Genomic DNA, 63,545 nt, shown 5'->3' with positions numbered 1-63,545 from the left:
AACAGCTTTTGTTGAGTCACCAGCCAATAACATCGAATGTAAAAACAAAACCAAGCACACTTTTATCTTCTCTATATCAGTAAATTCAATTGTTTCTAGCCTATTCTCTAATACCTGTGCTGTAATAGACTTATCCCCCTGCAAAACCTTATTATAAAACTGTTTGGCTCCCTGACTATTCCTTACTGCCTCTACCTTCTTATCTGGCACTTCCCCACATCCTAAGCCCGTCACCAGGGCATATTCCATCATGCCAAAACGTAGTGGCTTTCCGCCCACCACAAACCACATTTCTTTCTTTTTATTGCATTTTACTGAGTGCAGCAATATGTAATGCACTCCCTGCCCCCAAAATGCCTTTTTCCAATGATTTCCGAGTCCTAAAAACCGACCAAAACAAGTGCGATTGAAATCTCTTTTACCATGCGTAATTCCATCTAAAATGTCCTTTATTCTGTTAAAAACTTTCCAACTTGACCTGACCGTCACCCTTGCAAGGAAGTAGGGCACCTTATCGCTTATAAGGTCCAACTCGTAGTCTGTATAGTTTATGGTCAGCACAATCTGCACAATCGATATAAACAAAATATCAGCAATAAAAATAAACCAAAACAACTAATAAACAAAATATCAGCAAAAAAAAATTACCACTGTGGTCGCTTAAGCGATTTCAGATCGCTTAAGAGATCTTGACTCTGCCTCGTGCAAGATCGCTTAAGCGATTTGAAATCGCTTAAGCGACCAAGAGTAAATTGAAAGAATCTCTTAAGCGACACAAACGATCATTTAAGCGATCTTATATCTATGATTCTGCCTCGAAAAGATCACTTAAGCGATCTGAAATCGCTTAAGCGACCAAGAGTCAACTTAATCAATCGCTTAAGCGATATAAAGGATAGCGATCATAGATCTGGGCAGATGGAGTAAAAGAGGTTAATGATCGCTTAAGCGACAGTTCAAAACGTACACTTTCTTCGGTGGCCTACTCGTTCTCGTCGGCCTCCTCCTCGTTGCCTGAATCCTCGGAAGACTCCTCCTGGCCTGAATTCTCCCCGGACTCCTCCTCCTGCCCTGAATTCTCGTTGGAATCCTCCTCCTGGCCTGAATTCTCGCCTGACTCCTCGTCTTCAGAACCGTTTGCCGATTCTTCCCTCTGTTCTTGTGCCGCCGGTGTCTACTCTGTCTGTCGACCACCTTCACTGATTGGATGATCCACCAGAGTAGTCATTGAACTGCTTGCGCCACCGGAATCTAGGATTCGAAGTGACGTTGGGTTTTCCTCGTCATTGTGAGTGTCAGCCATGGTTTTGGATTGAATTTGGTTTGAAAATTTGTAGTTTGGATCGGAAATGTGTGCTGTATTGCCAAAAATCGCGTAGATTCCATTTAGGGTTCAAGAAATCGATTTTAGGGTTCAAGAAAGCGATCGAAAATCGTGACTTATCGCCGGAAATTGCGACTATATTCCGTTTAGGGTTCAAGAAATTAAGTTTACGATTGAATATGGTGTGGAAATTTGCGGGTTCGATCGGAAATCACATTGTCTCCCTTTGGTTTAAGAAATCGCTTTTTGCCCTAATGAATTTCGATTAAGCGAGGTGAATAGTTAGTGGGGCTTGTTTTGAGAAATTTCAAATTTTAAAAACTTTTATTATTTCTGATTCGGCCCACATATGTTTTAATCTTTTCATTTTAACCTATTTTACGTGTTTATTAATCCTAACTATGCCACGTCAACTTCTCTAAATTAAAAAAAAAATGAAAAACAGTTTCAAGGCCATTTTCTTAAATCGAAGCTTGGGATGGCCGGGCAGCTAAATTTTCTCAATAATTTACAAGATGTTTGTGTTTTCATAAATTTTAAAACTACTTCTACTTTGAGGACAATGAAATTTGGAGGTGTAAAATGACAAAAATAGATTTTTTTTTTTTTTTTAGTAAGTTGTGTTAAATTTTAAAATATACTAGTAATATTTTTTTAAATAAAAAAATTTTAAATACAAAAAATTAAAATTAAAAACTGGCCGGCGTTGTCAAAAGAGACAGAAATATGAACAAGGTCCCAAAAATTTTAAATAATGAAAATTTTCAAATCTTAATTATATAAGATTTGAAATCTATAATAGATATGCTTTTATAGTAATTGTCATCTAATTAAAGAACGAGAACCAATAATTTAGTTATATTAAGTATCAGGATGGACAATTAAAATAAAAAAAGATATATAAATTTATGTAATTTTGTAATAGCCATATCAATTTACCAAAGAACCACTCATTGGCGTTGACTTGCGAAGGGTGGCTCTGCTCTAGTTCTGACCTTCTTACGTTGGGCGAAGTTGTGGGTGGCCACTTACGTGCGTTTGGTTTAAGAAATGTTTGATTACAAGAAAGTTAGATTACCTTAAAGATTACTCGAAATCTTTAAGAAAATGTGTTTAGTTAGTTGGAATAAATTGGTGAATATGTTATTTAAATTAATGAATTGTCCTCTAATTAAATATTATTATTATATTATTTTTTAATATTAATTATTATTTGGATTATTATAACCCCCCTGTATTAAAAAACTTAGCAAAAACAACCCCATAATAAAAGTTTGAAAAATCAACAAAGCACCCCCACCAACCTAGCCACTGCCAACCGCCGGCAGCCGGTAACTTAACAGCGCACGGAAGGCAGGAAATGACCTCTGTGTGCCGTATGGCCATTTTCGGCTAGAGATCTGGTCGATTTATCACGATTTGGACATTTTCGGCCTTCCTTGCGCCGTTTCGACGGCGGCAGTCGTAGTGGTTGGCCGCTACGGCAGTTGCCGACGGCAGGTGGGTGGGGGTGGTGGCTTGGGTGGGCTACAATTTGTTTTGAATTCAAAGGTAATTTTGTCCAAAAAGTTAATTAATTTGGGTGAAATAGTAAAAGCTATATTTATGTAAATAAATTTAAAAATAAGGGCATTATTACCCTAAAATTTTATTAATAAGGGATATAATTGTAAAAAAAAAAAAAAAAAAAAAAATACCCTAGTAATCTTATAATACCTAAGAAAATAGAAGTAATCAGATTACCTCAAATATTATCAACAATAATTACTATTGGTATTTAAAGATTACCGGAATGTTATATTACTTGACAACTAAATGTGATAATCAAGTAATATAAGATGACATAACTCTAGTAATCCCACATTACCCCCAATCAAACGCCCCTAAAGAGTTAAGCCCCACAATTTTTTTTGGAACTTTTAGATAAAAGTTCTATTTCATTCTTAAATTTTCAAGGTTTCTTATTTTTTTTTAGCCATTCATTTCAATGAACTATTACATTTTAGTCCTCTTAAAGACATTACTAGCCCTTCATTCATTGAACATTACAGTTTGACCCCATAAAAATGAACTGATCTCGCCAGTTCATAATTTTGTTTTCCTAAATTTTCTTGCATTAGATGATTAACCAATTACTAAACACAATTAGCTAAAGCACTTAATCAAGACCCCTATTAATTGCTTGACATTATTAAGTATGCAACAAGGATTTTTTTTTTTTTTTTTAAATAATACTACACATACAACATTCTTATACAATATTGTTCATATAACATTATGTGGCAAAAGATGATTGGGTGAAAGTTTAATTTTAATTTAAAATAAGTCAATCATATTTTTGCCACATGATGTTGTATAAAAATATTTTATGTGTAATATTACTTTTTTTTTTTTTTTTTAATGATCAGGAGTGTTCAAACCAGCTTACGCGCATCTCAATTAGTCCTTTAGAACCTTGAAACTACTGGTCGAGTAAGAGCTCCAGTGGCCAGTGGTAGATCTAGGATTTTTGCAGAGAGGAGCCTCCACGATTCTGCCATTGTTTGCCAAACAATTAGTGAAAATTTTTAAAAATCACCAAACATTAAGTAAAGAAAATAATACAATACTAAGAACTTGAGATAAAATAATGTAATAACACAATACTTTCCTACTTGAATAAATCTATGAGAAGCAAAATTTTGAGCAAAACTTTCTTTTAATTTTTTTATTTTTGGCTTTGAAAGATTGTAATATAAATTTTCATAACTTTAATCAGACCTAACCTAGGCTAAAGTCAACCAAAACTTAAATCAAATCAACGTTATGTTGACTTTTTAATATGAATTAATAAAAAAATGGGGAATTTTTTTGGTATAAACATAGATAGTAACTCAAATTTTTTTAATAATTTTGAGCAATTGAACGATGACGTTTGAAATGTGGGGAAGTGGTGGATGAAGAGTGAAGAATAACGTTACGTCCTTTACAATATTGTTAAGGTTTTAATTTGGGAAAACAGATTTATTCTTTGACACAAAACAGTAAAACACAAAATAAACTCACAAGATCCATGTTTTTTCCCCTCAAATTAGAATAAAAAAACTCCCAAAATACAAGCATGATTTAACTCTAAAATAAACTAAATTGAAATGCGCAATAGACATACCTAAAACTGATAAAACAGAAAACAGAGCTAATTGTAGTACCTTGAGTAGTGAAATATTCAAAATTTTAGTCTTTAAAAGTTTTAAGAGAGAATAACATGAGAAAAAGAATGAGAGAGTAAAAAATTTTGAGGATAAAATCATAAAAAGCAAGTAGAGCCATGGAGAAGAATAGTGGAGGGAGTTTTAAACTTTTAATATGATGTGAGTTTAGAATATATATATTAATAGAAAGTTTTTTATGGGTCTAGATATATGTATAATAGTTCTCATTTTTTAAAAATCTAGGGCTGGACAAATATATTAATAGCAATTTTTTGTGGGCTCATATATTAGTAATTTTTTTTTTTTAAATCTAAGGCCTACCCTCAAAGAGGCTAAATCTGTCTCTGCTAGTGGTTACCCCTATTAGCAATCCAAAAAGGACTCGAACTTAAGACTTTTTAAGCAATACACTCAAGAGTCTCTATCGAACCACTCGACCATCCAAAGTTAGTTAAGTATACGACAAGTTGTTTCCTCTAATAATACCACTTCTTCCACTGATTAATCGATTATGTAAAGTCGACAGACTCGCCTTATTTGAAAATGGCCGAATTTAAGGTAAATTGTCTTGGGCATATGTATTAATAGTAATTTTTTGTGGGCTCATATATTAGTAATTTTTTTTTTTAAATCTGAGACCTACCCTCAAAGAGGTTGGATCCATCATTACCAATGACTACCCCTATTAACAATTCAGGAGAAATTCGAACTTAAAATATTTTGAGTAATAAACTCAAAAAATTTGATCGAATTACTCGATCATACAATATAAAGGTAGTTACGCATACGACAAATTGATTCCTCTACTAATAACACTTCTTCAGCTGATTAAGGTTTGATTGAGGTTTGGGGACTGTGTATTAAAAAATGAGAGACTGAATTGAAAGTATATATAACAGAGTCGTCTATCAATGGAAGAATATATGTTTGTGCAACTTTTATGGTAAGTTTAAATGGAAGAATAAATTTATGTCTTGGCGTTAGAAATCCCCTTGAATTAAGGGCTAATTATAATATACCATTAATAAATCCTAACATTTAAGTTAATATTATTGAATTAATCCAAAATTTTTGATTACTTTCTGTAAATATTTAAAATTGTTTGCTGTCTTATTAAATATTCATAACATATTTTTGAATAATACAACTCATCCTAAAACATTTCCCAAAAATTACATTCCAAATGATGTGTTATCATATGTGTTTTGAGGTGTAAATAAATTAAGAATATTACTAACCTAAATACTTATCCATAATTTTATATCCCAAATGACGAATCACATATGGGCACCGTCGTATTGTTCAATATATCATTAATTTATTTACATGCCAATGCCACATATGATCACATATAATTTGGTATAAGAAATTTTGGGAATAGTAGTAGTATTATACAGTTTTAGGAGCCCTTATTCTTAATTCTTAAAATGGGCTCTACACAATTACTCACTTGCCAAGGGCTACAGCGGGCAGTACTGATGGAAATGTTACCACGTTCTTGACTGTTACTACACCTGGAAAGTGGAAACATGACACAATTTCGAGCTAAAATCCAAAAGTAATTTGTGCGGACCATATGGGCAATGCTAGAGACCGTACCTTAACCAGGACCAGAGCATTTAAGAAACTAGCCAAACTAGAATTCAGGAACCTCTCTGGTTTGAAACTCAAAAGGCTTTTCCCAAATGGTAGGGTCTCTTGCAATTGCCCATACGTGCACGAAAACCTGAGAGTCCACTCCTTAGGAATGGTGTATTTATATATTGATGGCTAGAGATTAAAAATAATGTTGAAAATTTTAATTAAATAAGATGAATTTGACTTTGAAATATCAATAATGATGCTGTTATAAAATTTATATGTATATAAATTTCCAATATATAGTTTTAGGAGGTTAGCAATCAAAATAGAAAAAATAAAACAAAATAAAGAAAATTTTCTTTTGAATGAGGTCAGCAACCCAATCAACCCCTAGTGGTCGAGTAGTTTAATAAGAACCTCTTATGTGTATTACTCAAGAAATCTTGAATTCGAGTTCCTCTTTGAATACTAATAGGAGTGATCATTGGAGGTTTGTTTGGCCGTTAATTTCAGGGTCACAAAAGATGCGTTGAATACGTACAAGCTAATCCAAATACTCTCGATCAACAAAAAAAAAAAAAAGGTCAACAACCCCCACTCATCTATAGTTAGGTTCATCTCAGATCATACGTATAGTTGTTTATATATGAAATATATATATTTTATTTAAGATAACCTCGCCGAAACAAGGATATTTATTGAACAAAAAGAAACTACATGACATAAAGTAAGGACGGACTAGCTCCATGGAAGACAAGTACGATCTCCATCTAGAGGAAGCATACAAGCACGATCAAATTGTGAAGTAATAATCCAGTTGCATTGTCTGCAGTCATCTCTTCTTGCGTCGAAAATTTCGACAGAATGGGGTTGGCCAGAAAATAGAAAATTGCAATACAATTCCGTTTTTCCAAGAAAGGCGTCTCGAAAATGAATAGAGAAAGTCTCACCTTTAACAATTGTAATGGCCGTATAAGACTTGGCTGGCTTGGTACCAAAAGACAACAACATGCAATTCGCAATAATATCCTCGCCAGTCGTTTCCAAACCATTAAGGATAGTTACATTTCTTCTAGGTCGATGGAAGAAAGAAGCATCGCAGATAATTATGTATGGCACCACCAGAACCAGAAACAAGATAGGATTCCTGAATGGATTCATGCTTGCTGGAAAATCTGCAAGAATTGAGAGGAAAGGTTTGGGGACTATATATTTGAAAATGAGAGACTGATTCAAAAGTACTGTATATATAATATAACAGAGTCGTCTATCCATCTATAGTATTTTACATATGGAAGTTTTTATGGTAAGTTTTATTAAGGCCTAAATATTAATAATATACCATTGATAAATCCTAATATTTAAATTAATACTAACGAAATAATCCAAAATTTTTATTACTTTCGGTAATAAAGGCTAAATATTTAAAATTGTTTGTTGTCTTGTTAAATATTTATAACATATTTTGGATACTACCAACTCATCCTAAAACTTTTCCCAAAAATCACATTCTAATTGATTTGTTACTGTATGCGTAAATAAATTAAAAGTAATACTACACATCCTAAATACTATTTCGGAATTTCATATCCCAAATGACGTGTTAGATATGAGCATTGTCATATTATTCAATACATCGTTATTTTATTTACATGTCAATACCACGTATAATATTAAGTTTAGAGATGGAATACTATGAAAGGAGTGGAAATCAAAATCTAACCTTCTAATAAGAAATATTAATATTAGTTTAAAAAATTTTAAAAGATTATTGAAGATTTTATTTGGAAGTAAACTATGCATATGAAATGTATATATTTTAACCACCATTTTGTGACATGAAGTTAAAAGAGTAAACGAGTCAACATAAGTCTTGAGTTCGAGTCTCTTCAAACACTAATAAGAGTGATCATTGAATGAATTTATCCAGTCATTCACTTCAGGTTTCGGAGAATTAATTAAGATGTGTGCAAATTGGCTCAAACACCCTTCAAAAAAAAAAAAAAAAATTATATTTTATTTAAGATAACCTCGCTGGAACGAGGATATATTAACCAAAAAGAAACTACATTACGTAAAGTAAGGAGGGGCTAACTAGCTCCAAGGAAGACAAGTACGATTTCCATCTAGAGGAAGCATGCAAGCAAGATTAAATAGTGAAGTAATAATCCAGTTGCATTGTCTGCAGTCATCTCTTTTCGAGTCGAAAATTTTGACATTATGGGATTGGCCAGAAAATAGAAAACTGCAATACAATTTACTTGTTCCAAGAAGGCCGTCTCGAAAATGAAGAGTGAAAGTCTGATCCTTAGCAATTGTAATATTCAGAAGCTTGACTGGCTTGTAAGCAAAAGAAACGAACTTGAAATCCGCAATAATGTTCTCGCCAGTCGTTTCTAAACCATTAAGGATACTTACACTTCTTCTAGGTCGATGGAACAAAGAAGCATTGCAGATAATTATGCATGGCATTGGCACCAGCAAAATCAGAAACAAGATAGCATTGCTGAATGGATTCATGCTAGTTGGAAAATCTGCAAGAATTGAGAGGAACTTTTTCTTTTTATTGATTGAGGTTTGGGGACTGTGTATTCAAAAATGAGAGACCGAATTGAAAGTATATATAACAGAGTCGTCTATCAATGGAAGAATTTATGTTTGTGTGACTTCTATGTAAGTTTAAATGGAAGAATAAATTTATGTCTTGGCGTTAGACATCCCCTTGAATTAAGGGCTAATTATAATATATCATTAATAAATCCTAACATTTAACTTAATATTTAAAATTGTTTACTGTCTTATTAAATATTCATAACATATTTTTGAATAATACAACTCATCCTAAAACATTTCCCAAAAATTACATTCCAAATGATGTGTTACCATATGTGCCTTGAGATGTAAATAAATTAAGAATGATACTAACACTACACATCCTAAATACTTATCCAGAATTTTATATCCCAAATGACTGAGTCACATATGGGCACCATCCTATTGTTCAATATATCATTATTTTATTTATATGCCAATGCCACATATGATCACATATAATTTGGTATAAGAAATGTTGGGAATAGTACTAGTATTATACAGTTTTAGGAGCCCTTTTTCTTAATTCTTAAATGGGCTCTACACAATTACTCACTTGCCAAGGGCTACAGCGGGCAGTACTAATGGAAATGGTACCATGTTCTTGACTGTTAGTACACCTGGAAAGTGGAAACATGACACAATTTCGACCTAAAATGCAAAAGTAATTTGTGCGGACCATATGGGCAATGCTAGACACCGTACCTTAACCAGGACCAGAGCATTTAAGAAACTAGCCTTATTTGTCTAAAATAATCTCAACATTTTCTCTATTATTATTTTGCACCAGGCTGAAAACCAAGCTGAATCATTTCCTTGCTTTCGGAATTACAACAAGAGGTTGCAGCTTTAATAATGTCACACCGAATTTTTCATTCATGTCTAGCTTCTGAGGTTTCATTGTATCTGGAAGAGACCACTCGAAGTGCTGAATTAAAGATGCCAAACCCAACTGAACCTGCCTTATAGCCATCGGCATTCCTGCACAAATTTTCCTTCCACTACCAAACGGCAGGTACTGAAAATCATAGCCTTTGTAATCCAAACTAGAATTCAGGAACCTCTCTGGTTTGAAACTCAAAGGCTTTTCCCAAATGGTAGGGTCTCTTGCAATTGCCCATACGTTCACGAAAACCTGAGAGTCCTTAGGAATGGTGTATTTCATCACCTCACAATCTTCGATCGCTCTGTGTGGAAGCAGAAGCGGCGCTGGAGGGTGTAATCTCAAAGTTTCCTTGACGCATGCATACAAGTAAGGAAGGTTGGCTAGATTTTCCTCTGTTACAAAATCTTCTGAGAACTTGTTGTGCAAGCTTTCGCGAATCCCTTCATGGCTTCCGGATTCTTCAGGAGTTCCGCCAATGCCCATTCTACTGTTGAAGTTGTACTATCAGACACTGCAGCCAAGAGTTCCTGTATGCCCCCGACAAAATATGGGATTAATTACGTCAAGTTTTAACGATAATGATTTAAAAAGAACTAAATTAATTGGGATTTGGCAGAACTGTCCCTCGTGAGAAAAAACAACCTACCACGAATATTAAACTGATTTGCTCATCGGAAAACCACTGTCAAGCAATGCGTCCAAGAAATCTCTATGGTTACTCTGATGACACCACCTCGACGTTCTCTTCTCTCTTTATGGTGCTATCCAAATTCCACCATTTTCTTAAAGCATTCATCAGCCTCTTCCTCAGACCCTGAAGATCCACTCACTCAATATTGGAAACAGTTCGATATATTTGGTGGTCCATAACTCCATATGTCTCTTACAAGCCCGCTCATTCCTCTACTTTCTCCGCTACCGAAAGCTAGGAAATCTTTTGATAAGTAAATATTTGACAAGGGAGTAAACGTGGTAACAAACAAGACTTCCCGAATTTGCACCTTTTGTCCTTCCTTTGAACCCAGAAACTCCACCAGTTCACCAATCTTTTTTTTCTTATATGGAACTGGCTATCAACGATTTTGACCGAAAAGCTCATTTTTCATGAGGGCTCGGAAATTCTTTCACTCTTCAGTGCACTCGAAGGTCCAAGCAATTGAGTCCCGATTGTACTTAGGCTCTCGGGCGAATGAGACACATGGCACGTGCTGGTGAGAGTTCCCTGTCGGGGTCTTAAGTATGGCAGCTGCAGCATCCGGGGAGGAGCGACAACCACAAGTTGACTTCCAAGACGGACGGAAATGAGAGGGCCATAAGTCTTGGAAATTGGGCGAATGAGACATGTGGGTTGTCACCAATAAGGGTAGGTTTCTATGATAGGCCACGGTTTCGGACTGGTGGAAGTTTTACTGGATTTTTGGAGAATTTTCTTTGAGGATGAGAAGTAAAAAAGCTGGAACAAGAAGCAAGAGAGTGATAGGAAGATAAGTTTCTACTGGTATGAATATGGAGGCCATGATCGATCTGCCAAATATTATTAGATAGTGGACAGAAAGACTGGGAGCAGTATACATAGCGAATGGCAAGAAAGAGTAGGTGTCCTAACTAATATATTTATAAATTATAATTCAAATTAGATGCACAATTTACACGTTACAAATGAAGTTAAATAAACAATTTCAATTGTTAATTTACGTACCATTTCTAGATCAATAACAACAATAACTAAGCTTCAAGGAAGAAACTGTTAGTTATATTAATAATAAGTGTCAATTTATTTAAAATACAATCCACTTTGGTGTTTTTAATCATCTTATTGCCTGCCTTAATCATCAACGGATTCTCCTCAGATATTTTGTCGGATTAAAACCAAATCTCTATGGCCCGTAAGAAAAAGCAATCTAAATGTTTTCTCTGTGGAGCGTAATATTGTATATTATAATAATGATTTGCTTACAAATAGTTATATAAAATTACATAAATTTATGTGAATAAACTACTCTATCCCTGGTTTTGTTTTTGATTTTTTTTTTTTTTTTTTTTCTGTTGTATAACTCAAGAAAAAGGGAAGAAGGGAGCTCGGCTTCATTAATATTTATGATTTATAACCCAAAACGGTTAAAGTGGTTCACTATTTTCGTTGAGTTTTTTTATTTAATCCTTGGAGTTAGGGGTGGCCTGAGGCTAGGCCTACCCTCACATTTAAAAAAAAAAAAAAATTTATATAGGCCCATAAAAAATTTGTTATTAATATATATATTCAGACTTACTCTCGCATTTAAAAAAAAAATGAAAACTATTATACTCACAAAAAAACTTGCTATTAATATATATATTTTAAGTCCATATCATATTAAAAATTTAAAACCCTTTCAACTGATTTTTATGATTTTATCCCAAAAATTATTTACCCTCTTATTCTCTCTTTCTCTTTGTCATGCTGTTTACTCTTAAAACTTTTGAAAACCAAAATTGTTTAAGGTTTCACTACTCAAGGTACCACAATCAGCTCCGTTTTTTGTTTAATTAGTTTTAAGTACGTGTATTACTCATTTCAATTTAGTTTATTTTAGGGTTGAATCATGGTTACTTTTTTGAGGTTTTTTATTCTAATTTGATGGAAAAATGCATGGATTTTGTGAGTTTTGTTTTGTATCTAAGAATGCTCCTACTTTTCCAAATTAAAGCTAACTATATTTTACTGGATATTATTCTTCACCTTTCACCCACCACTTTTCTACATTTCAAACGTAACTGTTTAGCTGTTCAAAATCATTAAAGAAATTTTGAGTTACTATTTATGTTTATACCAATAAAATTTCCCATTTTTTTATTCATTCATATTAAAAGTCAACGTAACGTTGACTTGATTTAAATTTTGGTTAATTTTAACTTAGGCTAGATTTGAGCAAAGTTATGAAAATTTATATTATAATATTTGGAAACAAAAAATAAAACAAAAAATTAAATAAAAAAAAGAGGAGAAATAAGAAATTTGTTTGGAATATTTTGGGTGGATTGTGGTTGCTGTAAACACATTTGATTATATTAAATTTAAGTAAATCGTTAGGGCTTCGTTTGGTTGGTTTTGGGGAATACTACTTTTAGTATTCCCAAAAAAGTTAAACAGTAAAATACCCAAAAACTCACAATATTATTCAACTTTTTTTAAACCCATTAAATTTGTTAATTTAATTAAATACCCCTAAATATTTTTTAAAAAATTGCAAAAACAACCCAACAATCCACATTTACCAGATTCCGGCCACTACTGCCGAAAAATGGCCGAAATCTGGTAGGATGGCGCACTACCGGTTGAATCTGGCCAATAGTGTGCCGATCTAGCCTTTTCCGGCCAGATCTAAGGCCAAAGATCTAGCGTTGGTAATGACGGCCAACAAACGGTCGTCGTTGACCATTTGTTGGCCGTCGTTAACGAGCAAATACGGTCAAATCTGGCCATTAATGGCCAGATCTAGCCGTATATCTAGTCTTTTCCGGCCAGATCCACCGTGGATCTGGCAGGAAAAGATCATATCGGCACACGATCGGCAAGATCCAACCGGTCATGCGTCGACACGGCGACTCCGACCACCCTCTGGCGGTGGTGGCCGATTGTCCGCATTTGAGGGTGGGTTGCGGGTGTTTTTATTAACTTTTAATGTTTTATTATATGAGGGATTTTGTAAAAAAACAAACATAAGAGGTTTTTTACTAATTTGTAAATCCTACATCGTAATACCCGTCCAACTCAAATTTTTTTAACTTTTTTAAAAAAACTTTTCTCAAAAACACAAAATTGTGAACCAAACGGAGCCTAGATTCTTGTGATATTTCGCTCTCTTTATATTAAAAAGGTTTTTCCACGTAAAAATTTTCTTGTGAATGGGATGTTTTCAATATATTTACTCAAGGTTTTGCTTCTTATAGATTTATTTAAATAAAAAAATATTATATTATTGTATTATTTTTTTTTAGGTTTTTGATAATATATTATTTCATTTTCTTAAAGTTTGATGATTTTTTAAAATTTTTTATTAATTATTTGGTAAAACAATGACAAAACCAGAGAGGCCCCCCGACAAAAAAAATTATGGATCTCTCACTACTTCAACCACCCATTATAATAATATTATAATTTATTTGCCTTGCTATCCATAAAGTATTCAATAAACCTAAACAAGTTAGTCGGTGGAAAACTTTTATATATATATATATATATATATTCAGACAAATACACCAAATTTAGGAAAAGTGGGGCCTATATGATGAGGTTTGGATTAAAAGCTTGGGATGTGTGCCCGACGTATGCACAGTTCATGCATGAAAAATGTGATATATAAAATGAATAAGGCACTGTTGTCTGTTCGTTTATTTTTTAACCCACCATTTTCGTTTTTCTGAAATGGAAAATGAGAAAATGAGAAAGAAATGGGACTGGACAGAGAGAGAGAGAGAGAGAATGAATGGTCTCACTTCAAGTATAATAAAACTAAGAATGGAATTAAATTATATTTACTCTTTTATACTTTCATATTCTCTTTTTTTAATTTATTTTTAACACAAAATTATAAATTGGAATGAATTATTAACATATTTAATACAAACTCATTGTATCAATAAAATAAATACCATTTTAAAATATGTTTTATCAATTGTGTAAATGATACAATTCGCATTTTTTTTTATTTTTCTTCATTATGTTTTCAAACAAACATATTTTTTATTTTTCAAATATTTTTTATTTAAAAAAAATAGAACAAAGACATAAAATTCATAAAAAACACATTCTAAGTTAATGTTTAAATCTTATTCTAATGAGTCTTTGGTTATCACTTCTAACTAGTCTAAACAAGATTGATAAGATCATTGGTTTGAGTTTAAATCTTATTCTACTCTGACCAAGTTGTTGACTTTCTTTTATGATATGAGAATCATCTAAATTCATATTATATATAATAATTTTTGAAATATTTTAAAAGCTATTTGAATTTTTTTATCTTTTACTTTGATACGAGAAGATTTTTGATATTTTAATCTTATTTTTTATTTGTATATATAAAAAAATATAAGAATAAAATTTTGTTGAAATTATGATTAAAATTTTGTTGAAATTATGAGTTTAAATTTCCAATAAATTAATAAAAAAAACACAAAAGTAGAAAATCTAAAATTAATTCCTTACCATTTTACTGAGAGATTAAGGCTTGGTTTGGAATTGTTGTAGTTTACCCTTAATCATTTTTTAGCCAACTTTAGCCATAATCAACTTTTAAAATAATTTACAAGATGTTTGTGTTTTCATAAATTTTAAAACTACTTCTACTTTGAGGACAATGAATTTTGGAGGTGTAAAATGACAAAAATAGATTTTTTTTTTTTTTTTGAGTAAGTTGTGTTAAATTGTAAAATATACTAGTAATATTTTTTTTAATATAAAAAATTAAAATTAAAAACTGGCCGGCGTTGTCAAAAGAGACAGAAATATGAACAAGGTCCCAAAAATTTTAAATAATGAAAATTTTCAAATCTTAATTATGTAAGATTTGAAATCTATAGTAGATATGCTTTTATTGTAATTGTCATCTAATTAAAGAACGAGAACCAATGATTTAGTTATATTAAGTATCAGGATGGACAATTAAAATAAAAAACGATATATAAATTTATGGTAGTTTGTAATAGCCATATCAATTTACCAAAGAACCACTCATTGGCGTTGACTTGCGAAGGGTGGCTCTGCTCTAGTTCTGACCCTCTGACGCTGGGTGAAGTTGTGTGGCCCCTGCGTTTGGTTTAAGAAATGTTTGATTACTGAAAAGTTGGATTACCTTAAAAATTACTCGAAATCTTTAAGAAAATGTGTTAGTTAGTTGAAATAAATTGGTAAGTACATTATTTAAATTAATGAATTGTCCTCTATTAATATATTATTATATTATTTTTTAATATTGATTATTATTTGGATTATTATAACCCCCCTGTATTTAAAACTTAGCAAAAACAACCCCATAATAAAATTTAAAAAATCAACAAAGCACCCCCACCAACCTAGCCACTACTACCGCCAGCAGCTGGCAACCTAACGGCACACGGAAGGCAGGAAATGACCTCCGTGTGCAGTATGGCCATTTTCAGCTAGAGATCTGGCCGATCTATCACGATCTGGACATTTTCGGCCTTCGTTGCGTCGTTCCGACAACGACTGGCCACAGCGGTGGTTGCCGGCGGTAGGTGGTGGCTTGGGTGGGCTACAATTTGTTTTGAATTCAAGGGTAATTTTGTCCAAAAGTTAATTAATTGGAGTAAATAGTAAAAGCTATATTCATGTAAATAAATTTTAAAATAAGAGCATTTTTACCCTAAAATTTAAATAAGGGATATAATATAAAAAAAAAAAAAAAAAAAAGATTACCTTGGTAATCTTACAATACTTAAGAAAATAGAGGTAATCAGATTACCTCCAATATTACCAACAGTAATTACTATTGGTATTTGAAGATTACCAGAATGTTATATTACTTGACAACCAAGTGTGATAATCAAGTAATATAAGATGACATAACCCTAGTAATCCCACATTACCCCCAACCAAATGCCCCTAAAGAGTTAAGCCCCACAATTTTTTTTGGAAATTTTAGATAAAAGTTCTATTTCATCCTTAAATTTTCAAGGTTTCTTTTTTTTGGTTTAGGCATTCATTTCAATGAACTATTACATTTTAGTCCTCTTAAAGACATTACTAGCCCTTCATTCATTGAACATTACACTTTGACCCCATAAAAATGAACTGATCTCGCCAGTTCATAATTTTGTTTTCCTAAATTTTCTTGCATTAGATGATTAACCAATTACTAAACACAATTAGCTAAAGCACTTAATCAAGACCCCTATTAATTGCTTGACATTATTAAGTATGCAACAAGGATTTTTTTTTTTTTTTTTTTTAATAATACTACATATACAACATTCTTATACAATATTTTTCATGTAACATTATGTGACAAAAGATGATTGGGTGAAAGTTTAATTTTAATTTAAAATAAGCCAATCATATTTTTGCCACATGATATTGTATGTGTAATATTACTTTTTTTTTTTTTTTTTAATAATCAGGAGTGTTCAAACCAGCTTCCTCGCATCTCAATTAATCCCCTATAACCTTGAAACTACTGGTCAGGTAAGAGCTCCAGTGGCCAGTGGCAGATCCAGGATTTTTGTAGAGAAGGGCCTCCACAATTCTGCCATTGTTTGCCAAATAATTAGTGAAAACTTTAAAATGTCACCAAACCTTAAGCAAAGAAAATAATACAATACTAAGAACTTGAGATAAAATAATGCAATAACACAATACTTTCCTACTTAAATAAATCTATGAGAAGCAAAATTTTGAGTAAACCTTGAGCAAAACTTTCTTTTAATTTTTTTATTTTTGGCTTCGAAAGATTATAATATAAATTTTCATAACTTCAATCAGACCTAACATAGGCTAAAGTCAACAAAAACTTAAACCAAGTCAACGTTACGTTGATTTTTAATATGAATTAATGAAAAAAAGGGAAATTTTCTTGGTAAAACATAGATAGTAACTCAAATTTTTTAATAATTTTGAGCAGTTGAACGATGACGTTTGAAATGTGAGAAAATGGTGGATGAAGAGTGAAGAATAACGTTACGTCCTTTACAATATTGTTAAGGTTTTAATTTGGGAAAACAGATTCATTCTTAGACACAAAACAGTAAAACACAAAATAAACTCACAAGATCCATGTCTTTTCCCCTCAAATTAGAATAAAAAAAACTCAAAAAATACAAGCATGATTCAACCAAAAAATAAACTAAATTGAAATGTGCAATAGACATACCTAAAGCTGATAAAACAGAAAACGGAGCTAATTGTAGTACCTTGTGTAGTGAAAGATTCAACAATTTTAGTCTTTAAAAGTTTTAGGAGAGAATAACATGAGAAAAAGAATGAGAGAATGAGAGAGTAAAAAATTTTGAGAATAAAATCGTAAAAAGCGAGCTCTGGAGAAGAAGAGTGGAGAGAGTTTTAAACTTTTAATATGATGTGAGTTTGAAATATATATATATTAATAGAAAGTTTTTTATCGGCCTAGATATATATATAATAGTTCTCATTTTTTACAAATTTGGGGCTGGGCAAATATATTAATAGCAATTTTTTGTGGGCCCATATATTAGTAATTTTTTTTTTTAATCTGAGGCCTACCCTCAAAGAAGCTAAATCTGCCCCTGCTAGTGGCTACCCCTATTGGCAATCCAAGAGGAACTCGAACTTAAGACTTTTTAAGTAATACATTCAAGAGTTTCTATCGAATCACTCGACCATCCAAAGTTAGTTAAGTATACGACAAGTTGTTTCCTCTAATAATACCACTTCTTCCATTGATTAATCGATTATGTAAAGTAGACAGACTCACCTTATTTGAAAATGGCCGAATTTAATGTAAATTGTCTTGGGCATATATATTAATAGTAATTTTTTGTGGGCTCATATATTATTATTATTTTTTTTAAAAAAATCTGAGACCTACCCTAATAAAGGTTGGATCCATCATTGTCAATGACTACCTCTATTAACAATTCAGGAGAAATTCGAACTTAAAAATTTTGAGTAATAAACTCAAAAAATTTGATCGAATTACTTGATCATACAATATAAAGGTAGTTACGCATACGACAAGTTGATTCCTCTAATAATAACACTTCTTCCATTGATTAATTGATTACGTAAGGTCAACGCCGACGATTTAAACATGGCCGAATTTAATGTATATTGTCGTTTTACGATTATGTTTCTCTGTCAGTCATTGCAATATATATATAGTATTACTCAATAATATAGGCTGCTACTTCAAATCAACGGTTCATGCATATATAGCTTTTGAAGGAGGATGACGACCGAGGTCATGTATCTATAAGATATACAATTTAATTCATACTTCAACTTGCTTTCAATAATTATGCTATGCCTGGAAAAGTAGGGCTGACGTAGAACCCTGTCAGCGCAAGTGGTCAGAGCCTAGGTAAGTCCAGGTGTCGTTCAAGTGTAGCCACATTGCGCGCTGATGCAAGAGGCATGCCCCTACCAGTGTAGTAGGTGCGCGTCAAGCTGGTGAAAGGCTGGAGGTGATCCACGTGTCCAACCCCTGCAAGAATTGAGTAAATCACTCGGGCAGGTGAATAACGGGGCGCAAGGAAGGATTTGGACATAAATCTGACCCACTTCCTGATTTAGTAATCATTACCTCAATCCATCGCACTATAAATAAAGGACTCCTCTCCCGTTTGTGGGATTAGCTAATTTCTCTCTATAATAGCATACTTATTTTCTCTTTTTAATCACTTGTAAGTCAGCTCGCTGAACACGACCTGACCTCAGTATATTAATACAACATCAATGGATGTAGGAGTCGCTTGTTTAAGCATCCGAACCACTTTAAACATCGTTCTCCATCTTTTATCCATTCTCATACCCCCATTCGCATGTGTTCTCTAGGTTAGCTCAGCATTTCACATGTGCATTTAGTTGGTGTCAAAATCATGCATCAACAGTTTGGCGCTAAAAGAAGGGCCTGATTTAGTATTCGTCCTTCATTAAGTGAATCTCTAATTAATCGATCCTACAACAACAAATGGCTCGCGGATTCGAATCTGAGTGAACCAACCGTGGTGAGGGAGAAATCCCCTAGGCACAAGAGGACACTTCTTCCGAAATGCCCCCAATTCCATAAAATCTTATGAAGGATATTCCTTCAAGCTCACGGCTTGACCCAGCTGTCATGATCTACCTGGAGAGGTTCAATAATACTCTTCAAACGATTAACCAAAGGTTGGACCGTTTAGATCGGGTTGTACCACCCGAATCAAATGAGGCGGTACCACCGCCTAAAACGCCTGCAGGTCACATGAACGCATGGAAAAGGGCGATAGCCCGTGCCGCGTGCACTGCAGCACGTTAAAGGAAATGAAAACAGGTGGCGAACAACGGGCCTAGAGGACCCGAAGGACAAGCGAACACCGACCGCACCCCGGGTAGAATACCCGTGGCGCAAAGACTCGGTAACCAGTCACATCCCGAGTTGTCCCGTGCCACATCGCACGAGCACTCCCACTCCCACTCCCACAAAAGTGCAAGGCGGGGCGATTCCTATCACCACTAGAATGACGACCCTGATCGTCGTAGCCCGGGAAGTTCCTACAGTCCGCGGGTCGGTTCGTACCACCGCGGAGGTCGGGAAGGTTTCCCAGACCATTCATCGCCATCACACGGTAGGGCTGTGCAAAAAAAAACTGCTAACCGAACCGAACCAAATCCAAAAATTCGGGTCGGTTTCAGATAGTTATAATGTGATACTCGAATTTTCAGTTCGGGTATCAGTTATTTGCTTTAAGGTAACTGGGTACTTGGTAACCGATTTTAATAAATAAATAAAATAAAATAAAAAAAGCAAATTTTCAATAATTCAATTTTCAAAGGCAAAAGCCCCAAATCGGCAAATCCCTTATGCCCTAGTCAAGTACTCAAGTCCCAGCTCGTCTCAAACTCATCTCTCTCACTCTCAAATTGACAAATTCTCCAGTTTGCTATTCTGCATCTGCACCGCACACTGCATAGCCGCACTCAGCATCCTAAACCAAAGAACAAAGACAATACGTAAAACAGAGCCTCAGATCTTAAGCAACCTTAGCCAGCTTCACCTTATTCCTGTCTTTTTGAATTGATTCTACTGACAGGTACCATTTTTATTCCTTTTACTTTTGTTTTCTTTTTCAAGTTTGTCGTGGTTTCTGTTTTTTATTTTTTTTTTTTTTGGTTTTTGAAGATTTAATTGAAGTTTGCAAATCGTGAGTGCTTGAGTTGATTTGAATTTTCTTTGGTTTCATCTTTGCTTGATTTGATCTGGGATTCTTCAGATCCATTTTTTATTCCTTGTATCAATATTTCTTCGCTTTTCTTGAGATTTATTGTTAGATCTAATAATATCATGGGCCCCAACTTAAGGTGGCTTGAGATTAAGAAGGGCACGTTTAGATTTCAGTTCAGTTGATTGTGAAATTAAATTTGGAATTGATGTGGACTTGTAGCCAAGGAAGATGGATTGTGTAATTTATGTTAAAGATCATTATCAAATTAATTCTATTGTTTTTCATTTTAATATATTATCACATATTAAGCTCTTCTGAATAGCACCAAAAAAAAAAAAAAAAAGTGTTTTTGCAATGTTTTTTTTTATAGTCAAGTTGAATTCTTTTTCCTGCAGGGAAATTTGGAGCTTTGTTTGCATCAATCCCCTTCCCAATATTTGCTGCTGTGTATTGTGTTTTGTTTGGTCTTGTTGATGGGTTTGCTTGGTTTCTTTTTCATTATACTATTTACTAGTCTTTTTTCTTCTTTATGTATCTGATAGTTACTTTCTTCTTGTTTAAAGCATCTGTGGGGATGTCATTTTTGCAATTCACAAACATGAACTCAATGAAGAACCTCTTCATTGTTGGTGTTGCCCTCTTCTAATCAACAACCGCACTCATCTCTCTCACCGCACAGCCGCACTCATCTCTCTCACTCTCAAATTCTCCAGTCTGCATCTGCAATTATTGGGCTTCACTTTGCTCCAGCTCCAGCTCCATCAGTCATTAGAAGTTTTGTGCTAATTTCTTGAATCTGTATATATAGGACTGCTGGAATGAAATTATGCAGAATTTTCTTTTTGGTTTCTACCAGGATAGATTCCCCTGTGATCTATTTTGTCAAGACTCAAAATTGGTGCTCAATTGAAGAAAGTAATTTGTTTCCATTCTTCCAATATGATCTGCATCAAAAGAATTGGTCCCAGGGAATATATGATAATGGTTTAGAGATTACTTTTTTGTTGGGATGTGTTTGATTAGTATGGTTCAATGATTTGTGTTGGACATTGTTGAATAATAGTTAATATTGGCACACATGAATTTCAAAGTGATATAATTATGCATTCTGCTAATCTACTGTGAAATTTACTAAATTTAATGAAATTCGGGTAACAAAATCGGATACCCGGTTTGTGACCCGAACCCGCAAAACCGGGTATTCTAAAACCGGTTCGGTTAGCGGGTACATTTTTAGAGGTACCCGAATAGTTTTTGGTCAAAACCGGAGCGGGTACCCGGTTTTGCACAGCCCTATCACACGGCTCTAGCCAGCATATGTCGAGAGCGACCGGAACTGTCGGCCGAGGCGAGGAGGAATCTGACCTCCGGACTTTCCTCAACCGTAATTAAAGCTGGAAAAGTAACTCGCCCGGCTCAACCCGGCCCAGCCCGCGGTGGGTTACTAAATTTGGCGGGTCAGTCTTAACCCGCTTGCCAATCCTAACCCACCGGGTTAGTCTGCAGGCCGGGCTGGGCCGGGTTAGCCCTTTTATTTTATTTTATTTTGTTTTATTTATTTAACTTTTCAAATAAATAATTAACAATTTATAAATGAATAAATTATAAATGTAATTGTTTTTAGTTAACTTTTCAAATATCAATAATTCAATTAAATTAATTTTTTTTTTTTTTTGGTTAACATTTCAAATATTAATTCAATTTTAATATAATAAAATTGTAATATAAGAAAAATTAGACTTATTCATTTATCAAAAAATAAAATAAGAAATTACAACAATTATTGCCTCGTTAAAAATCTCACCAAGAAAAACCCAATGGGAGAAAAACTTGGTAAAGAAAAATGAGTGCAATAATTGACAATTAATTTACAAATTACATTTTGCAAAACAACTAATTTGGGGGTGGTTCACTAGGACCTCCCTCATTTGTATCATCTATATTTCAAAATTGAAATGATTCTATTAAAGTATCGTCGACAACCTCGTATTGATCTAGATGGCATGACCGTTCCCAATCTCAAAGACATGTGAGGACTTCAATCATTTTTGGAGAAAATTTAGTCTTCCTTTCATTTAAAATTCTTCCACTTGCACTAAATGTTTGTTCAGATGAGACAGTTGAGACAGGAACAGTGAAAACATCCAAGGCAAGTCTTGATAATACTGAAAAAATACATTTTCTAGCTCTCCAATAGTCTAAGACATCAAAGTTGGCTCTCTTTTGTGGATCTGCTGCTAACATTTTGGGGGTTGCCAAATATTGTTGAAGCTTATTACTCTGCGACTGCATGGAGGACAGTATATTAGTTGTTGTTGTTGTTGGTGGTGGTGGTGCTTTTGAAGAGGAGGTTGTGCTTCGAATTCGGGTCCTCTTCGGCCTATTCAATGCACTCCAAGAGTAGAAGTCTTCATTTGTTTCTTCTGATGCAGCTTCCCTGGATATTTCGCCTCTTTGCGGGTTCCTATACCTGTTTTCATATCGGAAATATACTTCTGCAAGACTATTTTTTACCTCTCCTATTTGATTGGCATATGCTTCGGTTTGTAAATTTTCACTTAAAATGTCAAAACCATTTTCTAAACCTGCTAATTTAATTCTAGGATCAAATATATCACCTAAACAATAAAGAAAATGAATGGGTTCCCAATATTTTAAAAAAAAAAAATTCCATTGCCTTTATTGGTGCCTTTAAAATTTCATTGTTTTTGTTTTTTGTAAATAACTCAGAAATTTTTATAATTGTATGTATTACCAATGGACTAATAGAATAATACACACCAGAAAGTTGTAAAGTGGATTGATAAAAATTTTTGAGAAAAGAATGAAATATTTTAGCTATCTGTCAATCATTCTCTACCAAATAATGAGGACCTCTATTATTTGCTACAAAATAACTAATTATATTTGCATAAAGTAAACATGAATCAAGCATTAAATAAGTACTATTCCATCTAACAGGCATGTCTAATACAAAAGTTCTAGGAGACATATTTGATTTTATACAAGCGTCTTGAAATTCAGCATTTCTTTTATTACTACTAGTAATCCACCTAGTTAGTAAATACGCATTTTATACGCGAATTATACGGCCAGCCGTATAATTCACGTACAAAACGTGTATTTACATATTTTACAAAGGACTGTCGAATTATTCGCGAATTTAAAAAAAAAAATAATAATTGGAACGACGTCGTTTTAGTAGGGAAGAAGAAATCAGTGGTAAGGCGTAAGAGAAGAGATTGGAAAATGGGGGGAATAAAAAAATAACCCTATCAAAGACATCCACTTCCCGCCCATTCCCCCACACCTGACACCTTTACATTTTAAACTCAAAACACATTTCATATTTTAAATTATTTCCATGCTATCTAATAAATTAGATTGGATTAATGAAATTAAAATAATAATTTATTGTGAAAAAAAAACTGTCATATATTATAGGTATAAAATAATAGTTAGACTATTGTAACACTAATTTTTTATATAGATTTGTGAGACAAAATTTTAGTTTTTGATTTAAATAATTTAATGGATTAATGGGAAGTTAAAATTGGTTGCATTTAATATCAAACTTATCAAGTTTTAAATTAGTAAAGAATCATGGCTAAATATTGTATTTGAGTCTGGAGACTATAATTTGAATATTATTTATATATTGTATATTTGTGTTATTGGTTAATTGAATACTTTGCATTTGAAATACTATATTGATTTTAGTTAAGTAATCCATAAAAGTATTAAAACTAAGATTGATGTTACCGTATTTTTCAAAACGTATTATTGACAATGCACCGTATTAAACCCGTACCGTATTTTTCCCGTATCCGAATTTCATGGCTGAATTTTTATAAACATATTTTTTACTGTTTGCCGTATTATACCCGTAAAATTTTTGTACCCTTTTTTTGTCGTATTTGTATTTACTAACTAGGGTAATCCAAGCTAAAGATTCCCTAATTCTATCAATATTTTGTTTAATTGATTTCATACCACTTTTTACAATTAAATTAATAATATGACATGCACAACGTTGGTGAAAAAACTTCAAATTGTTATAAAAAGGATAATTAGTTTTAAAAAAATCTATAGTTGTAGTATTAGCACTTGCATTATCTAAAGTTAAACTTATCACTTTATCAAGAACATCATAATATTCTAAAACTTCAACAATTTTATTATAAATTTTTTGATCACTATGATCCACATCCATTAATCTAAATCCTAATAAAGATTTATTTAATTTCAATTCGTTATCAAAATAATGACTAGTCTTACAAATATAATCTTGTTTAGCTCTACCACTCCAAATATCGGCAGTTAGAGCCACACTAACATGACAACTATGTATTTTATTTTTTAATTCTAATTTCATTTTTCCAAACATTTTTAGTAAATCATTTCTAGTTACAGTTTTAGAATAACTTTTAAATCCTGGAAAAAATGAATTTTTAATAAATCTTTCAAAATATTTATCTTCAGCCATATTAATAGGTTGATCAGTTGCAGCAATATATAAAGCTAACTGTTCCCTATATACATCAGAATTATAACGCCAACTAGTACCCATATTAGCTATTTGAGTTTGATTGGTTTTTCTATTTCCATGTTGAGCAATATGTTTATTATCATACATTTTTAAAGTACTAGTACCATTACCTGAATCAGCTTTATAAATATTTCCACAATATTTGCATCTTGCTTTCTTGACTTGAACGCCATTTTTTGTCTCGTAAAACTTGTCGAAATGCACCCAAAAGTTTGATGTATTGTCGTCTTCGGTTTCAACGGCAGTTGATGAACTCGCCTTAGCTTGAGATGAAGTTGGACGAGGATGACTTTTAGAACCATCGGGAGCTGTATAGGGAGGAATCGGGGGCATATTTTGAGTTGTATCAGATTCTGAGACTGGGAAAGCGGGACTATTTGAATCTCCTACATTTATGTTAGTAAAATCAGCGGGACTAGGACTAGGACTAGGATAGTAGTTTTCTTCATCATTGAAATTGATGGAAGAGAAATATCTATCCATTGTAATTGAAAAAAAAAAATTGATGTAGAAGAAATAAAAAATTAAAGAAAAAGAAAAAGAATTGGAATATGGAAATCGGAAATCGGAAATCGGAAATCGGAAATCGGAAATCGGAAATCGGAAATCGGAAATCGGAAATCGGAAATCGAAAATCTAAAATCGAAAATCGGAAATCAGAAATCGGAAATCGGAAATCGGAAATATGAATTGAAAATTGCAAAAACTAATAAAAATTAAAATAAGAGCAAATTGATAACAAAGAGATTAAGAGAATAAATGAATAATTGAGATATTAGAGATTAGAGAAAATGAAAGAATTTGAGTTGTGAGAAAAGATGAGAGTTTAGGGCCAATTCATAGAAAAAAAGGGGAAAAGAAAATGACAAAAAAGACCCCTCCAACGGCTATAAAACGGCTATATTTCAAGGATAAAAGGGTAATTAGAAAAAAACAAATTAATTTTGCTTTTTTATTTATTTGTTTTTCGGCCAACCCGCGGGTCAACCTGGCGGGTTGGCGTTATTTCTCTAGAAAAGACAAAACAGCAACCCGCCGGTCGCCGGGTTGCCATTTCTCAACCCAGCGCGCCCAGGGGTTGCTGGCGGGTTGGGTTCAACCCGGCCCGCCATATTGGTGGTCCAGGTTGAACCCTCTTGAATGCGGGCTAGGTTAGGGTTGACCTGCCTAACCCGTCCCATTTGCTCCACCTTTAACCGCAATCACGAGGGTCGAACCTGCATGGGGGAAAGCAATCCCCAGATGGCTCCGCTGCCTCAGATTGAGGAGCTAAAGCAAGCTTTGGATCAGCTAAAAGCTCAGCAAAATGGGCGAGGGCAGATCGCAGAAGCATCTCCCTTTTCTCCAGCTATGTTAGCCACCCCTCTCCCGTCCAGATTCAGAATGCCCGATATGCGGGCGTTCGATGGAAATTTTGATCCACAGGATCATTTATACGAATTCAACAACCTGATGGAACTTCATCAAGTTTCTGATTTGGCAAAATGCCGATGCTTGGTAATGACTCTTACGTCTCATGCCAAGTGATGGTTCAGGTCGCTCCCGACGGGATAAATCAGCTTGTGGAATCAGATGAGTTCGACATTCTTGAGCCACTTCTAAGCAAACAGGAAGTTCTCAATGCCTTTGAGCTACCTCAGCAACATAAGGCAAGAGAGGGATAAATCCCTCCAATCTTATATCGATAAGTTCCACAGAGAGCTCCACACTGCTCACACTCCCGAAGAGTCCGTTCGGACTCTCATCATAGCGAGAGTTCATCCACAGACAGACCTATGGAAGGAGCTGCAATAAGAGGACGATGTTTCTCTCACCCGCTTTTACGACCTTACGGAGAAATACCTCCGTATTGAGAACTCTGTGGCAGCGCTCCATCGCCACGACCCCGACACTTTTGGCAATGCACCAGGTCAGGGGAAAAATAGGAAAGTTGATCGCAGATGGGCTAATGACGATCAACGAAAAGGAAAGAAACCTCAGTTCGAGCCTAAGAAGTCTTATGCTCTAGTTCCTCGTCGTGATCGCAATAGGACTCAGTAACAAGGTTTTGAAACCCGGACCGGACCGAGCGGTCGAACTAGTAGGACCGCCACCTGCTTGCATTTCCGGTTTGAAGAGAGCAAATAACCGGGATTTGCCATTAAGCCATTTCAAATCGCGGTTGGACCGTCGTACTGTAGCAAACTGACGGTCCAACCGTTATTTAACAAATTTTCGGTCCACACATTTCCGGTTTAACACATGAAATAAAAAAAAAAATTTAAAAATTCAAAACAATCACATGCCCACACATAAAAGTCAAACTGTCAAACTCAAAACAAACCCTCAAAATTTTTATTAAAAAACACATTTTTAATTTGCTTTTGAGCTACAGATACACTGATACAAAGCCATCTCCCTTATTCAACTTTTCACTTTTTCATCTAGTTTGCCGTTTGCTACTGCCATTCACTATCTCCTCCACTCTCAAGTCTAGTCCTCCTCTTCGTGTCCTCCATTCGAGATCTCAGAAGTCAGATCTCCTTCAAGCTTTCAGCTAAGCTTCAGCGCCTCACGTCTTCACTCTTCAGTCTTCAAGTCTTTGGTCTGCAGTCTACTCTACTCTGCTTCAACGCTTCATTCTTCAACTTCCAGTCTTCTAGTCTTTAACGTGAACTCTTCAATCATTACCATCTCCATTGCTGATCTGCCGGATAAGTCATTTCAGCTCAGATTTCAGCTTCAACCTTCACATCTGCTGCCGTCTGCCGCCATCTACGAGCTTCCATATGCCACCGGTCGTAGCTGCTATCTGCCAGCTTCAACCTCTGATGTTAGGAAAGGTTGTATCGTTTTTTTGTTATTCTATGCTGTGGGTTTGTGATTTGATTACGATTATTAATTGTGGGTTGTTATTTGGTTTTATGGAAAATATCCAACTATTGTAAGCAAAGTGGTAGAGATGAAGATTTTTCAGTAGAAGCTTTTCCATGGAAGAGACAAGACGAAGGATAGTGAAGATGGGTGGCGTTATTTTGATTTTTGAATGATTTGTGATTAATTATTAATTAATATTTTTTATTAATTAAATATTTTCATTAATTTTGCTAGTAGTTGTTGATTTGGAATTAATGGTCTTTTAAAGAATATATTTATTGATTTTGTTTAGTTATTATTTTAATAATACAAAAACTATGGGCAGTTTACTCATTGTAATGTCTGAACCAGTGCCAAATACTCAAATGTGAGGACGCATTAACAAACATTAACGCAGGGTAGAATGTTGATAGTTTCCAAAACCAGGGGTGCTGATTGTAGATATGCAGCTTCAACCAGCATGCTAACGTCACCGGTCGGACCGGTCAGTCAGACCGGTCAAACCGTTCGAACCAGGAACCGGCCATTTGGCCGGGTTGGCTCCCGGTCCGGTTTTCAGAACATTGCTCAGTAACCCCTTTGAATGCATCCATTTTGACCATTCTTGATAAATCAGAAGAGGCCGGTCTACTCGGAGAGCCTGAGCCCATGAAAGGTCCCTCCTCATCTAGAAACAACAAAAAAATACTGTCGTTATCATCGGGACAATCGGCATCACACCGATTAGTGCCGAGCTCTCAAACAGGCAATCAAAAATCTTATCAAGCAGGAGCATTTTAAAGAGTATGTTGATGACTCCGCTCCCGTAAGAGAGAAAAATCAAGAAAAGCCGAGTAAGAAGCGTCGTGATTGCAAGGGTTTCTGTAGCGTGGGGATAATCTTTGGAGGACCACACCTTGGAAGAAACTCACGAGGTGCCCAGGAAAGATATGCTCGCGTAGCTTATCACGACCCTATCCGTGTGATGAACATGACACAGCGACCACCAAAGGTTCGCAGGGAGGAGGAAATCACTTTCTCCAAAAAAGAGGCAGTCTGTTTGCATCATCCCCATGATGATGCTCTCGTCGTCACGCCCCAAATAAGGAGCTTTGATGTCCACAGAATGTTGGTAGACAACGGAAGCACTGTGAACATCCTGTTCCAGTTAGCTTTCAAGAGAATGAAATTGGATGAGGCTAACCTGAAGCCCGCCTCAATCCCCCTATATGGTTTTACAAGGGATCATATGATCCCCAAAGGAACGATCTCGCTTCTAGTCATACTGGGTGACTCTGACGAGATGACCAAAATAACTGAATTCTTAGTAGTGGATTGCCCGTCCGCTTTCAATGGCATTATAGGGCGACCTCTACTAAGGAACTTCAAAGCAGTCACTTCGATCTGCCATCTCAAGATGAAGTTTCCCACCCTAATAGGGATAAAGGAAGTAAACGGGTCTCAGCGCGCATCTTTCAACTGCTATGTAAAGGCAGTGTAGATGGCGTGCAAGGGGAAAGGCATCTCGCGTGGCATTCCCAAACAGGCAATGGCGATCAGTCGGATCAAACCATAGCCTGGCCCAGTTGAGAATAATATGGATACTCGTATCCAGGAATGCCCTGCCAGTGGACCAACTGAGGATCTAACAGAAGTGCCAGTCGACCAGAGTGAGCCGAGCAGAGTGTTGAGGATTGGAAGCAATCTCAACCCCAAGCTCGCTAACGACCTGACCAGCTTCCTCAGAGAGAGTATTGATGTGTTCACATAGACGTATGTCGATATGGTCGAGATCAGCCTGGACATCATTTGTCATGCCTTGAACATCGATAGTGAAGCCAAGTCGGTCTACACGGCCGCACGATCTCTCACCAACAATGTTGTTTGTCAAGGATATTACTAGCCCCTGATCTAGGAAGACACCTACAACTTTGTCAAAAAGTGTGACAAGTGCTAGCGGTTCGCGAACATACCGCGAGCTCCTTCCCACCAGCTGATAACCATGACCAGCCTCTGGCCATTCTCCATGTGGGGAATTGATCCCATTGGTCCCATGCCAGTTGGTAAAGGGGGAGTCAAGTATGCGGTGGTCGCAGTAGACTACTTCACCAAGTGGGTCGAAGTAGAGCCATTAGCCGTGATCACCACCAAAAAGCTCAAGGACTTCGTCTTCAAAAATATTGTGTGCCGCTATGGGATTCCTCATACCCTTATATTTGATAATGGGAAGTAGTTCGATAACGAGGAATTCAAGCAGTTTTACGACGAGCTGGGTATCCACAAAAAGTTTGCCTCGGTCATAAGACCGCAAGCAAATAGTCAAGTTGAAGCTGTCAACAAAACCATCAAGCACACTCTAAAGACCAAACTTGGCGCAGCCAAGGAAAATTGGGCCGACGACCTTCTTGAAGTCCTATGGGCATACAGGACGACTCCAAGAACCTCTACCTCAAAAACTCCCTTTTCACTAGCATATGGCTGCAAAGCGATGATCCTTGTAGAGGTAGGGAGCAGTTCACTTCGGGGGGACCTGTTTAGCGAAGCCGACAATGAAGCGCTTATGCGCACAAGTCTGGATCTAGTTGAAGAACATCGCAGCAAGGCTCAGCTAAAAATAGCTGCCTATCAACAATGCGCAAAAAGGTTATTCGACTCTAAAGTTAGAAGAAGAGACTTCCAGGTCGGCGACCTCGTTTTAAAGGAAGTCCTTCTCAGTACTAGAGAACCAAGTGCGGGAGTTTTGGGACTGACCTGGGAGGGCCCATACCGCATCGCTAAAGTAATAAGACCAGGGACTTATCATCTCAAAAGGCTAAATGGTTCTGAAGTATCGCGAGCTTGGAATGCTGAACATCTCCGACTATATTATCAGTAATTCTGAACTCAATTGTTTCCTTGTAAAGATCTTACTTTTCTTAATCTTTGTAATCTTTGTAAATAGCAAATGTGCAATTTTGTTGTTTTGTAATCATTTTCCCATGTATACAATTCTGTTCGCACAAACTTGTACCAATGTTATTGTAAACAGTTAGAATGCGATCTCATATGTAAGAATACGAAAATTGTAAGTGCTCATGAAAGATTATGAAAAGCGACGTCTTTATTCATAATAAAAAAGGGAAAGTACATGGGCGAATAGGGAAAAGACTACAGAAGGAGATCACTGATCCTCGTCCCCAGGCTAGTCGCCGACCACCTATTCAGGTGCGGGCTCCTCTTGAAGAAACTCTGGATGCTCCTCTTCCAAGTCGGATCCCTGAGCCGCTTCCTTAGCCTCGGCCCGCGTCATGGAAGTAAGTTCGTTCCGATACTTGTTAGGGAGGTCGGACAGATCCATCTAAGGTTTTTCGGCCAAAGGGCAAAAATGGACTAAATCGTCCATTCTGCAGCCCTACTCTCGATCTCCGCCTCCTACTACTGCATCTCCGTAGTTAGCGAAGTGATGCGACCTCGATTAAAGTTGAGCTCTGCCTCAAGCGCTAAGCGCTGCTTCTCAGTAGTCTCCCACAGATCGCCAATTTCCCTCTCTGCTCGTAAGGCCCGCTTGGAGGTCGTTTGTAGCACTTGGTCTTTCTCGCTAGCCTTTCTTGTAAGTCTAGCCATGGTCTTCTGGAGCTCCTTTATCTCCTCGTTGCGCTTCTCCAGCTCGGACTTCTAAAAGTCCATCGCGCGAAATGCAGCATCCCTTTCGGAGAAATGCTGATCCACCTAAACGATGGACGAGTCTCTGTCTGCTCGTGCGGCCTCTAGCTCCCGCTTGAGCCATGCATTCTATGCCCTTATCTCGACCAGTCCCTCAGCAGCCCCTAACTGGACCTTCTGCAGGGAAAGGTGCATAGAAAGCAGGGCCTGCATAACGAAAAGAATAAAGTTAGTCCTTTATATTACAAAAACAATTGTCCTCGCCAAGGGCAACTCGTTTACCTTGCTCAGGTGTTGGAAAGACGTGGTCATCAAGTCCATAGTGTCGAAGGCTATGAACTGCTCAAAAACCTCTGCAAGCCCGCATTCCAGCAAAGCAAAGACTACCGGCTGTAGATGGTCTGGTACCTGACCCGTTGACTCTTGCACAAGGGTGTCTGTGCCCATAGAAGATAGAGTTCCCTCTACCAACTCCTTTCCCGACCTCCTCCTGGGGACTGCAGTCACCTATTGTCTTGCCTGCGGACCCCCGAGAGTGATGGAGATGCCGGTCATGCCCCTAGGTGGCCATCCCGAGTAGACAATTTGGTAAGGTTACGACCTCTCGGGCTGAACGCCCAAACCCTCCGGTTCGGACTCTGATTCCTTGGTCTAAATTTGCCTCCTCTTCTTAGGCCTTTGGGTCGTGGTTTTCTGCTTCGGGCGAACAGCCGAAGGCTGGGGAGCGCCCATAGGTCAGGCCGAATCAGTTGTCGATGTCCCTCCGACGGGGGGACAACTGGGAGCCGTTTCAGCTGGTCCGATGGCACCCCTTCTGGGAAAGGCAAATTGTCATGGTCGTGGTGATTTGGGTGCCTTGGGAGGCATGGTCGCTGCACGTGAACATCGTTAGTAAACAGTTCACTGCATGCGAAATCAAAAAGGCTAAGGTCAACGAGCTTACTCAGTGTGGTCTCTAGGGTCGTTTCTGAGTTGAAGAAATCATACTTCCACAAATTTACGGTTGTCACGAGCAATCTTGCATCGCAACTCTCTTCGAATAGAAAGTCGAAGGTAGCGATCCTATCCGGATCCTTGAGGAGCTCTAACTTGGTCGTTTTGTTAACTGCGAAGAAACAAAGAGCTCGTTAGCAAAGAACGAAAGAAAATTCTCAAACTCAAAAGAAAGGAGGACCTACTTGGATCCTAAAAATGGCAAATGCCATCATGACGAAAGAAAAGAATTTCGTCTTGTATGTCCCTACGTTGCTTGGGTAACTATGTATTCCCGCTTCAATGGTAGGTCGTTTGGAAAAATAGTAAGAATCCTTGTCCTTACTCTTTTAAGAATGTACGAGCAACCAAGCTCTAGTGCAGTTAGCTCGCCCAATCTGTTCTTGCCACACGCAATGTACATAGCCACGGCTATCATGTACACGTTCGGCGTGAGTTGTAATGGTGTGATCCCGAAATGATTAAGGACCGACCTAACAAAAAGGTGAAAGGGGATCTGCCCTCCACTCTTGAATATGTTCTCAAAGATTGCAGCCATCCCTCGTGATGGACTCCGAGCTGTGTGTACCCTATCTCGGAAGACCTCTACGTCAAGAGCGTATTGGTCTACCACCTTCTGGATCTCATAGGCAGTAATTACCGATAGGATCTCTTGAGGGGGACCCTCCTCAGTCCTGGTCATTGGGGAGTCCATTCTTTTGCGATCTGAAAAGAAAAGTGACATGCAGGGAATCACTCAGTCTTCGTACACAGTTTCGTACGATGACGTGAGGAAAAAGAAAAATACTTCCTCCGTTAAACCCTAGAAAAATCCTAACATAATACATTTAGAGCCACCATCAATGGCTCAATCCCAAAGAGAATGTTTCATCTCTGATCAACTTCCGACAGACTGTCATCGCACGACAACTATTGAAAATAAGAAAAAATAGTAAAGGTGGTAGAAGGATTATCCTTACCTCTTGAAATGAGAAGATTAGTCCTCCTGCTCCAGATATCAAGCGTGCACCAATCTGATAGACAAAGAATCAAAGGTCACGGAAATCTCTTGCTCTTTCTCTGAGAAGATGAATACTGTGACATTGCCTGAAGTGAACTTGGGATTTTATATGGAAGGAAATGGTGCTTTGGTTTCCCGACGTCAAATGACGTTTGGGTGGAAAACGCATCTCACCGTTGATCGCGACCACGTGTCATAGATCAGCGGAGAAGAGTGATCGTCACGCTTCGAGAAACCAAATCGTCGTTCTCTTCCATTGAAACACTTAAGCGACGGCACGTTTTCCCTATTCCACATTAAATGCGCTCACATCCGCATTAAATGCTCTAATATGGAATGTCGTTTCAACATGGCTCGCATTTAATGCGCATGGCTAGCACTTATTGCGCACAGGACACGTCTGTCAGAGCAAAAGATAGTTCATTAAATGCATCAGCTATGAAAGTGCAACGGATAACATCTGAAGAGGTTGTTACCTACAACACTCTTCGGCTCATGTCTTACCGCGAAGCAACGTGACTATTCGACTTGGACGTATATTAGCCGCGAAACCATACGATCTCTTGCCTTACGCAAAAAATTCCATAGTGCAATCAGGTCGTAAACCTCGGGCGAAGATCGAAGCCATCGTTGTGGCACTGGATGTGGTCTAATGCAGGTCGCTGACCCTTAAAGTAAATGCCATTTTAGGTCATCTGCATGAAAATGTTTCTTCGACCTCTTGGCATCCAGGTCGAGTCAACCAGTGTTCAAACGCATCAAATCAAGGTATTCTAATGAGTCTTTAGTGAGTTATCACTAAAGACTCATTAGAATACCTTATACATTATACTCTAAGCTAATGTTTAAATCTTATTCTAATGAGTCTTTAGTTATCACTTCTAATTAGTCTAAACAAGATTGATTAGATCATTAGTTTGAGTTTAAATCTTATTCTAATCTGACCAAGTTGTTGGCTTTCTTTTATGATATGAGAATCATCTAAATTCATATTATATATAATAATTTTTGAAATATTTTAAAAGCTATTTGAATTTTCTTATCTTTTATTTTGATACGAGAAGATTTTTGTTATTTTAATCTTATTTTTTATTTGTATATATAAAAAATATAAGAATAAAATTTTGTTGAAATTATGATTTTAAATTTCCAATAAATTAATAAAAAAACACAAAAGTAGAAAATCTAAAATTAATTCCTTACCATTTTATTGAGAGATTAAGGCTTGGTTTGGAATTGCTGTAGTATCATTTTTTAGCCAGCTTTAGCCATAATCAACTTTTAAAATAATTTACAAGATGTTTGTGTTTTCATAAATTTTAAAACTACTTCTACTTTGAGGACAATGAATTTTGGAAGTGTAAAATGAAAAAAATAGATTTTTTTTTTTTTTAGTAAGTTATGTTAAATTTTAAAATATACTAGTAATATTTTTTTAAATATAAAAAAAAAAAAAAAAACTGGCCGGCGTTGTCAAAAGAGACAGAAATATGAACAAGGTCCCAAAAATTTAAAATAATAAAATTTTCAAGTCTTGATTATATAAGATTTGAAATCTATAATAGATATTCTTTTATAGTAATTGTCATCTAATTAAAGAACGAGAACAAATAATTTAGTTATATTAAGTATCAGGATGGACAATTAAAATAAAAACCGATATATAAATTTATGTAATTTGTAATAACCGTATCAATCTACATCTACCAAAGAACCACTCATTGGCGTTGACTTGCGCAGGGTGGCTCTGCTCTAGTTCGACCCTCTGGGGTAATATTATATTTACGCTTTTTTTTACACACTTTTTATTATATTATGATATGATATATACTACAATCACATAAATTATATTATAATATATAAAATCAAAAATAATTAAAAATTTATGTTGATCATAATGTAATAAAAATGATATAAAAGAGTGATGTAAATATAATATTATTCTTTACGTTAAACGAAATTATGAATAAAAATAATATAAAAGAGTGATATAAATATAACATTACCCCTTACGTTGAACGAAGTTATGGATGAACACGTGAGAATTAAGGTTTAATAGTAATTTTTTGTGGGTTCATATATTAATAAATTTTTTTTTTAATCTGAAACTTACCCTCAAAAAGATTGACTCCATCCTTGTCAATGACCATCCTATTAGTAAGTCAGAGAAATTTAATCTTAAAGTATTTTGAGTAATAAACTCAAAATTTTGTATCGAATCACGCCATCATACAATATAAAGGTCGTTACGTATACGACAAGTTGATTCCATTATCACTTCTTCCACTGATTAACTGATTACGAAAGGTTGACAGGCTCACCTTATTTGAACATGGCCGACTTTAATGTATATTGTCGTTTTATGATTACGTTTCTCTCCGAGTCATTGCAATATATATAGTATTACTCAATAATACAGGCTGCTGCTTCAAATCAACGGTTCATGCATATATAGCTTTTGGAGGACGACGACGACCGGGGTCATGTATCTATAAGATATACAATTTAATTCATACTTCAACTTGCTTTCAATAATTATATGATATGGATAAGAAAAAAAAATTCAATACAATCTGAAAGAGTCAGAGCCTATACATGCATGTTGCATGGACGTTCATACTTCAAAAAACTACACAAAATTAATAGACGAATTTTTTTAACAGCAGGTTCATGATTAATTATAGAAGAAACTTGTGAAATTAAATGAATATGATATGGCAATGAAAGTAATTATCTGTACGTGCTGATACATCATTTTGATGGTTAAAATAATTGTAGAGATTTCTTTAAGGGGAAGTTGAATTGTGATTTTGTCTGCAATAATCGATTTGGAAACTATTTATTAATTGCATGGGTTGGCTTGGCTTGGATAGATATATAAGTTGTTAATTATCTATGGCGATGGACATATAGATAGCTAGTGATGCAAAATGAGAGAGAGAGAGAGAGTCAATCTCTGGGTGATCGAGTGGTTCGATAGAGATTCTTGAATGTATTATTAAAAGAGTTTTGAGTTTGAGTCCTTCTTTGATTACTAATATAGGTGACTATTGAAGTTTTTACTCGATTGATAATTCCAATTTTCAAGGTTCCGAAAGATTAGTTGATTAAAAAAAAAAAAACAAAAAAATTGAAAGAGGAAATCAATTAGACCGCGGGTCTTTGTAATGAAGGGAACAAATTTGGCCCAAATTAAGGCTGTGGTAGACAGCTTTTCAATTAATTACTTGAATCATGGGATTCATTCGATCTGAATCACTGGAAGATTGAACCAAAAACTCAATTGGGAAGATTATTTTATTTTATAAATTTTTGTTTACTTGACAAATTCCTAAATTCACTCCTTATGTTGAAGAATACCGTAAATACTCACAATATATTATTATTTGAATAACGTAATGAAAAATAAATCCTTGAAATTCTGCACTACTCACCAATATATTTTATATCACTAATTGGTTGTGTTTCCGTTGACCATTGAACAATTTCAATGCAACTTGTTAAAAAATTTTGGGTCCAAACAACCATGACTTGACTTAGTTTTCCTATATATATATATATAAAAGTTGAGTCTGGATGGTCGAGTGGTTCAATAGAGTCACTTTTCAGTTGTTAATAGGGGTAACCACTAAAACTCTTATTCGACCGATAGTTCCAATGTTTGGGACACCCCTAATCATAAAAAAAAGGTTGAACTATTATTTACAAACCCAATTCAATTGAACTCTCGTCATGTTAATATGATGATATAACAAGATAATATTATATAAGTTTTCTTGATATTATCTTTATTACATAGATTTGTTGTTAACATGTATACATATATACAATTATGGAGTTAAAGGAGACTTGATTTTCACATATTTTTTTCTACACTCATAAGAGATGATGTTGTCAATTAAACTAAAGCTAATATCTACTATTCTAAGAACAATGGCTTCAGCCTGATTCTTTATCGTTAATATATAAGAGAACTTTTTGCTTACAAATTACAAAAGGTAAAAGAAAACTTTATTAAGCATGTATGACACAAGAGCCGGTAAATATTGTCAGAGGAATCAAGGAATTGACATGTCTACCCGATTCCCAACAAAGCGAACAAAACAACAGCTAGCACAACACCTGCAGCCAAAACTGCAGATCTAAATTGAAAACACACCAAAAACACAATCAATGTTGATAAACAAAATCAACAGTGCCCATTCAAGAGGTTGAGAATTAGGCAGGATCATTAATTATTTCCTTTGTTTCGGAATTACCATAAGAGGTTCCAGCTTCAGCAATGTCACACCGAATTTCTCATTCATGTCTAGCTCCTGAGGTTTCATTGTATCTGGAAGAGACCACTCGAAGTGATGAATTAAAGATGCCAAAGCCAACTGAACCTGCCTAATAGCCATCGGCATGCCTGCACAAATCTTCCTTCCACTACCAAACGGAAGATAATGAAAATCAGAGCCTTTGTAATCCAAACTAGAATTCAAGAACCTCTCTGGTTTAAAACTCAAAGGCTCTTCCCAAATGGTAGGGTCTCTTGCAATTGCCCATACGTTCACGAAAACCTGAGAATCTTTAGGAATGGTGTATTTCATCACCTCACAATCTTCGATCGCTCTGTGTGGTAGCAGAAGTGGCGCTGGAGGGTGTAATCTCAAAGTTCCTTGACGCATGCATACAAATAGGGAAGGTTCGCCAGATGTTCCTCTCTTACGAAATCTTCTGAGATTTCCTCTGCCAATTCTTTCTGGATTTTCGACATGGTTTCAGGATTCTTCAAGAGTTCCGCCAAGGCCCATTCTACTGTTGAGGTGGTGCTATCAGACACTGCAGCTAATAGTTCCTGAAATGTTTACAATAAATTACACCTAATCAATCACTTATCATTATTTCTGAAATAGTGTTTAAGGTGTGAGCAGAACAGAGAGAGAGAGAGAGAGAGCATACCACAAAGACAAAACTGATTTGTTCATCAGAAAATCCACTGTCAAGCAAAACGTCCAAGAAATCTCTGTTCTTATTCGGATGATCGCCACTTCTTCTTTCTCTTCTCTCTATTATCGTGCTATCCCAAATCCCACACATTTTTTTAACACACTCATCGGCCTTCCTCCTCAGACCCTGAAGATCCAACCCGGCCAATATTGGATACAGATCGGATATATTTGGTGCTGTCCATAACTCCATCATGTCTCTTACAAGCCCACTCATTCTTCTACTTGCTACTCCTCCAAAAGCTAAGAAATCTTTCGACAAGTAAATATTTGACAAGGAGTTAAACGTGTTAACAAACAAGACTTCCCGAATTGGCACTGTTTGTCCGTCCTTTGAACCCAGAAACTTTACCATTTCACTAACCTTTTTTTCTCTGATATGCGACTGACCATCAACGATTTTTGACCCGAAAAGCTCATTTCTCATGAGATTTCGGAAATTCCTCCACTCTTCAGAGCACTCGAAGGTCCAAGCAATTGAGTCCCGATTGTACTCAGGCTCTCTTGCAAATGACACATGTGGCACGTGCCTGCCAGAGAGTTCCCTGTCGTGGGTCTTGAGTATGGCAGCTGCAGCAGCCGGAGAGGAGCCGACAATGACAACTTGAGTTCCAAGACGGATGGAAATGAGAGGGCCATAAGCCTTGGAAATTTGGGCCATTGACACATGTGGCTTGTCACCTATGAGGGGAAGGTTTCCTATGATCGGCCATGGTTTTGGACCTGGTGGGAGTCTAATTGAAACTTGATTTTTGGAAAATTTATGCTTCAAGACGAAAAGAAAGAGAGGAACTAGAAGCAAGAAAGGAAGAGAAATATATGTTTCTACTAGTATGAGTCTGGAGGCCATAGCTTGCATGGAATAATTTAATTTTGGAATATTGCAGTCATGCAGTGCTTAGAGATTTACAAGCAGTGGATATTTATAACAATTATCTACCGACAGAAAACAGTGTACAGTTGAGATTTACAAGTATTGGATTTTTATAGCAAATATCTAGCGATAGAAAACGGAGTATGTAAAGTTTTTCAAGAAAGCAATGGTCCAAGACGCAATCACTATGATTGTCAAATAATGTAGCTTATCGTGTATCTAAAACATAATTTTTTTAATTGTATACCGTATATAGTACCGTGTATCTAAAATATAATTTTTTAAATTGTATATCATATATGGTATTGTGATTCGTGTATCCAAAACATAATTTTTTAAATTGTATATCACGTATCATATCGTATATTAGAATACTGTCTTTTTTTAAAAAATTAATAAAATACTATAACTTTTTTAAAAATTAATATCATTCTCATGATTAATTAAAAAAATTTGTGATATTATTAGCTTTAAATTATGGTATTACATAATCAAAATTAATCACAAAATTAAGAATTTATATCATTTCCAAGATCAATGTCAATATCTATAACTTCACTTGTGTTATTATTATCATACAAAATGGGCAACACATCTTCATTTTACTTTCTCCATACAAAATGGGTAAATTTAGACAAATTTTAGTGAACCAGGTTGGGTGACTCGGATTAGACTTGAAATTTTTTTTGGACCTTTGGCCTAAATTAATAAAGTCGTATCAATTTATATCGATATTTTTAAGGATACAAACTGATACGTATCGTATCTTAGGATATATATTAACGTATCGATAGGTTTAGGATATACTCTCTAATACGTATCGTTGGTGACCCGTATCATATAATACGTATTGCGTATCGTAGGATACCAACAACCATGGCAACCACCACTCAGTAGCGCAACAGTTAATTAGGATTCTTAGGTATATTACTTGAGAGATTTTGAGTTTGATTTACTTAGGTTTTTAATAGGGGTGGCCACTTTCGGAATTTACCTGCTGTTAATTTTAGAACCTCGAAAGATTAGTAAAGATGCACATAAGCTTGCCTGGACACCCCGTCAACAAAAAAAAATAGTCAGCCTAGTCTGTCCCGGCTAATAAATATTAATTTTATATATTATCATCAGATAACACACTCCGAATTTAATACTCTTTACAATGTTATACAGTAACAAAATTTTGAAAACCAGAATACAAATAGATTATTTTTGAGAAAATAAAAGAAAAAATTAATTGTGCATTGATTGAACTTCCTATACACATATGCAACCGCTGCTATATTGTCCGGACTCTGTACGTGGCCAATATTTGTTCATTCAATTAATAAATAGTTGTCAACTATTTATAGTTTGGTATAAATGTATATATATTTTTAAGAGCAATGTTATAATTACTGAAAAATATATATATACAATTCATACACCAACAAATGTGGTAGCATTTAAAAAAAAAAAATTATAATTAATCAACGATCATGATGATGTCACGTATATCAATATATAAATTTGATATCAAGAAAGGCCATCTGTTTGCTAAACATCAGGTGTGCCAATGCCAAACTGGCTAGCTACATATTCTTATGGACTCCGGATTTTGCAGTTTTCGTGGTGGACTCTCTCTTTCTTTCTGTAGACATGCACATCCATGATATCATGATTATTACCCAGCAACTTTATGAGGATGATGAATCAAGTGCTTCGTACCCTTATCGGAAATAGAGCGAGAGATAAAAATTCATTCTGTTATATTAATATGATACTATAAAATCAAAAATTTGATATTCAAAGTTAAACCCTCAACTTAAACATATAACATTATTTATAACTTAAAAAAAAAAAAAAAAATTATACAAATGACATGATATCTTATAACCTAAACTATATATTTACAACATTATGTTAAAAAGAATACCTGCAAAGAGGCTGGAAATTAATGATCAAATTCTAAAACCCGAAGACCCGCAATATTTGGTTGACTACTGACTGTGTAGAATGTGTGAAGTCAAGCAATTTTTTCCTTAATGCTTTTTCCACTAAGCCATAGTCTTATGGTTATAATTTACACGGAAGAGGTCAAGCTCACCGTGTTTGAATTCTCTTATTTATTGATATGTCATGCAAGTGATGTCACTTATGTGTATGGGTAATACACCGCTGAGTTCTAACAAATGAATCTCATAAATATAACGTGGTAGTTGATAATTTGATTCTAATGAATTTTTCCATCTAATGAATTCATCAGAAACAAATTATAATTTCACCGGGATTATGAGAGAAAGTTTGTGAGATTAGTTTGTAAGCCTCTATACATATTTCTATATTTTGCTATTATTATTATATTATTATAATTATTTAGATTGGACATAAGAAACTTAAAATTATTTTAGTTTAATTGAACGAAACAAAAAACATGATAAGAACAATTTCAGTGGTTGTAGATCATGATCTTCAAATCAATTTTCATGCATGATCTTACCAAAAAAGTTATATCGAAGCACTATCGGCCAGATAGTCAGTAGTACGTCGTTGTACCAAATTCTGGCCACCTTTCGACGGTGGTGGCCGGATTTGGCAAATATGGGTTGGTGAGGTATTTTATTAATTCTATAAAAAAAAGGAGGGTGTTTAGTTAAATTAACAACCTACAGGGTTTAAAAATAATTAAATAAAATTGAATAATATTTTCAGACTAAGAAAAAAACGTGTATTTCAGATAGGATGCATTTCTATCCCATTTTGTGGGTTGTGACCTGCAAAAAGTTTCACGTTAGTACCAAGTTGTTTTATTAATGTTGTTGTACCAAATTTGGCCACCTTTCGACGGTGGTGGCCGGAATCTGGCAAATATGGGTTGGTGAGGTATTTTTATCAATTTCTATAAAAAAAAATTTGAGGGTGTTTAGTTAAATTAACAAACCTACAAGGTTTAAAAATAATTAAATAAAATTGAATAATATTTTCAGAATAAGAAAACAACATGTATTTGGATAGGTAGGATGAAAATTGTGAAAAAATGCATTTCTATCCCACTTGTGGGTTGGGACCTGCAAAAAGTTTCACGTTATTATCAAGTTTTTATTAATATATCTAAGTTGTTTTTATAATATATCTAGAGTTTCTATGTTACACTCACCTACAAGATCATTACAAGTCCATATATTTTCTGTCAAATGAAAAATCAATTACTGCTTTGAATCAGTTCAGCGTTACATTTGCTCTGGCTAGAAGATAGAATGACTTTTAGGAAAGTTTTGAAAGCAAGATGAGAACTAGCGAAAGTTTGTCACTTGTATGGCTGCAATTAATTAGGCTCACTACATGCGACAATCGGCTATTTGGTAAAATCATTGTAGACCCGATAATTTCTCTTCAAATGTTAAGAATTTAACCGAAGGTATCTAAGTCCGCTCTTACGCACCTCAACTAATCTTTTGGGGTCCTAAAATTAATATAATGTAAGCCTCCAGTAGCCATCCTATTAGGAGCTGAGATAAATCAAACTCAAGATCTCTTAAGTAATACACCGAAGAGTCCTAATTGACCATTCGATCACCAATGATAGTTAAGTATCGTCAATTTCATGACCATCATACCATGTAATCACTGTCTGCGCCAGAGAAAGACGACCATTCTGGTATAAAATTATTGATGCTCCTGACTGCCTCCTTTCTACAATGTTCTTAGTTAGGACCAAGTAAATTTATATCAGTATCAAATTGTAGAAATGCCACTGATTAATTCTCTAATTCAGCTTCTGCTGACTGAGTGCTGACTAAATAATAGAAGCAGAGAAAATAGTCCATTGAATGATTAGCCAATGAATCCTTAAGCCCATATTTCTTTGGGCTTTTAAGCCCATATTATCTTTAAACAAAGTCCAATACCCATTTCCTGGTTCTATGTGTTAATCTATAAGCATTTGAAAGGACAAAGGCACAAAGCACTGTCACCTGTTTTGGATGTAGTAGAAGGAGAAGGAGCAGCAGCAGTAGCAGAAAGGAAAACAAAGTTGTGAACACCATGGCCGACGATGATTACAATGAAATTGTATTGGGTAGTTATCTCTTTCACTGTAATATGATTTCTACTTATACGAATTAGGGTTTCAATTCTTCATTTTCATTTGCGATATCTTTTAAGAGCCTAAAGATATTACCCATGGTGAGTGACTGAGTTCTGATTTTTTTTTTTTAATTAAATAATCAGTTTTTGCATTTCAATAAAGATGTTTATTAGATGTGTAGTTTCTTATAATTGATATGCATTATTTTGATGGTGTATGACTTATATATTAGATTGTTCCAAGTTGAAATTATCTTTACTGTTCATTATAAAACCACTGTTACAACATTATACATAGTTTATGACTATTTTCAGTGATGGAATTTTTTTTTTTTTCTCCTTTTAGTTGGTTTATGAACTTAGTGAACTGAGTAAAATTTTTTGCAGATACGAGGATGAGCCACCAGAGCCCGAGATGAAGTAAGGAGTTATAGTTTGTTTTGCCTACTGAAAAGTGTCATGAACTTTTGTTTCTTTACTGTCTTAATGAACTAACATGAACTTTGGTTGAGTGCTGAAATAGGAAGGAGCCGAGGAGGATGTAGAGATAATAACAATGAAGATGTAACAGGAGATCTATGAAGCTGAGGAAAAAGAAGAAGAGGAACAAAAGAAGCAGCTCGGAAAACATAAAAATATATGACCAAAGAGCGTGCCAGAATCTTAGGTACTCGAGCTTTGCAGATCAGGTTTTTCTTCTTTCTTTCTTTGTGTAAACCATACAACTAATTTTTGTTTATATCTGGGTCAAATTAATAATAAGTTTCTTTTCACTGAGCAGTATGAATGCTCGGTGATGGTTGAATTGAAGGTGAGACTGATCCGCTTGAGGTAAGATTCTTTGAGAGTAATGTTGGATGACTAATCTTTTTTTTTGCTTCTGTATCATATCTTATCAAGTCTGCAGCCATCTTTCTATAGTTAGGATTCTACTGGTTGCACCCACTGAATTCTAATGATCAGACCTTTAACCTTGTTCCTTCTGCAAATTATGGGACTGAGCATGAGCATTTTGTTAATTATTTGCTTTTCATATTTGTTTGGCTACAAAGAGTTGCATGTGTAACTTTGACTCTGATTTGGACCTATATTTGGGCTGTGTGGGAAATTCTCAGATGAACGAACTATGAATGGGTGATTTAGAAGTGTACATGCCATTTGGATACCAGAAAAAGGAAGTAGGATATCCAGTATTAGCTCCTTTAATTTGTTTTTATTGAAAAATGTGAACTTCTAACACTGACGTTCCTTCTTCCTACTTTTTCTATATTAACCAAAGTCATGCTTCCATTTGTGAAATCATATCCTGTTCTATCAAATTATTTTGGCATGATAATGGTTGCTTACCTCTTGTTTTATAGCATATTCAAGCTGGAGTTGGCACTCATGTTGAATGCCCCGCTGTAATTGTAGTGATTGCACCTAATTGACAGATCTTTTCTTTTGTCACCCATTGGGACTGCAACTTCTCTTGCTTTTTTTTTTTTTTTTTAAATTAAATAAAATGTTGGCCTGCTGCAGGGTTAGCCTTTTATTCTGTTAGTGTTGTTATTTTAGCTATGCTTTTTTTTCTAACATTTCAGACATAAGGGATGTGTTGTGTTGTAACATTGCATGATTTTGCTCTTCATATTATGTGTTACATAGAGCTTTCCACTTCATTATCCATCTACTAATATGATGATGTTATTTTCATGCTACAATTTTATGATGTTGCGTTCTACCTATTTAGATTGCTATGAAGGAGCTTCGGAGCGGAAATTCCGTTACCATTCGTCGTACTCCGCATGGAAGGTGAGATTGTTGGTTTATAATACTGTTTCCTTTTTAGTTTTCTTTTTCAGTAAATTGTTTGACTGATGGAAGTTAGCGTTAATGCTTTGGAATTTTATTGGAAGAAGTGCATTTCTATATTTCTACTGTTTTCTGCTACATCTCCTTCATATTTGATTGTACATTAAACGGATTCGTGTAATTTCCAGTTACGAAGATGGGGAGTCAAGAACTGATTGTTGAAGACTCTTGGAAGAGGCAAGTGGGTGGTGGTGATGACAACCTCAATTTTAACCAATTGGCTGGAGCCTTTACTCCAATGTTAAAAACAATTGCAGGTTTGGAACTAATGTTGTGTTAGATGTCTATGAAAAGAGTTTTAATTGGCTCAATATCTTGTATGTTGTGAGGCGGCTATTTGGTTTCTTTCTCAACTATGTAACCAGAAGACAATTTTGTATGTAGCATAAACCCAATTTTTAAACCCTATTGGAAGGTTTATCAAGAACTACTTTGTAACTCAATTTATGCCTAAGTTGCTGATTTATTTCCAGAACGTAGAAATTCTTTTACAAAGTGTGAAATCTTAACGAAATTTTCGGTAACGCAACTTGTTTGATCTTTTGGCCTGAAAGGAAGCAGGTTTTTTTTTTTTTTTTTTTTTTGGAAGATTTAAGCTGCCAATTGTAATAAATCCCACATGGAAGCGTATTGAGAATGTCTTGGGCTTACGAAGGGAGAGTCCCTCCACTTAATAGGTTAGCCTTTTAGGTGTGACCCAATCCATGACAAGTGATATAACATACCTGATCTGTCTTTTAATGTTCCTGTTAAGCATCCACAGAGGGCGATCACATAATTGTGGGTTCACACGAGAGGGAGGTGAACGGGTAGGCAGGGAGCTCCACCTATACGAGGGTGTTACAAGATGGGTAGGAGAGAATGTATGAATCTCATATCATAGGTTTTGTTAAGGTTGGAGTCTCTCTGGTCTTTATCTGATAGGTTAGCCTTACTCTCAGCCTGTTACGCAATACAACTTAATAAACTATGCAAAATTATCAACAGAGGTTAGATTTGTCACTCCATTATTGTTTTTGATTTTTCTGAACACAGTATGCTCTGCTACTTGACAGAATGTTATTGCGTTGCAATTGCAAATGATATTTATAGTAAAAAAAATCCAGCCGTCCAAGATACGAATCACATGAGTTGTAGCACATGCTTAATTTATAACATAAATGAAAGCCAACCACCCCACTTGTTATTTGAGAACATGAATTAGATATTATCTGAACTTACCATTCACCCTTCCCATAATCCCATTCGCCTGCCCACTATGAGATTGCTGTTGCACTCCTGTCCCACTGTTATTAGACATCTCCTGCAGCAAATACTGGATCATTGCTGGGCTGTAAGGCCGGGTTACTGGAGGGCTGTGAATGATTCTGTTGGAGATGTTATTTGAACTCAGCGAACGATGCTGCAGCTGATGTGGCTGTTGTGGAGGTAGATGCTGACTAGAAAAGCCACTAACTGGCAAGTCTGCAGGGAGCCCTGCATGTACGCAGGAAGGCCCTGGAGCTTGAGTGGACTTTGGTTAGAATTATGAAACGAAGAAGATGCCTCCTGTTGATGCGAGGTTAGAGTTTGAATTTATTGAGTTCTGCCTCATGAGCAGATTTGGTAATTAGTAAGTGCCAAAGCAGCCTGTCGAACCATTTAAAGCTCCTCGACCAACCATGTGATGGTTATTGTTCATACTGTTGTATTCCAGGATGCAATGCCATCAGCTTATTGAGGGTGTCCTGTCTGTTGGCAAACCCTGAGCACTTGCCAGCTGCTCACTCCTGATCTTTTGCATCTGGAGCTTAGACACAGATGCATGTCGAGGATAATTTTTCAAGCCCTCTGCAATAAGGATTGGTATGAAATCAAAGCAAACATATAAATTTGGAAAAAAATAAATAACAAATATATAATAACTGCGTTCTCTGGTCATATGAAAAAATAACTACAGCTGAAATTACTAAGCAAAATGGCCAACAGAGTTCAAAAATATTGGGGGAAAAAACAATTACATAACAAGAATTTACTTCATCAAATAGGAGAAATAAATAATAAGAGACTCCCACATAAAGAAACTAAATTGAGTGGATTGTACACTTCAAACTCAACAAAAACTAAAGACTGAAGATAACAGACAATATAAATCTGCACATTTTACTAAGTACTTCCATAAAAAACAATCCAAAACATTTGCATTTAGAGGAAATGGCGCTAAACAGCAGAACAAAAGTGGGGAAAGGCCTATTTCCCAGACAGATTGCTCCATTTAGTATTAATTTAAGATGATATAATCTCCAGTCATAGAGAACTACATTCTATCAATATGATTTGATCCTTTCGCAGCAGATATACATATAGTATCACAAGTACAGGAGTTACAAATGTACCTAGTATTTCATAAAATCCGAAGATAGAACACCAAGATAACTATCTATAAAGGTAATATAGAAGTATAAAATGATATATGAAAACAAGCAACAGAAAGTTACCAATTGGCCCAATTTTGCTCCGACAGAAATCTATCAAATCTTTCATGCTGTTGACAACCTCAGAGATCTGAAATAATTGTGTCAATTACTGTACAAAACTCGGAAATTATACAAACACGCATACATTACTTAATACTAGAATTGAAACCCTGAAACAGCTAAACTTTACCTGAAACACCTCACCAATCTGTAGAAAATCCCAAGTATTCAACGGCTGGAGCTCCAAGCTCTTTGCAAGCTGACGTCAGCTGGCAGGACCCTGAATTAGAACAAAGAACACAAGTAAGACATTCTCTGCATTAGGTGTTTGCATCATTCCTAATCACTCCAAACTAAGCATGATTCACAGAATCCTTATATACAATAAAACAGGCTCAAATAGAGCATACATGCAGTATTAAATAGAAATGGTAACTAAACATCTCTAAATACAGCACAACCAGCTCACCAGCAACCTCACTAATAACTTGCTGAACATTTAAGCCATTAACCTTGTAATAGTTACTTTACCGATGCCCTCAATATTAGAGGACAAAATCACAAGGAAAAGGAAACAAATGGCATCTATAAAATGTCACTTGTGGCTCAATTAACCACATATGTTGTTCGTTTGCAAGTCTGCTGAGAGACCCCATCAGCCCACCTTCAGAAATTGTGCTCTGCATTTTGGGCAACTTGAACCAACTGGTTGACCTGCAGAAGACGTATGATAAGCAGTACATGTTACAAATATATATAGAAATGTGTTATCGACCTTCATAATGTGAAGAAATAAAATATGTTTACAATTAAGAAGACTGGCCAAAATTACACACATTCAGCAGGCAAAAGATTGTACTTATGGACAAAAGAATCAAGATAAAATAAAGACATATTCAAGGCAGAGACTTACATGGGTCAGAGTGAATTGCAATAAACGAATTGCTTTTGCTCAGCAATAAATGTGTCATTGAACTAAGAATCTCATTATAATGAGAAACACTACCATTTCAGGGAAAAAGATTATAAATAAAACTCCCCACCCTACCCCAATCTCTTAATTAGCAGACTCTGTCCTAAATGGCATCCCATGTAGAGAGTCGCGTCTGCCAGTTTTCAATCACAGGACCAACAATCTCAAAGGCCAGTCTTTGAATATGAGGACCAATTTAAATGAAATAAGAGAAGCAAAACATGCCACAATAATTATTAACAGACAGATCAAGATTTTTTGTTGTTTATGCATGAGTACATCAGAGAAAATTAAGATCAACTAAATCAAAGAATAGATAATAAGGTATGAAAAATTGTACCTGTGGTGCAACCAATCTTCGAGGATGAAGCTCTTCATGACAACGAGCACAAAATTCCCATGACAATATCTAAAAAAGCATAGAGGTCCCACAGGTAGTCAGTCCACCATAAGCCAATAATTCTAAATTGAAATAGCATTTTTGCTGTTTATTAGGTCATGGGTGAAATTGATACGAAGCTGACCTCACGAACAACACGAAGCGCTCATACACACTCTCTTGACTGCTTTTCCGTACTCCAACATCATATTCCAGAGGAGATCGACATTCACTGGCAAGTCCAAAAACATAAGCTCATCAATTGCACCACTACCAAATTGATTCATTCAGCCTAGGGCACTTCAAAAGTTGCCTCTGCAAGCAGGCCCATAAAAACTATAGTAGGTATCATTTGAATCAACATATCATAACACAGTAACTGACAAACAGAATAAGAAAGTTTTGCGGTGAACATACTATTTTGCAGCTAACTCCTTTATTACAACTAAAAGAAGAATTTAATCATGCAAACAAACGCTCAGAGTATAAACTGTATTGGCAGTTTCTCTTCATTCTAGTGGTGACCAGATAAGCAGACTCAACAAGATCTACACTAGATTGTTAAGAATCTGAGTAGAGAATTATCTGAATCATATGAATCGGGAACCTTTCTCTCTTTGGCATACAAGGCACAAACTAGCTTGACAAATTTTGAAGTCTGATTTTTATGTAAAAGCATTACCAAAATCTACTTTAAGTAAAAGATTCCAAATACAGCCTGTAAAACTTCTCAAATCCCTTACCAAATGCCCTCCCAGATTTTGATCCACATATGCACACGCCATGAATCCTGGAAAAGAAAAAACACCATAAGATATAAAAATAAAAAAAAGGGATATGTTAAGACGAATAATATCTATAAGATATGAAATTAATGCATTTTTTTTTTTTTTTTCTATTTCTACTCCTCCGTGATAGGAGCTTGCTCAAGAGATCATCATAGTGTAATGGGAAATCTTTAATATTACATGACAAATTCACTTATTAACTTTAGAAAAGCATGGCAAAAATCTTAAGGTTCCTAAATTAGAAACATCACAAAACTGACCATAGGTGCTTGGGGAAAACACTAAGTGCATCACGTCCAAAATATCATATAATGACCAAGCACCAGCTTTTCTTGCACGAGGCGAATAGTACTCCGTCACAACTTCCTCCAATACGCAATAGTATTTTCCTATCAGATTGATGTAAAACCAATGAGTTCAGAAATTTAAGTAAATTGCAGACAAACTAATTATGCATGTAACCATCGATGATTAAAAAAGCATGGGCATAAATGACATATTAATTCAAAAATGAGAAGTTGCATGAGGGTAATATTAGCATACATTGCATCGAGGGAGTGCAAAAAAAAAAAAAAAGGTTTAACAAATAGGTGGTACCACAAGCAATCAACTATTAGTGACACCAGAAGGCCGTTGTCGTGATGATATAAGTATTGCATCAGCCGGCGAGCACATACACCACTATCATAAGGGCGCTTAGTGCATTTGAGGGTTGATTCCCTGTTGCTGCATCTGCTGCTGCAGAATGTCCTCCTGTTTGATATCCAATCGTGGTTTCTTCTGCAACTGGGATAGATTTGGGTCCTGAATGAAGGATCCAGGTACTCGAGGGCCCATGGGAAGAGAAACTTGGCAGTTGTGATGTGGGCAAGGATGTAGACACTCGACGCCCCTTGCTGCTGACTCTGCTGCACTTGCTGGGCACTCGGGTCTGGATGAGAGCCTGCTGCACTACAGAGGACCCATCAACACTGATGAACCCGAAATACTAATATTATTAGATGAAAATGACATGGTGATGCAGGTAAGCGCATATAGGATTCTGTATTGATGCTCGCACTTCTCTGCAAATGGGGCCTCCTGAAAGAGCCGAGTTTGCATCTGTGACCAAAGAACTCGCCCCCACACTTGGTCCTGAGTTTGCCACACTGTTCAACACGCATTATTCAATCCCCAGAAACCGGACCCAGATTGGGGCGTCCAGTCCCAGGAATTGAATTAGATGAGTTCCCATAGTGATGACTCAAGTGAGAGTTAACTACAGCCTGGGACTGCCCATCTCCTTGAAGAAAATTCCGGAACTTGAAGGAAGACTGGTCAACCCTCCAGTCACCCGAGATGGTGCCATAAGGGACACCAACTCCTGGTGGCTGGAGTCTAATAGCTTCAGAGCCAGGCCTGACTATTACTTTCAATAATAAATATGTTCCTCAACTCCCTCATATCATAAAATACAAAAAGCCATGCAAATAAAAGAAACAATCCCAAAAAGCATATCACAGACACAACAGAATTACTAAGTTTTCCCACTCCACCGACCAATGAGAAACAAAATCTGAACCCCTGATTCACTACTGTCATCAACTAACTCAATGTTATTACAAATCTATGAGGATGATGAATCAAGTGCTTCGTACCCTTATCGGAAATGGAGCGAGAGATAAAAATTCATTCTGTTATATTAATATGATACTATAAAATCAAAAATTTGATATTCAAAGTTAAACCCTCAACTTAAACATATAACATTATTTATAACTTAAAAAAAAGAAAAAAAAAAATTATACAAATGACATGATATCTTATAACCTAAACTATATATTTACAACATTATGTTAAAAAGAATACCTGCAAAGAGGCTGGAAATTAATGATCAAATTCTAAAACCCGAAGACCCGCAATATTTGGTTGACTACTTGACTTTGTATAATTTGTGAAGTCAAGCAATTTTTTTCCTTAATGCTTTTTCCACTAAGCCATAGTCTTAATTGGTTATAATTATATACGGAAGAAGGTCAAGCTCACCGTGTTTGAATTTCTCTTATGAGCAAACGACATGTTCCCACTCAAAGTTTAGCGAAATACCAAGTTTTTACCACTAGTTTCATTTATTCCAGATATCCACCCTTAAAGTAACAGAACAATGTTTATAATAATGTTCTAAGGGTGAAGTTGTCATTTTGCACTTCCTGTCCTAATTGCCCTGAATTTTTTCTCTCAACTAGCCACCACTGGGCTCACCTGCCGACCTGCTGCCGGCCGATTTGAGCTGAATCTAGTCGGATTCTTTGCCAAAACCGACAGAATTCATCACCCCAAGCCCGATTGCATAGCCTTCTTGCCTCATCGATCGTATTTTTGGCCGGATTTGGCCCTTTTTCGCGAATTTTCCCAGTCGCGAGCATTCTCGTCTCCGGTCAGATTTGGCCGGAATCTGGTGTTGTTGGTGTTCCCCGTCACCACCAAAAGAACCCCTGGCGTCCCACCATCAAAACCCCACCCTTTTACCCCGCACTGCACACACTGTTCTCCGGCCACAGCAACGGCGTCATGCAATCGTTCTTTGCCGGATTTTGACCGATTTGGGTGGCCAAGACCCCTCCCACCACCACCCCCCAACTCAGCGGCTTCTTCCCTACAAAACCCCCATCCTCTCCGACCACGGCAGCCACTATTCATAGTCCACCACTCAACCTAGGGTTTTTGCGTTTTGTTGAAATTTGTTGTTGAAGGTTGGATTTTTGATGAAATTGAAGCTTGGGTATCGGTTGATTGATTATTTGGAGTGTTTTTGCTTTGATTCTGGTCGGAGAACCCAACCAACCACCGCTGATCACCCTCCTAACTTCACCTGCTCACCACCTGTTTTCTGTTTTGCCTCAACCAACCCAGACGCCCACTTCACCAAACGCACGCCACAGCCAACGTGCGCTAGCGAGCCCTTCCAAGACGCACCTGTTTTGTGCCTGCCTTTTGCTCACAGCAGCAGGCAACCCCCCATTTTCTGTGTTAATGTCGACGGCGGTTTGTTGGTTGACGACGGTGGTAGATTTTGTTGATTTTTGTTTTTCATTTATTTTATTTTTTTTATAAATAAAAAAAGGTAGATTTAAAAAAAAAAAAAAAAAGGCTGGGTGGTGATAGTGGCTGGGTGGCAGTGGTGGCAATGGCTAGGTGGCGGTAGTGGCTAGGCGGTGGTGGTGGTAGTGACTGTGGCTGGGTGGTCGGAGATGGGGATGATGTGAAGCTGAAGAAGAGGGTGTCATTAAAATAAATTTGAAAGTAAGATAATTATTTTCTAATTCTACTAATGAGGGGGTTACAAAATAATTTATTAATTTGTTTTTTAAGGGTAGGATGGTAATAGCATCTTCTGCATCTAGGTTAGAACTAAAAATAATTAACAGAGTTACTTTAAGGGTGAGTATCTGGAATAAATGAAACTAGGGGTAAAAACTTGAGATTTTGCTAAACTTTGGGTGGGAATAAGTCGTTTACTCATAAATAAATAATTAACTTATTCATCCAATGAGCTGGCAATTTATATAAATTAAATAGAGGAAAGTGCTGATTTTGATAATTTTGTCTTAGTACGTAGAAGTGGTTGGATAATGTGAGTATTTTACTATATTGCCCTTGAAGAAAGTAAACTCTGAAACGTGTGTGACTATGTATCTATATAAAAGGAAGCCAAACCAATTTGCCCATAATTTGAGTTATATATAGAGGTATGCAAGTTCAACTTTTCTTCTCTATTTTCTTATAGTTAGATTATGTTATTTTGAAATTAATCAAACATTTTTGTTGTAATTTTTGAAAAAGGTGCAACGAGAGATGGAAATGGACTTATCAGCAAAGTTTCCAAAAACCATTTTTGAGGGAGAAGGAGGATCATACAGCAGTTGGTCAAGTAGTGAATTTTCTTTGCTTGCTGAGGTCAAAGTTGGTGGTGGTTTGCTTGTTCTTAAGCCTGGAGGATTTGCTCTTCCCCATTATGCTGATTCCAAGAAGCTAGGTTATGTTCTTCAAGGTAAATATGGCTTTTTTTNTTTTTTTTTAATTAAATAATCAGTTTTTGCATTTCAATGAAAGATGTTTATTAGATGTGTAGTTTCTTATAATTGATATGCAGTTATTTTGATGGTGTATGACTTATATATTAGATTGTTTCCAAGTTGAAATTATCTTTACTGTTCATTATAAAACCAACTGTTACAACATTATACATATGTTTATGACTATTTTCAGTGATGGAATTTTTTTTTTCTCCTTTTAGTTGGTTTATGAACTTAGTGAACTGAGTAAAATTTTTTTGCAGATACGAGGATGAGCCACCAGAGCCCGAGATTGAAGTAAGGAGTTATTAGTTTGTTTTGCCTACTGAAAAAGTGTCATGAACTTTTGTTTCTTTCCTGTCTTAATGAACTAACATGAACTTTGGTTGAGTGCTGAAATAGGAAGGAGCCGAGGAGGATGTAGAGAATAATAACAATGAAGATGTAACAGGAGATCCTATTGAAGCTGAGGAAAAAGAAGAAGAGGAACAAAAAGAAGCAGCTCGGAAAACATCAAAATATATGACCAAATATGAGCGTGCCAGAATCTTAGGTACTCGAGCTTTGCAGATCAGGTTTTTCTTCTTTCTTTCTTCTTGTGTAAACCCTATCAATCTAATATTTTGTTTTTATATCTGGGTCAAATTAATAATAAGTTTTCCTTTTCACTGAGCAGTATGAATGCTCCGGTGATGGTTGAATTGGAAGGTGAGACTGATCCGCTTGAGGTAAGATTCTTTGAGAGTAATGTTGGATGACTAATCTTTTTTTTTTGCTTCTGTATCATATCTTATCAAGTCTGCAGCCGTCTTTCTATAGTTAGGATTCTACTGGTTGCACCCACTGAATTCTAATGATCAGACCTTTAACCTTGTTCCTTCTGCAAATTATGGGACTGAGCATGAGCATTTTGTTAATTATTTGCTTTTCATATTTTGTTTGGCTACAAAGAGTTGCATGTGTAACTTTGACTCTGATTGTGGACCTATATTTGGGCTGTGTGGTAAATTCTCATGATGAACGAACATATGAATGGGTGTATTAGAATTGCGATATCTTTTTAAGAGCCTAAAGATTTACCCATGGTGAGTGACTGAGTTCTGATTAAAAAAAGTTATATCGAAGCACTATCGGCCAGATTCAGTCAGTAGTACGTCGTTGTACCAAATTCTGGCCACCTTTCGACGGTGGTGGCCGGAATTTGGCAAATATGGGTTGGTGAGGTATTTTTATTAATTTCTATAAAAAAAAATTGGAGGGTGTTTAGTTAAATTAACAAACCTACAGGGTTTAAAAATAATTAAATAAAATTGAATAATATTTTCAGACTAAGAAAACAAACGTGTATTTCAGATAGGATGCATTTCTATCCCATTTTGTGGGTTGTGACCTGCAAAAAGTTTCACGTTAGTACCAAGTTGTTTTTATTAATGTTGTTGTACCAAATTCTGGCCACCTTTCGACGGTGGTGGCCGGAATCTGGCAAATATGGGTTGGTGAGGTATTTTTATCAATTTCTATAAAAAAAAAATTTGAGGGTGTTTAGTTAAATTAACAAACCTACAAGGTTTAAAAATAATTAAATAAAATTGAATAATATTTTCAGAATAAGAAAACAAACATGTATTTTGGATAGGATAGGATGAAAATTGTGAAATAAATGCATTTCTATCCCACTTTGTGGGTTGTGACCTGCAAAAAGTTTCACGTTATTATCAAGTTGTTTTTTATTAATATATCTAAGTTGTTTTTTATTAATATATCTAAGAGTTTCTATTGTTACACTCACCTACAAGATCATTACAAGTCCATATATATTTCTGTCAAATGAAAAATCAATTACTGCTTTGAATCAGTTCAGCGTTACATTTGCTCTGGCTAGAAGAATAGAATGACTTTTAGGAAAGTTTTGAAAGCAAGATGAGACTAAGCGAAAGTTTGTCACTTGTATGGCTGCAATTAATTAGGCTCACTCACATGCGACAATCTGGCTATTTGGTAAAATCATTGTAGACCCGATAATTTCTCTTCAAATGTTAAGAATTTAGCCAAAGGTATAAAAGAAAGCTCTTAAACAACTCAACTAATCTTTTAGGGTCATAAAATTAATAAACAAATAAGCCTCCAGTAGCCAACCTATTAAGAGCAGAGATAAATCAAACTCAAGATCTATTAAGTAAAACACCAAAGAATCATAATTGACCAATCAAACACCCAATGATAGTTAAGTATTGTCAATTTCAAGACCATCATACCATGTAATCACTTGTCTGCGCCAGAGAAAGACGACCATTCTGGTATAAAATTATTGATGTCCTCCTGACTGCCTCCTTTCTACAATGTTTCTTTAGTTAGGACCAAGTAAATTTATATCAGTATCAAATTGTAGAAATGCCACTGATTAATTCTCTAATTCAGCTTCTGCTGACTGAGTGCTGACTAAAATAATAGAAGCAGAGAAAATAGTCCATTGAATGACTAGCCCAATGAATCCTTAAGCCCATATTTTCTTTGGGCTTTTAAGCCCATATTATCTTTAAACAAAAGTCCAATACCCATTTCCTGGTTCTATGTGTTAATCTATAAGCATTTGAAAGGACAAAGGCACAAAGCACTGTCACCTGTTTTGGGAGTAGTAGAAGAGAAGGAGAAGGAGCAGTAGCAGAAGCAGAAAGGAAAACAAAGTTGTGAATCAACCATGGCCGACGATGATTACAATGAAATTGATATGGGGTTAGTTATCTCTTTCACTGTAATATAGATTTCTTACTTATACGATTAGGGTTTCAATTCTCTTTTCATTTGCGATATCTTTTAAGAGCCTAAAGATATTACCCATGGTGAGTGTGACTGAGTTCGATTTTTTTTTTTAATTAAATAATCAGTTTTTGCATTTCAAATAAGATGTTATTAGATGTGTAGTTTCTTATAATTGATATGCAGTTATTTTGATGGTGTATGATTATATATTAGATGTTTCCAAGTTGAAATTATCTTTACTGTTCATTATAAAACCAACTGTTACAACATTATACATAGTTTATGACTATTTTCAGTGATGGAATTTTTTTTTTTTTCTCCTTTAGTTGGTTTATGAACTTAGTGAACTGAGTAAAATTTTTTTGCAGATACGAGGATGAGCCACCAGAGCCCGAGATTGAAGTAAGGAGTATTAGTTTGTTTTGCCTACTGAAAAAGTGTCATGAACTTGTTGTTTCTTACTGTCTTAATGAACTAACATGAACTTTGGTTGAGTGTGAATAGGAAGGAGGAGGAGGATGTAGAGAATAATAACAATGAAGATGTAACAGGAGTCCTATTGAAGCTGAGGAAAAAGAAGAGAGAACAAAAAGAAGCAGCTCGGAAACATCAAAATATTAGACCAAATATGAGCGTGCCAGAATCTTAGGTACTCGAGCTTTGCAGATCAGGTTTTTCTTCTTTCTTTCTTCTTGTGTAAACCCTATCAATCAATATTTTGTTTTTATATCTGGGTCAAATTAATAATAAGTTTTCCTTTTCACTGAGCAGTATGAATGCTCCGTGATGGTTGAATGGAAGGTGAGACTGATCGCTTGAGGTAAGATTCTTTGAGAGTAATGTTGGATGACTAATCTTTTTTTTGCTTCTGGATCATACATCTCAAGCCGCAGCCTCTTTCTATAGTTAGGATTCTACTGGTTGCACCCACTGAATTCTAAGATCAGACCTTTAACCTTGTTCCTTTGCAAATTATGGGACTGAGCATGAGCATTTTGTTAATTATTTGCTTTTCATATTTGTTTGGCTACAAAGAGTTGCAGTGTAACTTTGACTCTGATTGTGGACCTATATTTGGGCTGTGTGGTAAATTCTCATGATGAACGAAACTATGAATGGGTTGTTAGAAGTGTACATGCCATTTGCTACCAGAAAAAAGGAAGTAGGATATCCAGTATTAGCTCCTTTATTTGTTTATGAAAAATGTGAACTTCTCAACACTGACGTTCCTCCTACTTTTTCTATATTAACCAAGTCATGCTTCCATTTGTGAAATCTATCCTGTTCTATCAAATTATTTGGCATGATAATGTTGCTTACCTCTGTTTATAATATTCAATGGAGTTGGCACTCATGTGAATGCCCCGTGTAATTGTAGTGATTGCACCTAATTGACAGATCTTTTCTTTTTGTCACCCCATTGGACTGCAACTTCTCTTGCTTTTTTTTTTTTTTTTTTTAAATTAAAATAAAATGGGGCCATGCTGCAGGGTTAGCCTTTTATTCTGTTAGTGTTGTTATTTTAGCTATGCTCTTTTTTTCTTAACATTTCAGACATAAAGGGATGTGTTTGTGTGTAAAATTGTCATGATTTTGCTCTTCTATATTATGTGTTTTACATAAGAGCTTTCCACTTCATTTATCCATCTAATAATATGAGATGTTATTTTCATGCTACAATTTTATGATGTTGGTTCTACCTATTAGATTGCTATGAAGGAGCTTCGGGAGCGGAAAATTTCCTTACCATTCGTCGTTACCTTCCCGATGGAAGGTGAGATGTTGGTTTATATACTGTTCCTTTTTGTTTTTCTTTTCAGAAAATTGTTTTGACTGAGGAATGTTAGCGTTAATGCTTTGGAATTTTATTGGAAGAAGTGGCATTTCTATATTCTATACATGTTTTCTGCTACATCTCCTTCATATTTGATGTACATTTAAACGGAATTCGTGTAATTTCCAGTTACGAAGATTGGGGAGTCAATGAACTGATTGTTGAAAGCTCTGGAAGAGGCAAGGGGTGGTGGTTGATGACAACCTCAATTTTAACCAATTGGCTGGAGCCTTACTCCAATGTTAAAAAACAATGCAGGTGGAACTAATGTTTGTGAGATGTCTATGAAAAAGTTTAATTGGCCAATATCTTGTATGTTGTGAGGCGGCTATTTGGTTTCTTCATATGTAACCAGAAGACAATTTTGTATGTAGCATAACCCAATTTTAAACCCGTATTGGAAGGTTTATCAAGAAATTACTTTGGTAACTCAATTTTTTTAGCCTAAGTTGTCTGATTTATTTTCCAGAACGTAGAAATTCTTTTACAAAGTGTGAAATCTTAACGAAATTTTCGGTAACAAGCAACTTGTTTGATCATTTTTGGCCTGAAAGGAAGCAGGTTTTTTTTTTTTTTTTTTTTTTTGGGGAAATTTAAGAGGCCAATTGTAATAAATCCCACAGGAAGCGTATTGAGAATGGCTGGCTTACGAAGGGAGAGTCCTCCACTTAATAGGTTAGCCTTTAGTGTGACCCAATCCATGACAAGTGATATAGGAACATACTGAGTCTTTTTAATGTTCCTGTTAAGCATCCACAGAAGGCGATCACATATAATTGTGGGTGCACACGAGAGTGAGGTGGACGGTAGGCAGGGAGCTCCACCTAAACGAGGGGTACAAAGATTGGGTAGGAGAGAATGTAATGAATCATCATATCATAGGTTGTGTTAAGGTTGGAGTCTCTGGTCTTTATCTGATAGGGTAGCCTTACTCCAGCCTGTTACGCAATACAACTAATAAACTAGCAAAATTATCAACAGAGGTTAGATTTGTCACTCCATTTATTGTTTTTTGATTTTTCTGAACACAGTATGCTCGCTACTTGACGAATGTTATTGCGTTGCAATTGAAATGATATTATAGTAAAAAAAATCCAGCCGTCCAAGAATACGAATCACATGGAGTTGTAGCACAGCTTAATTTTAAACATAAATTGAAAGCCAACAACCCCACTTGTTATTTGAGAACATGAATTAGATATTATCTGAACTTTAACCTTCACTCTTCCCATATCCCATTCGCCTGCCCTAGAGATTGCTGTTGCACTCCTGTCCACTGTTATTAGACATATCCTGCAGCAAATACTGGATCATCTGCTGCTGCTGTAAGGCCGGGTTAATTGAGAGGGCTGCTGTGAAGTTCTGTTGGAGCATGTATTTGAAATCAGCGAACGATGCTGCAGCTTGATGTGGCTGTGTGGAGTAGATGCTGACTAGAAAAGCCACTAACTGGCAAGTTCTGCGGAGCCTGCATGTACGCAGAAGGCCCTTGGAAGCTTGAAGTTGGACTTGGGTAGAATATGAAACGAAGAAGTGCCTCCTGTTGATGCGAGTTAGAGTTGAATTTATTGAGTTCTGCCTCATGAGCGATTCTGGTAATTAGTAAGTGCCAAAGAGCCTGTGCTGAACCATTTAAAGTCCCTCGACCAACCATGTGATGGTTATTGTTCATACTGTTGTTTATCCAGGATGCAATGCCATCAGCTTTTGAGGGTGTTCTGTCTGTTGGGAAAAACCTGAGCACTTGCCAGCTGCTCCACTTCCGCATCTCATCTGCATCTGGAGCTTAGAACACAGAGCATGTCGAGGATAATTTTCAAGCCCTCTGCAATTAAGGATTGGTATGAAATCAAAGCAAACATATAAATTGGAAAAAAATAAATAACAAATATATAATAACTGCGTTCTCTGGTCATATGAAAAATAAACATACAGCTGAAATTACTACAAATGGCACAGAGTTGACACAAAATATTGGGGGGAAAAAACAATTACCATAACAAGAATTATACGTCATCAAATAGGAGAAATAAATAAATAAGAGCTCCCCATCTAAAGAAACTAAATTTGAGTGATTGTACACTTCAAACTCAACCAAAAACTAAAGACTTGAAGTGAACAGACAATATAAATCTGCCACATTTTACTAAGTACTTCCATAAAAAACAACAACATCCATTGCATTTAGAGGAAATGGGCGGCTAAACAAGCAGAACAAAAGTGGGGAAGGCCATATTTCCGACAGATTGCTCCAATTTTATTAATTAAGATGATATAATCTCCATGTCATAGAGAACTACATTCTATCATATGATTTGATCCTTTCAGCAGCAGATATACATATAGTATCACAATAACAGGAGTTACAATGTACCTAGTATATTTCATAAAATCCAGAAGATAGAACACCAGATAACATCTATAAAGGTCAATATAGAAGTATAAAAGATATATGAAAAACAAGCAACAGAAAGTTACAATTGGCCCAACTTTTGCTCCCGACAGAAATCTATCAAATCTTTCATGCTGTTGACAACCTCAGAGATCTGAAATAATTGATGTCAATTACTGTACAAAAACTCGGAATTACAAAACGCATTACATACTTAATACTAGAATTGAAACCTGAAACAGCTAAACTTTTACCTGAAAACACCTCACATATCTTGTAGAAAATCCCAAGTAATTCAACGGCTGGAGCTCCAAGCTTCTTTGCAAGCTGACGTCCACTGGCAGGACCCTGAATAGAAAAAAGAACAAGCGTAAGTACATTTCTGCATTAGGTGTTGCATTCATTCCTAATCACTCCAAACTAAAGCAGATTCACAAGAATCCTTTTATATACAATAAAACCAGGCTCAAATCAGAGCAATAACATGCAGTATTAAATAGCAAATGGTAACAAACACATCTCCTAATACAGCACAACCGCTCACCAGCAACCTCACTAATAACTTGCTGAACATTTAAGCCATAACCATGTGAATAGATTACTTTACCGATGCCCCAATATTAGAGGACAAAATCACAAGGAAAAGGAAACAAATGGCATTATAAAATGTCACTTGTGGCTCAATTAACTCACATATTGTTGTTCGTTTGCAAGTCCTGTGAGAGACCCCATCAGCTCCACCTTCAGAAATTGTGCTTGACATTTTTGGGCAACTTGAACCAACTGGTTGACCTGCAGAAAGACGTATGATAAGCAGTACATGTACAAATATATATAGAAATGGGTATACCTGACCTTCATAATGTGAAGAATATAAATATGTTTACAATAAGAAGACTGTCCAAAATTACAACATTCAGCAAGGCAAAGATTGTACCTAGGACAAAAGAATCAAGATAAAATAAAGCACATATTCAAGGCAGAGACTACATGGGTCAGAGTGAATTGCAATAAACGAATTGCTTTTGCCTCAGCAATAAATGGTTCATTGAACTAAGAATCTCATTATAATGAGAACACTACCATTCAGGGAAAAAGAAATTAAATAATAAAACTCCCCACCCCTACCCCAATCTCTAATTAGCAGACTTTCTGTCCTAAATGTGCAATCCCATGTAGAGAGTCGCTTCTGCCAGTTTTCAAACACAGGACCAACAATCTCAAAGGCAGTCTTTGAAATATGAGGACCAATTTAAATGAAATAAGAGAAGCAAAACATGCCACAATAATTATTACAGCAAGATCAAGATTTTTTGTTGTTTATGCATGAGTACATCAGAGAAACTTAAGATCAACTAAATCAAAGAAATAGATAATAAGGTATGAAAAATCTGTACCTGTGGTGCAACCAATCTTCGAGGATGAAGCTCTTCATGACAACGAGCACAAAATCCCATGACAATATCTAAAAAAAGCATAGAGGTCCCACAGGTTAGTCAGTCCACATAAGCCAATAATTCTAAAATGAAATAGCATCTTTTTGCTGTTTACCTTTAGGTCATGGGTGAATATGATACGAAGCTGACCCTCACGAACAACACGAAGCTGCTCATACACACTCTCTTGAACTGCTTTTCGTACTCCAACTATTATTCCAGAAGGAAATCGACATTCACGTGGCAAGTCCAAAAACATAAGCTCATCAATGACACCACTACCAAATTTGATTCATTCAGCCTAGGGAGCACTTCAAAAGTTGCCTCTGCAAGCAGGCCCCATAAAAACTATAGTTAGGTATCATTTGAATCAACATATCTAACACAGTAACTGACAAACAGAATAAGAAAGTTTTGCGTTGAACATTACTATTTTGCAGCCTAACTCCTTTATTACAACTAATAAGAAGAATTTAATCATGCAAAACAACGCAGAGTATAAACTGTATTGGCAGTTTCTCTCAATTCTAGTGGTGACCAGATAAGCAGACTCAACAATGATCTACAACTAGATTGTTAAGAATCATGGAGAGAATTATCTGAACATATGAAATCAGGGAACCTTTCTCTCTTTGGCATACAATGTTCACAAACTCAGCTTGACAAATTTGAAGTCTGATTTTTAGTAAAAGCATTACCAAAATCCTACTTAAGAGTAAAAGATTCCAATACAGCCTGTGTAAACTCTCAAATCCCTTACCAAATGCCCTCCCAGATTTTGATCCACATATGTCACATGCCATGAATCCTGGAAAAGAAAATAAACACCATAAGATATAAAAATAAAAATAAAGGGATATGTTAAGACGAATAATTATCTATAAATATGAAATTAATGCATTTTTTTTTTTTTTTTCTATTTTCTACCCTCCGTGGAAGGAGCTGCTCAAGAGATCATCATAGTGTAATGGGAAATCTTTAATATTACATGAAAATTTCACTTATACTTTAGAAAAGCATGGCAAAAACTAAGGTTCTAAATTAGAAACATCACAAAAACTGACCATAGGTGCTTGGGGGAAAACATAAGTGCATCACGTCCAAATTATCATATAATGACAAGCACCAGCTTTTCTTTGCACGAGGCGAATAGTACTCCGTCACAAACTTCCTCCAATACGCAATAGTATTTCCTATCAAGATTG

The 63,545-nt window shown here is 35.7% G+C and overlaps 1 protein-coding gene and 4 pseudogenes across 1 annotated transcript; 1 reads left to right on the top strand and 4 right to left on the bottom strand.

Moving 5' to 3' along the window:
• Window positions 1-9,496: 9,496 nt before the first annotated feature.
• Window positions 9,497-19,864, bottom strand: LOC116138967 (annotated as a pseudogene).
• Window positions 19,865-37,693: 17,829 nt separating this feature from the next.
• LOC116138980 (probable (S)-N-methylcoclaurine 3'-hydroxylase isozyme 2) lies at window positions 37,694-39,358 on the bottom strand. Its single transcript, XM_031424657.1, is given in 3 exon segments — window positions 37,694-38,146; window positions 38,149-38,326; window positions 38,431-39,358. Coding segments are annotated over 3 exon segments (1,509 nt in total). The 5' UTR covers window positions 39,337-39,358; the 3' UTR covers window positions 37,694-37,721.
• Window positions 39,359-46,474: 7,116 nt separating this feature from the next.
• On the bottom strand, window positions 46,475-51,211 carry LOC116138966 (annotated as a pseudogene).
• A 2,486-nt stretch (window positions 51,212-53,697) lies between these two features.
• LOC116138965 lies at window positions 53,698-59,588 on the top strand (annotated as a pseudogene).
• Window positions 59,589-59,760: 172 nt separating this feature from the next.
• LOC116138964 overlaps window positions 59,761-63,545 on the bottom strand; it is a 6,331-nt pseudogene continuing 2,546 nt past the window's right edge.

Source organism: Pistacia vera, unplaced genomic scaffold (assembly GCF_008641045.1).
Source record: "Pistacia vera cultivar Batoury unplaced genomic scaffold, PisVer_v2 Contig345, whole genome shotgun sequence".
NCBI classification, from domain to species: Eukaryota; Viridiplantae; Streptophyta; class Magnoliopsida; order Sapindales; family Anacardiaceae; genus Pistacia; species Pistacia vera.
The sequence above is the reverse complement of the archived record's forward strand: the minus strand, read 5'-3'. Positions and strand labels throughout refer to the sequence as shown.